Here is a 72,089-nt window from a genome sequence, read left to right as displayed (position 1 = left end):
ATAAACTGGTAATATACCAACAGTGTAAAAATTATCAAAATTTATTACACAGGGAACAAACAAATATTTAAAAACAGTAGAAATATTGGTTTAAACAGACATTACGCAGATATGGATATACATCTAGTGAACAGATGAACAGAGTTCTTTCAGCAATAGTATCTTGACATGTTTCGCCCACTAGGGCTTCCTCAGGGGTGTTTGTTGAGAGACAGAGCTAGATGTATTCCTGCGTAAGTACAAAATACAATTCATTTAAAGACAATATGAACAAATACAGAAAAATGTGCCAATGCCCATCCAAATTTTACCCACCAACCGGTATATTACCTGCACACTGATGTCTGAGCCAATTGAAAAGCGGACACTGAGCTGCACACAAGAACCGGCCAAGGGGAACCCAAGGAAAAGTCTCGGGGTCAATACCTACCCAGGGAAGAAAAGGAGTGAGAAAGGATCAACATCCTTTCTCAATCCTTTCTCACTCCTTTTCTTCCCTGGGTAGATATTGACCCCAAGCCTTTCCCTTGGCTTCCCCTTGGCCGGTTCTTGTGTGCAGCTCAGTGTCCACTTTTCAATTGGCTCAGACATCAGTGTGCAGGTAATATACGGGTCGGTGGGTAACATTTGGATGGGCATTGGCACATTTTCTATATGTTTTCATATTGTCTTTAGCTCTGTCTCTCAACAAACATCCCCTGAGGAAGCCCTAGTGGGCAAAACATGTCGGGATACTATTGCTGAAAGACCTCTGTACATCTGTTCACTAGATGTATATCCATAACTGCATAATGTCTGTTTAAACCAATATTTCTACTGTTTTAAAATATTTGTTTATTCTCTATGTAATTTTGATAATTTTAATACTGTTGGTGTATTACCAGTTTATTCTATATATCAGGCACCCTTAAAGTCCCACCAAATTCTCTTCCTTACATACATATCCAGTATTCAAGGATGTTGGTGCCTTCTCATTGACATTGTCACCTACCCATATTAACTAATATTAATAAATAACAATAATAATAATAAAAACTTGTTATTATTGTTATTATTATTTATTATTCATTTGTTCCGTTCCCTTTGTTTAGATGCGGCATTCGTTATTTCAGATCATTTGTAACTTCGGATAAATTCGTAGTGGATATCTACCAAAATATTGGCCAATTTTCTGAAACAAAAAAAAAATGTAAACATAGCCCCTCCCCCTGGAAACGACCAGTCAAAAAAACACCAAGCTTGCGTCGTAACTATTTATTACATTGATTTGCAATGCAATTTGAGTTTTCCTAATTGGCGGAAATTTCCAGTTTTCCCGTTTCTCTTGCGAATTTGTGTTTAATTTGTCCTCCCATAAAAGCTAGACATGTGCACTGCCGAAAAATGTGTTTGTTTTGTTTTTGTTTTTGTTTTTTGTTTTTTTCGTTTTTCAGGTCATTCGTTATGATCGCAATTCGTAAATTCGTGAATTCGTAAATTCGAAAATTAAAAAATCTGAAAATCCGAAAATAAGAAAGAAAATCCGAAAATTCAAAAAGAATAACTAACTAACTAATAATAAATAACTATTACATTTTAGGTATTGGAATTTCCTTTCAAATTTGGCTGTTAGTGAACATAACTAATACGAATTTATCCGAAATTACGAATTATCTGAAAAAATGAATGCTGTATTTAAACGAATGGTGTATCTAAATGAATGGTATTAATTAATAATAATAAATAACTGTAATAATAATAATAAAAACTTGTTATTATTGTTATTCTTAGTATTATTTATTTTTAATTGGTTCCATTCGTTTAGATGCGGCATTTGTTATTTCGAATAATTCGTAACTTCGGATAAATTCCTATTCGTTACGTTCACTAACAGTCAAATTTGAAAAGAAATTCCAATTTCCAATAAAACAGACTACAAAGTTTAAGAATAGAATGGAATAAAATAGAATAAAACAAAATATAATATAAAATAAAAGAATACTCTGGTATTTTCATTGAACAGTTCGCAGTCACTATTCATAATGTTGGGGGGGATTCTGTTCCCAAAACGTTATCACAACCTGACCGTGACTAATTTATATTTATTGTTTACGTCACAGAACCATCTCCTGGACAGGGAAATGTGAGTAAAGCATTAGAGCTAAATATTGTAATAGAATTTTATATTAAATCTCCCCAATAGTTTTGGTGGTTGTTTGATTCTCCTGAAGACGCTTGTATATATGTGTGAATTTTATTCGTCTTTACAGTTTAGCTGCTTCAAAGACCGGCAAAACTTGAAAACAATCCCATTTTTAGTGGGTCTGCACCTGCCCTGCATGGGATACTTGCTTGTTTAGTCTAGGGGAGAGTAAAAGCACTTTTATTTAGCAGATCATCCAGCAGGTGGCGCTCCTCCATGCTCCAGCATTAGTCTCTAAACTAATGACCTGTAGGGGCTTTTAAAGCGTTGCCTATAGAAAATATGGGGTACAGAAGTTTTTCACCATTTCACCAGTGGCGGCCCATCCACTGTGGGCGCACAGGCGCTGCCCCCCCATCCATGCGCCCGGCCCCTTTCAGGACGCTGGTTGCATGGATTCCTATGGCGGGGGCAGGAGGGGGTGGTACTCTTTGAAGCACCTGATTAGAGCCAGAGGCTCTAATAGGCTTCAAAATAGGGTGGGCTCGGCGAGCAGAGAGTGCGCCCTGATCCCACCCAATTGTGTGACGATAGCGAATTAATTCATTTTCACTATTTTCACACTAACCTTCCTCCCCGCCAATCAGGAGGCAGGGCGTCAGATCTTTTTCCTGATTGGCCAAAGCACCAGGCCACCCTATTGGATGGCTGGTGCTTAGGAGGAGGAGTGGAGGAGACACACGCTGGAGTGAAGGTCGCCGTCGCTCTGGTGCACCGTCTTGGAGAGGAGCTGCTGCCTGGTACAGCGGTAAGTACCGGGGGTCTATCAGAGCCAAGCGTGCACACGGGGGGGGGTTCGCGCTGGATATGCTGGGCACAGTGGTTGCATATGCTGGGCACAGTGGCTGCATTTGATGGGCACAGTGGCTGCATTTGGTGGGCATAGTGGCTGGTCATGATGGGCACAGTGGCTGCTTATGATGGCACAGGGGCTGCATTTGATGGCAAAGTGGATGTATTTGATGGGCACAGAGGCTGCATATGATGGACACAGTGAGGCTGCAATTGATGTTTTTTTTAAAGTATTTTTCAGAATTTTGCACCCCCCAAAAATTTTGAGTACCAGCCGCCACTGCATTTCACTGACGTGCACAATTTTAAGGTTTGACATGTTGGGTATCTATTTACTCAGCACAACCTCATCTTTTGTATTTTACCAAAAATAATTTAAAAAAGTAATGTGTTTGTGTGTTCTAAACTTAACCGCTTGCTGCCCGCCATATAGCAAAATGACGGCGGCCAAGTGGTTTCAATAACCTGACCGGATGTCATATGACGTCTTCAGGATATTGAGCCGCTGCGCGCCCCCAGGGGCGTGCATCGTGGCGATCGTTGTTGCGGGGTGGCAGTTTGCCACCCCGCAACACCGATCTAGGTAATGGACCTCCGTCAGAATCACGGCTGATCACAGCGTAAACTGGAAGAGTCGGTGATCGGCTTCTCCTCATTCGCGTCTGTCAGACGCGAGTAGAGGAGAGCCGACCGGCTGCTCATCAGTGCCATCTCATCAGTGCCACCACATTGGTGCCCATCAGTGCCGCCTTATCAGTGCCCGTCACTGCTGCCCCATCAGTGCCCATCAGTGAAGGAGAAAACATACTTATTTACAAAGTTTTGTAAATGAAACAAAAAAAAACCTTTTTTTTTTCAAAATTTTCAGTCTTTTTTTTATTTGTTTAGCAGAAAATAAAAACCCCAGAGGTGATCAAATACCACCAAAAGAAAGCTCTATTTCTGGGAACAAAATGATAAAAATTTATTTTGGGTACAGTGTAACATGACCGCGCAATTGTCATTCAAATTTCGACTGCGCTGAAAGCTGAAAATTGGTCTGGGCAGGAAGAGGTATAAGTGCCCAGTATTGAAGTGGTTAACTTCAGTGTATTGATCACTGAAATTTTGCGCTTGATAAACTTTCACACTAATGCTATTCTCCAGGCTTTCTGCTTTCAGAAATTATAAAACTTTTGGAAGGTTTTAGGTAATCTTCAGACCTAAAAGTTCTTTTTTTAAACATGTGTTAAAAAAAATAAAATGCAAAAACGGTTCTGGCAGCAAAACCGTTAAATGAAAACCATTTAAAAACCTTCTAATGACATCCTGTTACTTTCATTCTCTCTGATCTTCATAGGAACCTGGCAAACCTGACAAACCAACCGGTAAGGGCTTTTCATTATTGCAAGTAAACAGAGTTTCCAGTTGCATTTAGCAATTCATCGGCTTTTTGCAAATGACTTTGTGCCTTAATACATAGAGAACCTACCCATTACCATCTCTACCATGTGAGATTTGGCTCTATTCGAGTTGATTCACGTAGTGGATATCTACCAAAATATTGGCCAATTTTCTGAAACAAAAAAAAAATTTAAACATAGCCCCCCCCCAGAAACGACCAGTCAAAAAAACAACGAGCTTGCGTCGTAACTATTTATTACATTGATTTGCAAAGCAATTTGAGTTTTCCAAATTGGCGGAAATTTCCAGTTTTCCCGTTTCTCTTGCGACTTTATGTTTAATTTGTCCTCCCATAAAAGCTAGACATGTGTACTGCCGAAAAATGTGTTTGTTTTCGTTTCATTCGTTTTTTGTTTATTTGTTTTTTTCCGTTTTTCAGGTCATTCGTTATGATCGCAATTCGTAAATTCAAAAATTAAAAAAATCTGAAAATCAGAAAATAAGAAAGAAAATCCGAAAATTAAAAAGAATAACTAACTAATAATAAATAACTATTCAGTTTTAGGTATTGGAATCTCCTTTCAAATTTGGCTGTTAGTGAACATAATGTCCACGAATTTAACCCAAGTTACGAATTATCTCAAAAAATGAATGCCAAATCTAAACAAATGGAATGGAATGAAGTAATATTAATAAATATGTATGTAAGGGAGAGAATTTGGTGGGACTTTAAGGGTGCCTAATATATAGAATAAACTGGTAATATACCAACAGTGTAAAAATTATCAAAATTTATTACACAGAGAACAAACAAATATTTAAAAACAGTAGAAATATTGGTTTAAACAGACATTACGCAGATATGGAAATACATCTAGTGAACAGATGAACAGAGTTCTTTCAGCAATAGTATCTTGACATGTTTTGCCCACTAGGGCTTCCTCAAGGGTGTTTGTTGAGAGACAGAGCTAGATGTATTCCCGCGTAAGAACAAAATACAATTCATTTAAAGACAATATGAAAAAATACAGAAAAATGTGCCAATGCCCATCCAAATTTTACCCACCAACCGGTATATTACCTGCACACTGATGTCTGGGCCAATTGAAAAGCGGACACTGAGCTGCACACAAGAACCGGCCAAGGGGAACCCAAGGAAAAGTCTCGGGGTTAATACCTACCCAGGGAAGAAAAGGAGAAGAATGGATCAACATCCTTTCTCAATCCTTTCTCACTCTTTTTCTTCCCTGGGTAGATATTGACCCCAAGCCTTTCCCTTGGCTTCCCCTTGGCTTCCCCTTGGCCGGTTCTTGTGTGCAGCTCAGTGTCCACTTTTCAATTGGCTCAGACATCAGTGTGCAGGTAATATACGGGTCGGTGGGTAAAATTTGGATGGGCATTGGCACATTTTCTATATGTTTTCATATTGTCTTTAGCTCTGTCTCTCAACAAACATCCCCTGAGGAAGCCCTAGTGGGCAAAACATGTCGGGATACTATTGCTGAAAGACCTCTGTACATCTGTTCACTAGATGTATATCCATAACTGCGTAATGTCTGTTTAAACCAATATTTCTACTGTTTTAAAATATTTGTTTATTCTCTATGTAATTTTGATAATTTTAATACTGTTGGTGTATTACCAGTTTATTCTATATATCAGGCACCCTTAAAGTCCCACCAAATTCTCTCCCTTACATACATATCCAGTATTCAAGGATGTTGGTGCCTTCTCATTGACATTGTCACTTTCCCATATTAACTAATATTAATAAATAACAATAATAATAATAAAAACTTGTTATTATCGTTATTATTATTTATTATTCATTTGTTCCGTTCCATTTGTTTAGATGCGGCATTCGTTATTTCAGATCATTTGTAACTTCGGATAAATTCGTAGTGGATATCTACCAAAATATTAGCCAATTTTCTGAAACAAAAAAAAAATGTAAACATAGCCCCTCCCCCTGGAAACGACCAGTCAAAAAAACACCAAGCTTGCGTCGTAACTATTTATTACATTGATTTGCAATGCAATTTGAGTTTTCCTAATTGGCGGAAATTTCCAGTTTTCCCGTTTCTCTTGCGACTTTGTGTTTAATTTGTCCTCCCATAAAAGCTAGACATGTGCACTGCCGAAAAATGTGTTTGTTTTGTTTTTGTTTTTTGTTTTTTTCGTTTTTCAGGTCATTCGTTATGATCGCAATTCGTAAATTCGTGAATTCGTAAATTCGAAAATTAAAAAATCTGAAAATCCGAAAATAAGAAAGAAAATCCGAAAATTCAAAAAGAATAACTAACTAACTAATAATAAATAACTATTACATTTTAGGTATTGGAATTTCCTTTCAAATTTGGCTGTTAGTGAACATAACTAATACGAATTTATCCGAAATTACGAATTATCTGAAAAAATGAATGCTGTATTTAAACGAATGGTGTATCTAAATGAATGGTATTAATTAATAATAATAAATAACTGTAATAATAATAATAAAAACTTGTTATTATTGTTATTCTTAGTATTATTTATTTTTAATTGGTTCCATTCGTTTAGATGCGGCATTTGTTATTTCGAATAATTCGTAACTTCGGATAAATTCCTATTCGTTACGTTCACTAACAGTCAAATTTGAAAAGAAATTCCAATTTCCAATAAAACAGACTACAAAGTTTAAGAATAGAATGGAATAAAATAGAATAAAACAAAATATAATATAAAATAAAAGAATACTCTGGTATTTTCATTGAACAGTTCGCAGTCACTATTCATAATGTTGGGGGGATTCTGTTCACAAAACGTTATCACAACCTGACCGTGACTAATTTATATTTATTGTTTACGTCACAGAACCATCTCCTGGACAGGGAAATGTGAGTAAAGCGTTAGAGCTAAATATTGTAATAGAATTTTATATTAAATCTCCCCAATAGTTTTGGTGGTTGTTTGATTCTCCTGAAGACGCTTGTATATATGTGTGAATTTTATTCGTCTTTACAGTTTAGCTGCTTCAAAGACCGGCAAAACTTGAAAACAATCCCATTTTTAGTGGGTCTGCACCTGCCCTGCATGGGATACTTGCTTGTTTAGTCTAGGGGAGAGTAAAAGCACTTTTATTTACCAGATCATCCAGCGGGTGGCGCTCCTCCATGCTTCAGCATTAGTCTCTAAACTAATGACCTGTAGGGGCTTTTAAAGCGTTGCCTATAGAAAATATGGGGTACAGAAGTTTTTTACCATTTCACCAGTGGCGGCTCATCCACTGTGGGCGCACAGGCGCTGCCCCCCCCATCCATGCGCCCGGCCCCTTTCAGGACGCTGGACGCATGGATTCCTATGGCGGGGGCAGGAGGGGGTGGTACTCTTTGAAGCACCTGATTAGAGCCAGAGGCTCTAATAGGCTTCAAAATAGGGTGGGCTCGGCGAGCAGAGAGTGCGCCCTGATCCCACCCAATTGTGTGACGATAGCGAATTAATTCATTTTCACTATTTTCACACTAACCTTCCTCCCCGCCAATCAGGAGGCAGGGCGTCAGATCTTTTTCCTGATTGGCCAAAGCACCAGGCCACCCTATTGGATGGCTGGTGCTTAGGAGGAGGAGCGGAGGAGACACACGCTGGAGTGAAGGTCGCCGTCGCTCTGGTGCACCGTCTTGGAGAGGAGCTGCTGCCTGCTACAGCGGTAAGTACCGGGGGTCTATCAGAGCCAAGCGTGCACACGGGGGGGGGGGTCGCGCTGGATATGCTGGGCACAGTGGTTGCATATGCTGGGCACAGTGGTTGCATTTGATGGGCACAGTGGCTGCATTTGGTGGGCATAGTGGCTGGTCATGATGGGCACAGTGGCTGCTTATGATGGCACAGGGGCTGCATTTGATGGCAAAGTGGATGTATTTGATGGGCACAGAGGCTGCATATGATGGACACAGTGAGGCTGCAATTGATGTTTTTTTTAAAGTATTTTTCAGAATTTTGCGCCCCCCAAAAATTTTGAGTACCAGCCGCCACTGCATTTCACTGACGTGCACAATTTTAAGGTTTGACATGTTGGGTATCTATTTACTCAGCACAACCTCATCTTTTGTATTTTACCAAAAATAATTAAAAAAAGTAATGTGTTTGTGTGTTCTAAACTTAACTGCTTGCTGCCCGCCATATAGCAAAATGACGGCGGCCAAGTGGTTTCAATAACCTGACCGGATGTCATATGACGTCTTCAGGATATTGAGCCGCTGCGCGCCCCCAGGGGCGTGCATCGTGACGATCGTTGTTGCGGGGTGGCAGTTTGCCACCCTGCAACACCGATCTAGGTAATGGACCTCCGTCAGAATCACGGCTGATCACAGCGTAAACTGGAAGAGCCGGTGATCGGCTTCTCCTCATTCGCGTCTGTCAGACGCGAGTAGAGGAGAGCCGACCAGCTGCTCATCAGTGCCATCTCATCAGTGCCACCACATTGGTGCCCATCAGTGCCGCCTTATCAGTGCCCATCAGTGCTGCCCCATCAGTGCCCATCAGTGAAGGAGAAAACATACTTATTTACAAAGTTTTGTAAATGAAACAAAAAAAACCTTTTTTTTTTCAAAATTTTCAGTCTTTTTTTATTTGTTTAGCAGAAAATAAAAACCCCAGAGGTGATCAAATACCACCAAAAGAAAGCTTTATTTCTGGGAACAAAATGATAAAATTTATTTTGGGTACAGTGTAACATGACCGCGCAATTGTCATTCAAATTGCGACTGCGCTGAAAGCTGAAAATTGGTCTGGGCAGGAAGAGGTATAAGTGCCCAGTATTGAAGTGGTTAACTTCAGTGTATTGATCACTGAAATTTTGCGCTTGATAAACTTTCACACTAATGCTATTCTCCAGGCTTTCTGCTTTCAGAAATTATAAAACTTTTGGAAGGTTTTAGGTAATCTTCAGACCTAAAAGTTCTTTTTTTAAACATGTGTTAAAAAAAAATGCAAAAACGGTTCTGGCATCAAAACCGTTAAATGAAAACCATTTAAAAACCTTCTAATGACATCCTGTTACTTTCATTCTCTCTGTTCTTCATAGGAACCTGACAAACCTGACAAACCAACCGGTAAGGGCTTTTCATTATTGCAAGTAAACAGAGTTTCCAGTTGCATTTAGCAATTCATCGGCTTTTTGCAAATGACTTTGTGCCTTAATACATAGAGAACCTACCCATTACCATCTCTACCATGTGAGATTTGGCTCTATTCGAGTTGATTCACGTAGTGGATATCTACCAAAATATTGGCCAATTTTCTAAAACAAAAAAAAAATTTAAACATAGTCCCCCCCCCCCCCCCGAAACGACCAGTCAAAAAAACAACGAGCTTGCGTCGTAACTATTTATTACATTGATTTGCAATGCAAATTGAGTTCTCCAAATTGGCGGAAATTTCCAGTTTTCCCGTTTCTCTTGCGACTTTGTGTTTAATTTGTCCTCCCATAAAAGCTAGACATGTGTACTGCCGAAAAATGTGTTTGTTTTCGTTTCATTCGTTTTTTGTTTATTTGTTTTGTTCCGTCTTTCAGGTCATTCGTTATGATCGCAATTCGTAAATTCAAAAATTAAAAAAATCCGAAAATCAGAAAATAAGAAAGAAAATCCGAAAATTAAAAAGAATAACCAACTAATAATAAATAACTATTCAATTTTAGGTATTGGAATCTCCTTTCAAATTTGGCTGTTAGTGAACATAATGTCCACAAATTTATCCCAAGTTACGAATTATCTCAAAAAATGAATGCCGAATCTAAACAAATGGAATGGAATGAAGTAATATTAATAAATATGTATGTAAGGGAGAGAATTTGGTGGGACTTTAAGGGTGCCTAATATATAGAATAAACTGGTAATACACCAACAGTATAAAAATTATCAACATTTATTACATAGAGAACAAAGAAATATTTAAAAACAGGAGAAATATTGGTTTAAACAGACATTATACAGATATGGATATACATCTAGTGAACAGATGAACAGAGGTCTTTCAGCAATAGTATCCCGACATGTTTCGCCCACTAGGGCTTCCTCAGGGGTGTTTGTTGAGAGACAGAGCTAGATGTATTACTGCGTAAGAACAAAATACAATTTATTTAAAGACAATATGAAAAAATACAGAAAAATGTGCCAATGCCCATCCAAATTTTACCCACCAACCGGTATATTACCTGCACACTGATGTCTGAGCCAAATGAAAAGCGGACACTGAGCTGCACACAAGAACCGGCCAAGGGGAACCCGAGGGAAAGGCTCGAGGTAAATATCTACCCAGGGAAGAAAAGGAGTGAGAAAGGATCCAAGTCCTTTCTCGATCCTTTCTCACTGCTTTTCTTCCCTGGGTAGATATTGACCCCGAGCCTTTCCCTTGGCCGGTTCTTGTGTGCAGCTCAGTGTCCGCTTTTCAATTGGCTCAGACATCAGTGTGCAGGTAATATACCGGCTGGTGGGTAAAATTTGGATGGGCATTGGCACATTTTTCTGTATTTTTTCATATTGTCTTTAAATGAATTGTATTTTGTTCTTACGTAGTAATACATCTAGCTCTGTCTCTCAACAAACATCCCCTAAGGAAGCCCTAATGGGCGAAACATGTCGGGATACTATTGCTGAAAGACCTCTGTTCATCTGTTCACTAGATGTATATCCATATCTGCGTAATGTCTGTTTAAACCAATATTTCTACTGTTTTAAAATATTTGTTTATTCTCTATGTAATACATTTTGATAATTTTTATACTGTTGGTGTATTACCAGTTTATTCTATATATCAGGCATGCTTAAAGTCCCACCAAATTCTCTCCGTTACATACATATCCCGTATTCAGGGATGTTGGTGCCTTTTCATTGACATTGTCACCTACCCATATTAACTAATATTAATAAATAATAATAATAAAAACTTGTTGTTATTATTATTTTTTATTATTCATTTGTTCCGTTCCATTTGTTTGGATGCGGCATTCGTTATTTCAGATAATTTGTAACTTCGGATAAATTCGTAGTGGATATCTACCAAAATATTGGCCAATTTTCTGAAACAAAAAAAAAAGTGTAAACATAGCCCCTCCCCCTGGAAACGACCAGTCAAAAAAAACACCAAGATTGCGTCGTAACTATTTATTACATGGATTTGCAATGCAATTTGAGTTTTGCTAATTGGCGGAAATTTCCAGTTTTCCCATTTCTCTTGCGACTTTGTGTTTAATTTGTCCTCCCATAAAAGGTAGACATGTGCACTGCCGAAAAATGTGTTTGTTTTCGTTTAATTTGTTTTTGTTTTTTTTTGTTTTTCCGTTTTTCAGGTCATTCATTATGATCTCAATTCGTAAATTTGAAAATTAAAAAAATCTGAAAATCCGAAAAGAAAGAAAATCCAAAAATTCAAAAGAATAACTAACTAACTAACTAATAATAAATAACTATTACATTTTAGGTATTGGTATTTCCTTTCAAATTTGACTATTAGTGAACATAACTAATACGAATTTATCAGAAGTTACGAATTATCTGAAAAAATGAATGCCGTATTTAAACGAATGGCGTATCTAAATAAATGGAATGAATTAATAATAATAAATAAATAACAATAATAATAATAAAAAACTTGTTATTATTGTTATTATTATCATTATTTATTATTAATTTGTTCCTTTCCATTCGTTTAGATGCGGCATTCGTTATTTCGGATAATTCGTAACTTCGGATAAATTCATATTCGTTACGTTCACTAAGAGCCAAATTTGAAAGGAAATTCCAATTTCCAATAAAACAGACTACAAAGTTTAAGAATAGAATGGAATAAAATAGAATAAAACAAAATAGAATATAAAATAATAGAATACTCTGGTATTTTCATTGAACAGTTCGCAGTCACTATTCATAATGTTGGGGGGGATTCTGTTCCCAAAACGTTATCACAACCTGACCGTGACTAATTTATATTTATTGTTTACGTCACAGAACCATCTCCTGGACAGGGAAATGTGAGTAAAGCGTTAGAGCTAAATATTGTGATAGAATTTTATATTACATCCCCCCAATAGTTTTGGTGGTTGTTTGATTCTCCTGAAGACGCTTGTATATATGTGTGAATTTTATTCGTGTTTACAGTTTAGCTGCTTCAAAGACCAGCAAAACTTGAAAACAATCCCATTTTTAGTGGGGCTGCACCTGCCCTGCATGGGATACTTGCTTGTTTAGTCTAGGGGAGAGTAAAAGCACTTTAATTTAGCAGATCATCCAGCAGGTGGCGCTCCTCCATGCTCCAGCGTTAGTCTCTAAACTGATGACCTGTAGGGGCTTTTAAAGCGTTGCCTATAGAAAATTTGGTGTACAGAAGTTTGTCACCATTTCACCAGTGGCGGCCCGTCCACTGTGGGCGCACGGGCACCCCCCCCTATCCATGCGCCCAGCCCCTTTCAGGACGCTAGACGCATGGATTCCTATGGCGGGGGGCAGGAGGGGATGGTACTCTTTGAAGCACCTGATTAGAGCCAGAGGCTCTAATAGGCTTCAAAATAGGGTGGGCTCGGCGAGCAGAGAGTGCGCCCTGATCCCAGCCCAATTGTGTGACGATAGTGAATATTAATTAATTTTCACTATTTTCACACTAACCTTCCTCCCCGCCAATCAGGAGGTAGGGCGTCAGATCTTCTTCTTGATTGGCCAAAGCACCAGGCCACCCTATTGGATGGCTGGCGCTTAGGAGGAGGAGCGGAGGAGACACACGCTGGAGTGAAGGTCGCCACCGCTCTGGTGCACCGTCTTGGAGAGGAGCTGCTGCCTGGTGCAGCGGTAAGTGCCGGGGGTCTATCAGAGCCAAGCGCGCGCACGGGGGGGGGGTCGCGCTGCATATGCTGGGCACAGTGGCTGCATTTGGTGGGCATAATGGCTGCACATGATAGGCACAGTGGCTGCTTATGATGGCACAGGGGCTGCATTTGATGGCAAAGTGGCTGCATTTGGTGGGCACAGAGGCTGCATTTGATGGGCAAGGTGACTGCATATGATGGACACAGTGGCTGCATATGCTGGGCACAGTGGCTGCACATGATGGGCACAGTGGCTGCTTATGATGGCACAGGGTCTGCATTTGATGGCAAAGTGGATGTATTTGATGGGCACAGTGGCTGCATATGATGGACACAGTGAGGCTGCAATTGATGTTTTTTTTAAAAGTATTTTTCAGAATTTTGCACCCCCCAAAAATTTTGAGTACCAGCCGCCACTGCATTTCACTGACGTGCACAATTTTAAGGTTTGACATGTTGGGTATCTATTTACTCAGCACAACCTCATCTTTTGTATTTTACCAAAAAGAATAAAAAAAATAATGTGTTTGTGTGTTCTAAACTTAACCACTTGCTGCCTGCCATATAGCAAAATGACGGCGGCAAAGTGGTTTCAATAACCTGACCGGATGTCATATGACGTCTTCAGGATATTGAGCTGCTGCGCGCCCCCAGGGGTGTGCATCGTGGCAATCGTTGTTACCGATCCAGGTAAAGAACCTCCGTCAGAATCACGGCTGATCACAGCATAAACTGAAAGAGCCGGTGATCAGCTTTTCCTCATTCGCGTCTGTCAGACGCGAGTAGAGGAGAGCCGATCGGCTGCTCATCAGTGCCATCTCATCAGTGCCACCTCATTGGTGCCCATCAGTGCCGCCTTATCAGTGCCCGTCACTGCTGCCCCATCAGTGCCCATCAGTGATGGAGAAAACATACTTATTTACAAAGTTTTGTAAATGAAACAAAAAAAAAACCTTTTTTTTTTCAAAATTTTCAGTCTTTTTTTTATTTGTTTAGCAGAAAATAAAAACCCCAGAGGTGATCAAATACCACCAAAAGAAAGCTCTATTTGTGGGACCAAAATGATAAAAATTTATTTTGGGTACAGTGTAACATGACCGCGCAATTGTCATTCAAATTTCGACTGCGCTGAAAGCTGAAAATTGGTCTGGGCAGGAAGAGGTATAAGTGCCCAGTATTGAAGTGGTTAACTTCAGTGTATTGATCACTGAAATTTTGCGCTTGATAAACTTTCACACTAATGCTATTCTCCAGGCTTTCTGCTTTCAGAAATTATATAACTTTTGGAAGGTTTTAGGTAATCTTTAGACCTAAAAGTTCTTTTTTTAAACATGTGTTAAAAAAAATAAAATGCAAAAACGGTTCTGGCAGCAAAACCGTTAAATGAAAACCATTTAAAAACCTTCTAATGACATCCTGTTACTTTCATTCTCTCTGATCTTCATAGGAACCTGACAAACCTGACAAACCAACCGGTAAGGGCTTTTCATTATTGCAAGTAAACAGAGTTTCCAGTTGCATTTAGCAATTCATCGGCTTTTTGCAAATGACTTTGTGCCTTAATACATAAAGAACCTACCCATTACCATCTCTACCATGTGAGATTTGGCTCTATTCGAGTTGATTCACGTAGTGGATATCTATCAAAATATTGGCCAATTGTCTGAAACAAAAAAAAAATTTAAACATAGCCCCCCCCCCAGAAACAACCAGTCAAAAAAACAACGAGCTTGCGTCGTAACTGTTTATTACATTGATTTGCAAAGCAATTTGAGTTTTCCAAATTGGCGGAAATTTCCAGTTTTCCCGTTTCTCTTGCGACTTTGTGTTTAATTTGTCCTCCCATAAAAGCTAGACATGTGCACTGCCGAAAAATGTGTTTGTTTTCGTTTCATTCGTTTTTTGTTTATTTGTTTTTTTCCGTTTTTCAGGTCATTCGTTATGATCGCAATTCGTAAATTCAAAAATTAAAAAAATCTGAAAATCAGAAAATAAGAAAGAAAATCCAAAAATTAAAAAGAATAACTAACTAATAATAAATAACTATTCAGTTTTAGGTATTGGAATCTCCTTTCAAATTTGGCTGTTAGTGAACATAATGTCCACGAATTTAACCCAAGTTACGAATTATCTCAAAAAATGAATGCCAAATCTAAACAAATGGAATGGAATGAAGTAATATTAATAAATATGTATGTAAGGGAGAGAATTTGGTGGGACTTTAAGGGTGCCAAATATATAGAATAAACTGGTAATATACCAACAGTGTAAAAATTATCAAAATTTATTACACAGGGAACAAACAAATATTTAAAAACAGTAGAAATATTGGTTTAAACAGACATTACACAGATATGGATATACATCTAGTGAACAGATGAACAGAGTTCTTTCAGCAATAGTATCTTGACATGTTTCGCCCACTAGGGCTTCCTCAGGGGTGTTTGTTGAGAGACAGAGCTAGATGTATTCCTGCGTAAGTACAAAATACAATTCATTTAAAGACAATATGAACAAATACAGAAAAATGTGCCAATGCCCATCCAAATTTTACCCACCAACCGGTATATTACCTGCACACTGATGTCTGAGCCAATTGAGAAGCGGACACTGAGCTGCACACAAGAACCGGCCATGGGGAACCCAAGGAAAAGTCTCGGGGTCAATACCTACCCAGGGAAGAAAAGGAGTGAGAAAGGATCAACATCCTTTCTCAATCCTTTCTCACTCCTTTTCTTCCCTGGGTAGATATTGACCCCAAGCCTTTCCCTTGGCTTCCCCTTGGCCGGTTCTTGTGTGCAGCTCAGTGTCCACTTTTCAATTGGCTCAGACATCAGTGTGCAGGTAATATACGGGTCGGTGGGTAAAATTTGGATGGGCATTGGCACATTTTCTATATGTTTTCATATTGTCTTTAGCTCTGTCTCTCAACAAACATCCCCTGAGGAAGCCCTAGTGGGCAAAACATGTCGGGATACTATAGCTGAAAGACCTCTGTACATCTGTTCACTAGATGTATATCCATAACTGCGTAATGTCTGTTTAAACCAATATTTCTACTGTTTTAAAATATTTGTTTATTCTCTATGTAATTTTGATAATTTTAATACTGTTGGTGTATTACCAGTTTATTCTATATATCAGGCACCCTTAAAGTCCCACCAAATTCTCTTCCTTACATACATATCCAGTATTCAAGGATGTTGGTGCCTTCTCATTGACATTGTCACCTACCCATATTAACTAATATTAATAAATAACAATAATAATAATAAAAACTTGTTATTATTGTTATTATTATTTATTATTCATTTGTTCCGTTCCATTTGTTTAGATGCGGCATTTGTTATTTCAGATCATTTGTAACTTCGGATACATTCGTAGTGGATATCTACCAAAATATTGGCCAATTTTCTGAAACAAAAAAAAAGTGTAAACATAGCCCCTCCCCCTGGAAACGACCAGTCAAAAAAAACACCAAGATTGCGTCGTAACTATTTATTACATTGATTTGCAATGCAATTTGAGTTTTCCTAATTGGCGGAAATTTCCAGTTTTCCCGTTTCTCTTGCGACTTTGTGTTTAATTTGTCCTCCCATAAAAGCTAGACATGTGCACTGCCGAAAAATGTGTTTGTTTTTGTTTCATTTGTTTTTGTTTTTTTTTTTGTTTTTCCGTTTTTCAGGTCATTCATTATGATCTCAATTCGTAAATTTGAAAATTAAAAAAATCTGAAAATCCGAAAAGAAATAAAATCCAAAAATTCAAAAGAATAACTAACTAACTAATAATAAATGACTATTACATTTTAGGTATTGGTATTTCCTTTCAAATTTGACTATTAGTGAACATACCGAATAAGAATTTATCAGAAGTTACGAATTATCTGAAAAAATGAATGCCGTATTTAAACGAATGGCGTATCTAAATGATAGTTCGTAACTTTGGATAAATTCGAATTCGTTACGTTCACTAAGAGCCAAATTTGAAAGGAGATTCCAATTTCCAATAAAACAGACTACAAAGTTTAAGAATAGAATGGAATAAAATAGAATAAAACAAAATAGAATATAAAATAATAGAATACTCTGGTATTTTCCTTGAACAGTTCGCAGTCACTATTCATAATGTTGGGGGGGATTCTGTTCCCAAAACGTTATCACAACCTGACCGTGACTAATTTATATTTATTGTTTACGTCACAGAACCATCTCCTGGACAGGGAAATGTGAGTAAAGCGTTAGGACTAAATATTGTGATAGAATTTTATATTAAATCCCCCCAATAGTTTTGGTGGTTGTTTGATTCTCCTGAAGACGCTTGTATATATGTGTGAATTTTATTTGTGTTTACAGTTTAGCTGCTTCAAAGACCGGCAAAACTTGAAAACAATCCCATTTTTAGTGGGGCTGCACCTGCCCTGCATGGGATACTTGCTTGTTTAGTCTAGGGGAGAGTAAAAGCACTTTAAATTACCAGATCTTCCAGCAGGTGGCGCTCCTCCATGCTCCAGCGTTAGTGATCCTGCGTCTTGACAATGTAAGGACCTTAGATGGCTGGAGTGTGGTGCGAGCATATGGGGGGGGCAAATGTTCCAATGTTCTAAATGTTGTGTCAAGGCCCTGGGCCAAATCCAGCCCGCCAGGCCATTTTATGTGGCCCTCGCGACTCTCCCACCACTGCGACAGCCCCCCTTCATCTCTTCTCCCACCTTGTCTCAGCAGTAGACAGCAGAGAGGAGAACAGAACTCCTCCTACAGATTCTGCTCCTCTATGTGCAGTCGCAGAGAGGCTCATCTCTGCCCCCCCGCCTTAGCAGTCAGCAGCAGAGAGGAGGACAGAACGCCTCCTACAGATCTTGCACCTCCCTGTCTAGCAGCACCCCCTTGTCTCCACCTCCCATGGTCTTATCATTCAGCAGATTCTGGCATCTGATTCCTGCCCTCCTCTGGCCCTCCTCCAGACCCTGCACTTTCTGCTTCCCAGCTTTGCCCCCAGCTTCTTTCTGGCAACAGTACAAGGTAAAGGGGGTGCACTGTGATGAAAGGGAGGGTGGGGGGCTCTTGACTTCTGATGTGGGGGGGGTTTGACATCTTGTCTTACAGTTACAACCAGCCCTTTCAGGGCAACCATAATGCCGATGCGGCCTGTGATGAAATTGAGTTTGACACCCCTGGTGTTAGCTGTACATCTGGTAGCCAACAGCCAGCTTGGGGGCCCTGAGCTTACAGTTGGGATGGTGGAGCCTGGGAAATGTGCAGGGGCATGGGTGGGGTGTAAATGAATCGGGGATGTGTGCAAGTGATCAGGCAGCTGTATATCTGACAACCGACAGCCGGATTTAGGTTCCCTGGCCTGCAGGTGCGATAGTGGAGCTTGGGAAATGTAGTGGGGGGTCATGGGGGGGCACACTACCAGGGGTCCGTTTTTCTAAGCCACAAGCTCCAATCTGGGAACCTGGGTGGGTGCCCCTAGATAGAGGGGAGGAAGACCAGTGAACGTCCATTCGCTGATCTCCCCACCTAGTAAGAACCTGGAAGTGACGTGTATTACATAATTTCCAGATTCAGCTGTCATATTCTCCATCTACTGTGGTCAGAGAAGATAGTGGAGCTCACTCTACACTCCAAGGTGAGAAATCAGGGGTCAAAAGGCCTTTTGGTTCCCCTATGTGATAAAACAAATATAAGAAAATAAATAAAGTTATACTCAAACACTCCAAACCCTCTCCAAAAAAATGGCAGGAATAGGTATAAGTGCCCGGTATTGAAGTGGTTAACTTCATTGTATTGATTTCTGAAATTTTGCGCTTGATAAATCTTCACACTAATGCTATTCTCCAGGCTTTCTGCTTTCAGGAAATATATAACTTTTGGTAGGTTTTAGGTAATCTTCAGGTCTAAAAGTTCTTTTTTTTAACATGTGTGCAAAAAAAAAAAAAATGCAAAAACGGTTCTGGCAGCAAAACCGTTAAATGAAAACCATTTAAAAACCTTCTAATGACATCCTGTTACTTTCATTCCCTCTGATCTTCATAGGAACCTGACAAACCTGACAAACCAACCGGTAAGGGCTTTTCATTATTGCAAGTAAACAGAGTTTCCAGTTGCATTTAGCAATTCATCGGCTTTTTGCAAATGACTTTGTGCCTTAATACATAAAGAACCTACCCATTACCATCTCTACCATGTGAGATTTGGCTCTATTCGAGTTGATTCACGTAGTGGATATCTACCAAAATATTGGCCAATTTTCTGAAACAAAAAAAAAATGTAAACATAGCCCCCCCCCCCCCCCCCCTGGAAACGACCAGTCAAAAAAACACCAAGATTGCGTTGTAACTATTTATTACATTGATTTGCAATGCAATTTGAGTTTTCCTAATTGGCGGAAATTTCCAGTTTTCCTATTTCTCTTGCGACTTTGTGTTTAATTTTTCCTACCATAAAAGCTAGACATGTGCACTGCCGAAAAATTTGTTTTCATTTCATTCGTTTTTTTTTTTTTTTGTTTTTTTTTTTTTTGTTTTTCAGGTCATTCGTTATGATCGCAATTAGAAATTTGTGAATTCGAAAGTTCCAAAATGGAAAAAATCTGAAAATCCGAAAAAAAGAAAGAAAATCCGAAAATTCAGAAGAACTTACTAACTAATAATAAATAACTATTCAGTTTTAGGTATTGGAATTTCCTTTCAAATTTGACTGTTAGTGAACGAATACGAATTTTTCGAAGTTGCGAATTATCTGAAAAAATGAATGCCGTATCTAAACAAATGAAATGGAATGAATTAATATTAATAAATAACAATAATAATAATAAAAACTTGTTATTATTGTTATTATTATTATTTATTATTAATTTGTTCCGTTCCATTTGTTTAGATGTGGCATTCGTTATTTCAGATAATTCGTAACTGCGGATAAATTCGTATTCGTTACCTTCACTAACAGCCAAATTTGAAAGGAAATTCCAATACCTATAATTTAATAGTTAGTAAAAGTTAAGTTATTTCATTAGTTAGTTAGTTATTATTTCAGATTTTCAGATTTTCGAGTTTTCAGATTTTGAATTTCCGAAGTTTCGAATTTTAGAATATTCTAATTTATTCTGAAAAATTCGATAAACTGGTTTTCTTTAATTCGGATATTTCCGAATTAACTAATTTGTCGAAATTCGTTAAAAAAATAATTTGGAACAAAACGAATTGCACATGTCTAATAAAAGCACATTTCACCAGCAGAGAAAAAAAGTCTGTCCAAGACTACCGCCCAAGACTACCCTATCCACAGAATGACAACATTGCTGTGCATTTTTTGCTATAGGAGTTGTCACACTGTGATAGGTAGTGGAAAAAATTATGGTAATAAAACATACAGGGATTCATAAAAAAAAAACAAAACATTGCTGCATTAATGCTAGTGACAGACTGCAGGGTCGCAAATCATGCCCGTAATGTTTGTAATATGTGTGAAATGTAATTTTATATTTATGTCTTAGTGGCAGTTATGTGATATTTTCCTGAAAGGCCACAATCAGAAAAATACCACATTATTGTCAGAAACCATGAATCAGACCAAGACAGAAGTACAGTTAATCACACTAGTTTAACCCTTTCATGACTAAGCCTATTTTTGAAATTTGGTGTTTACAAGTTAAAATCCGTATTTTTTGCTAGAAAATTACTTAGAACCCCCAAACATTATATATATTTTTTTAGAAGAGAATCTAGAGAATAAAATGGCGATTGTTGCAATATTTTTTATCACACGGTATTTGTGCAGCGGTGTTTTAAACGCAAATTTTTGGAAAAGTGACACTTTCATGAATTTTAAAAAATCCAAACAGTAAAGTTACCCCAATTTTTTTGTATAATGTGAAAGATGATGTTACGCCGAGTAAATAGATACCAAACATGTCACCCTTTATAATTGCATGCACTCGTGGAATGGCGACGAACTACGGTACCTATGAATTTCCATAGGCGACGCTTTAAAAATTTTTTACGGTTACCAGGTTTGAGCTACAGAGGAGGTCTAGGGCTAAAATTATTGCTCTCACTCTGACGATCGCGGCGATACCTCACATGTGTGGTTTGAACACCCTTTACATATGCGGGCGCGACTTCCATATGCGTTTTCTTCGCTGCGCGAGCTCGCGGGGACAGGGGCACTTTAAAAATTTTTTTTTTTTTTTTATTTATTTTATTTATTTTTGTACTTTATAAATTGTGTTTAAAAATTTTTTTTTTTTTTTTTTAACTTTTATTGCTGTCACAAGCAATGTAAACATCCCTTGTGACAGTAATAGGTGGTGACAGGTACTCTTTATGGAGGGATGGGGGTCTAAAACACCCCCCATCCCTCCTTTACACTTCAAAGTATTCAGATCGCCGAAAACGGTGATTCTGAATACTGTGTACTTTTTTAAATTCGGCGCCATTGTCCCCTCCCGCTCCTCCGGTATAACAGCCGAGCGGCTTTTAGCCGCATCGGTTGTTATACACGGGTAGCCGATCGCCCGCTGTAAACAATGGTACCGGGATGATGCCTGCAGCTGCGGGCATCATCCCGGTATAACCCCGGAAAGCCGAGTACGCATACCTGCGTACGGTCGGCGGGAAGGGGTTTTAATAATAACAAAAAGGTAAATAGAGTAAGGGTAGTCAATACATAGCTAGAATTCAGTAACCAGATCGGGTAGTCAGCCAATGCCAATGTCAGAGAGCCAGAGATCAACGTAGTAGTACAGCAAGCAGGATCAGGGGCCAGAAGGGACGTCAGCCAAGCAAGTCTTCAACAGGAACGCAGGAGAAAGTCTCTGAGATATGACCAAAGGTGAAGGCAGAGATGAAGTGAGCTGGACATCTTTAAGTAGGCAGGACTGACGAGCAGAATCAACAACAGCTGAGTCACTGTGGAGAGAAAGGAGCTGGCAATTAGCCGACAGCTGAGCGGCCAGCTCAGAGAAGGAAGGGCTGAGCCCAGCCCTGACAATTATGCCCACTAGGTGGAGCTGATGGTCAGAGGAAATAAATCGAAAATTAAATTTCACATGTATTACAAACATTAGGGGGATTTATTTCAATGTCTGTGCAAATTCTGAGCGTTTGCACAGCAATTTTTAGAATAGAGTGTAGAGCATGATAGAACGAATAGAATAAAATAGAATAAAACAAAGTAGAATATAAAATAATAGAATACTCTGGTATTTTCATTGAACAGTTCGCAGTCACTATTCATAATGTTGGGGGGGATTCTGTTCCCAAAATGTTATCACAACCTGACCGTGACTAATTTATATCTATTGTTTACGTCACAGAACCATCTCCTGGACAGGGAAATGTGAGTAAAGTGTTAGAGCTAAATATTGTAATAGAATTTCATATTAAATCCCCCCATTAGTTTTGGTGGTTGTTTGATTCTCCTAAAGACGCTTGTATATATGTGTGAATTTTATTCGTGTTTACAATTCAGCTGCTTCAAAGACCGTCAAAACTTGAAAACAATCCCATTTTTAGTGGGGCTGCACCTGCCCTGCATGGGTTACTTGCTTGTTTAGTCTAGGGGAGAGTAAAAGCACTTTAATTTACCAGATCATCCAGCAGGTGGCGCTCCTCCATGCTCCAACGTTAGGGATCCTGCATCAGTCTTGACAATGTAAGGACCTTAGATGGCTGGAGTGTGGGGGATTTTTTTTTTTTTTTTTTCTTGAGGGGGGGGGGGAGTGTAAGTGGCTGGGTGTTTTTTTTTACCAAACCTTAGTTTTTGGGTCTCCTATGTGATAAAATGTTGATGTCACAGGTTCCACTGAAGCTAATGGAGCACAGATCATGTTCCATAAGCTTCTTCCTGGCCACAGTGGCTGAGGGAACTGACATTCAAACCTGGAAGGGATGTAATTTACATTCCTTCCATGTTCATTCTAGATAAGGAAGATCAGCAAAATGGATGTTCATTGGTTTCCATCCCCTCTACCCAGCAGCACTCGCCGTGGCCGTCACAGGTCCACAGATGGGAGCACAGAGCTGGGATCCATGGTGGGAGTGTGTGTGTGGGGGGGGGGGCAAATGTTCCAAACTTCCAAATGTTGTGTCAAACACAAGGCCCTGGGCCAAATCCGGCCCGCCAGGCCATTTCGTGTGGCCCTCGCAACTCTCCTACCACTGCGACAGCCCCCCTTCGTCTCTGCTCCCACCTTGTCTCAGCAGTCAACAGCAGAGAGGAGAACAGAACTCCTCCTACAGATTCTGCTCCTCTATGTGCAGCCGCAGAGAGGCTCATCTCTGCCCCCCCCCCCACCTTAGCAGTCGGCAGCAGAGAGGAGGACAGGACTCCTCCTACAGATCTTGCACCTCCCTATCCAGCAGCACCCCCTTGTCTCTGCCTCCCCTGGTCTTAGCATTCAGCAGGTTCTGGCAGCTGATTCCAGCCCTTCTCTGGTCCTCCAGACCCTGCACTTTCTGCTACAAAGCTCTGCCCCCAGCTTCTTTCTGGCAACAGCATAAAGTAAAGGGGTGTGCACTGTGCTGAAAGGGAGGGTGGGGGACTCTTGACTTCTGATGGGGGGCAGCTTGACATCTTGTCTTACAGATACATCCATCCCTTTCAGGGCAACCATAATGCTGATGCGGCCCGCGATGAAATTGAGTTTGACACCCCTGGTGTTAGCTATACATCTGGTAGCCAACAGCCAGCTTGGGGGCCCTGAGCTTACAGTTGGGATGGAGAGCCTGGGAAATGTGGCAGGGGCATTGGTGGGGGGTAAATGTACCGGGGATGTGTGAAAGTGATCGGGCAGCTGTATATTTGACAGCCGACAGCCGGATTTAGGGTCCCTGGCCTAAAGGTGCGATAGTGGAGCTTGGGAAATATTAGTGGGGGGTCATGGGGGGGCACTACCAGGGGTCCGTGGAAGCATTTGGGAAGCTGTAAAGGTTTATTCAGTGAGACATCGGGGGTCTATTAAAATTGCATTAAAGCTAATGGAGTGCAGATCATGCTCCATGAACTTGTTCCCTGGCCGTATGACAGCCAAACCTGGTAGGGATGTAATGCATGTGGATTCCATGCTCATTCTAAATGGGGGAGATCAGCAAACGGATGTTCAATGGTTTCCCTCCCCTCTGCTTGGCAGCACCCACCATGCTGGTCCCAGGTCCACAGATGGGAGTGCGGAGCCAGGGAAACATGGCAGGGGCATGCGTGGGTGAGCGCATGCACCAGGGTGTGTGTGGAGTTGGCTATATACGGAGCAAATTTCTTTCCAAAGAAATTCACTTGAATTCCCCATCAACATAGACAGTGCTGATGTTGGAATCCCACCTGCCTGGCCATTGTCTTCTCCCGGTGGGTGATGGCGAGGGATGCCATCTCCAATGGGAGAAGACATTGATTATCTCTAGGGGCTGTAGCATCATCTGGCAATCATCGCAAGAGAATCCAGCGGGCTGGTTGTACCCAAGTTGATCGATCAATCAGCTTGGTACATTCAGCCTGCCCATTAATGGTTCAGCAGGAACCGGTCAAGATTCGAACTGTGTATGGCCGGCCTATGTGATTGGGTAGCTGCACATATATGTACAATAGCAGAGAATGGGAAACATGATGGAGGCATGCAAGGGGGGATGGGGGGTAAATTTACTGGAGGTGCATGGAAGCCATTGGACAGCTGTACATCTGACAGCCAACAGCCAGCTTGGGGGTCCCGGGGTCCGCAGGTGGAATGGTGGATTCTTAGAAAACATGGTGGGGCGTATGTAGATGGTGAATGTACAAGAGGAGCATGTAAGTGATCGGGCAGCTAAACATCTGACAGCCAGCAACCGACTTGGGGGTCCCGTGCCTACAGGTGCCATAACCGAGCCTGGCAAACATGGTGGGTCAGTCGGGGGGGGGGATGTACAACCAGAGGTCCATGGCAGCTGTATAGCCATCAGATGATTTTCACCTGACAGCCAACAGTTGGGTTGAAAGTATTAGGACTCTAGAAGTTCCTTTTTGTTCTTGTTGCCTAAAATTGTCCTGTTGGTTCCTGTTCAATGAGAAACTGAACTTTAATGAATTACACCTTAATTATAGGTAAAAGATTAATATTGACACATTTGATTAAAATCTCTCTTACTTCTATATCTCAAGTCAAATCTCATCTAATAGAGATTTTCAATGTTGACCTAAAATACCGTATATACTCGAGTATAAGCCGAGTTTTTCAGCACATTTTTTTGTGTTGAAAATGCCCCCCTCGGCTTATACTGGAGTCAAGCACTTTTCTGCAGCAGAGAATGACATTTTCCAAACTGATTTTGGGGCCCCGTATCTCAGGGCCACTTGGTGCTAGGAACCCTAAATTTGGTGTGCAAACCCAGTGGAAATGGTCATTCTCTGCTGCAGAAAAGTGCTTGACATTTTCTGAACCGACTTTGGGGCCTGGTATCTCGGGGCCACTTGGTGCTAGGAACCCCAGCTGGATATGTTATAGTGCTAGTACGACTGGGTTTGCACACCAAATTTGGGGTTCCTAGCACCAAGTGGCCCCGAGATACGGGGCCGTAAATTTGGTCAACTGTGTCCATCTGCAGCAATGTCATTTCTGGACCCTTTGGGTCCAGAGACCCCAAATTTTGGCTGCAGCTGGGGGGCACCTAGGAACCCCTAACTATTGAGTTTGAAGTTTGGAGGACCTATGGCTGCAAATGGGCACAGTGAGGCTGCACATGGGCATTGCTGACCCTCTTTTCCACTTACAGTAGCTGCGCATTTCTCACCCTAGGCTTATACTCGAGTCAATAAGTTTTCCCTGTTTTTTGTGGTAAAATTACGTGCCTCGGCTTATATTCGGGTTGGCTTATACTCGAGTATATACAGTAATTACGTAATGCGTTAGACAGTGTCTTCTTTACGGCCGCTGGAAACCCTTCCTGAATTCTTTACTCGTTCTAGAGGTTAATAAGCTACTGGACATTACCAGGAAACATAAAAACTTGAGATATACCCCTTGTTCATTATATTAGTTTACCTTATATTTATTCTATAATTTTGTTAGCTGCCATTATTTTACTCTTTCTGAGGCTCTTTTTTTTTCTATAATTTATTACAACTGACACAAGTTTTTATATTCCTATTATATATAGTAAAATATTGTGTCCGTTTCTGATTTATTGTATTCTTCTAATTTTGTTTCTATATTTATTTTTAAAGCCTAATAAAATGTTTTGCAACAAGAAAAGGCATCACTATCGTCACAAATCATGTGACCAGCTGACCAGGAGGTCAGCTGGTCACATGATTGATTCGGTTTGATTGATTCGGTTTGCTCCATGATTGATTCGGTTTGCTCCAGAACTCTCGAACATCGCAAAGGTTTGGACCCAATCCCCCGAACACCATTGAAGTCTATGGGACCCGAACTTGAAAAATCAAAAATCCCCATTTGGAAAGCTTATATGCAAGTTAGTGACCATAAAAAGGATATGGGAGCCCGGGTACTGCCCCGGGGGACATGTACCAATGCAATATTTTTTTTTTTTTTTAAAAAGATCGTTTTTACAGGAGCAGTGATTTTAAAGATGCTTAAAGCGAAACAATAAAAATGAAAAACTCCTTTAAATATAGTGCCTGGGGCCTTCAAAATGAGAACTTCAAGTTCGGGTCCCATAGACTTTAATAGGGTTCTAGGTTCGGGTTCAAATTTTTGCGATGTTCGAGTGTTATGGAGCGAACCGAACCGGGGCTTGTTCGGCAAGACTCTACATAACAGCGGTCTAATGGAAGGTAAATAACATTAAAAAAAATAAGTTAAATGCACATATAATCTTATGGGATGATTTTCATTTAAATGAATGGTCTGGTGACAGGTTCTCTTTAAAGAGCGATGTGCGGTGATCATGTAAATTGGCTTTCAGATTGATTTTATCATAAGGACTGGAAAAATAAATCAAACAGTGCTATAGTAACACTAGTAGTCATAAAACAACACTACTTACGGAGCAGGGTAATTAAATCATGTCATGCATATTTGTGAATTGAGCTGAATAAGGTGTGGTAGCAAAGAAAAAAAAGCCAGAAAAGGAAAAAAGAGGTTTGTGAACTGAACTCAAAGACACTTTGCACTGCAAGTGTGCTTGGAAGTGCAGTCGCTGTAAATCTGAGGGGTAGATCTGAAATGAGGGGAAGCCCTGCTGATTTTATCATCCAATCATGTGCAAGCTAAAATGCTTTTTTTAAATTTTCCTTGCATGTCCCCCTCGGATCTACAGCGACTGCACTTCCAAGTGCACTTGCAGTGCAAAGTGGATTTTCCTTTAGTAAATAACCTCCATAGCATTTTATTCTGGATAATTTTACATTTTCATGATGTCTATAAATTTGCTAGAGGCCATGAAGTGCCTGGATTTTTATATTTATCATGATATATTATTATATTTTTACTATTTCATATTATTATTTTACTATTGTTATTAATATTATTTTATCTTAATTGTATTATTTTATATTGTTATTATCATCATAATCATCATCATTATTTATTATTGTTGTATTATTTTTATATTATTATTTTATTTTATTATTATTATTATTATTATTATTATTAATAATAGTACTACTAGTACTACTACTACTACTAATATTTTTTATATGGTTTTTTTTTCTATGGAGGAAATTTCTCATCACTTACTGTCACAACATAAATGATGAGAAATCATCAAACGGGTACAAGGAATAAAAAGAAAAAAACAAAAAAAAAAAAAAAACAACATTTTTTGTAGAGTGGGGAAGGGTAAGAGAATCTGGCAGTATTTTTATTGCTGTCCTTGTCTTCCTGCCCAAGTGACCCCCCTCCTTTCTAGTCCTGGTGTCACAGGGACAGGTGAATTAAAATCACCGCAATGGGGTCACAGGCAGAAAGTAAGCCTTACAGAAATATTAACTCTTCTCCAAAAAGTGCATTGTTCCAAAGGTTAGTTGTTTTAATGTTCAGTTGTACCTAAAAAAAAATTTTAAGGCATTTTAAATAGAGTATGGAAGGATTAGAGAATTTCTTTTATCCACTGTGTATCCAGAAAGTATTCTTCACTTTTTCCACATTTTGTTATGTTGTTATGTTTTGTTATGTTGCAGCCTTATTTCAAAATGCATTAAATTCATTATTTTCCTCAAAATTCTACAAACAATACTCCATAATAACAAAGTGAGAGAAGTTTGTTTAAAATCTTTTCAAATTTATTTTTTTTTTTTTTTATAAATTTACAAAGATTTCAAACAAACTTCTTTCACGTTGTCATTATGAGGTATTGTTTGTAGAATTTTGAGGAAATTATTGAGGAAAATAATGAATTTAATCCATTTTGGAATAAGGCTGTAACATAATACATCTATCTATCTATTCTTTTGTTTAACCCTGTTTGTTTATTTTTTAGAATGAGAAGCCTGGAAGTAAGAGCAAAGGTAATTACTAACAATATATTTTAATTATTATTATTATAATTATTATTATAATAATATATTATAAGTTTACTCTTAGGTTGGATTCACATCAAGTATAGTGGAACTGCGTTGGGTGGCAGTTCCACCGCAAAACCAGGCAAATGCCTTGTCACCTATGTGCCCGATCCACACCACAGAGTTGAGGGCAATCCACTGCCTCGCACCGCACAGCGGCCAATAGAACTGTGTGATATTAGAATGTGTGACATTTCAATAAAGTTTGTTAAAAAAAAAAAGTGCAATGGACCAGGGTCGGCACATCAGCACTGCAATTGTCCATCTGCATCGCACCCAGTGCCGGATTAAACTCTATGGCGGCCCCCAAGCAGTGGAAACCTTGGGGCCCCCCTCACAGGTTTCTGGAGTTTTCTCGTGTGTGCTCTCTAACTATGTAGCGTGTACGTTGACTGCTAGATTGAGATGACCATCAGTACTGATGACCATCTATATGTAGGTTACATAGGACGTAGGTTGCACCAATTTTTTTTTCCAAACTGACAGCTGAAAGAATATGAGCTTTTAACAGTCAAACTGTAATGTGAACCTGATTTCTATGGTTTATGTACTACTTGCCGACTGCCTAACTGTAAATGTACGTCATTATTTTGACATTAAATACATGGGTTATGGCAGCAGCTAGCTGCCATAACCCCCCGGTATTTTTTTTTTTCCGTAAGGCGGTCGGCTTTAAGATAAAAGTAATCCCAGCAGAGGATTCGCCACGGAATCACTCTTATAGGTAGCGGTAGAGGTGCCTCCCTCCCGTCCCTTCCCAGTGGTTTCCAAGCTTACCGAAGCCGTCAGTAAGCCCGGAACCGATCCAGTGCGGCCAATTGCTGGGCAGGAAGCAAGATAGCAGTGAATGCAAGATAGCCAGTGGATAAGATTTTTTTTTTTTTAAGTCAAAATTAGTTTTTTTTTAAAAATGTTTTTGCTTTTAAAGGTAAATGAGTAGGGATGAGCTTCGAGTTTAAATATAACTCATGTTCGACTCGAACATCGGCTGTTCGCCAGTTCGCCGAACAGAGAACAATTTGGGGTGTTCGCGGCAAATTCGAAAGCCGCGGAACACCCTTTAAAAGTCTATGGGAGAAATCAAAAGTGCCAATTTTAAAGGTTTATTTGCATGGTATTGTAATAAAAAGTGTTTGGGGACCCGGGTCCTGCCCCAGGGGACATGGATCAATGCAAAAAAGTTTTAAAAACGTCCGTTTTTTTGGGAGCAGTGATTTTAATAATGCTTAAAGTGAAACAAAAAAAGTGTAATATTCCTTTAAATTTCGTACCTGGGGGGTGTCTATAGTATGCCTGTAAAGGGGCGCATGTTTCCTGTGTTTAGAACAGTCTGACAGCAAAATGACATTTCAAAGGAAAAAAAGTAATTTAAAACTACTCGCGGGCATTAATGAATTGCCGGTCTGACAATACACATAAATGTTCATTGATAAAAACGACATGGAAATTCCGCACAGGGGAACCCTGAACCAAAATTTAAAAAAAAAATGGCGTGGGGGTCCCCCTAAATTCCATTTCAGGCCCTTCAGGTCTGGTATGGATATTAAGGGGAACCCTGGACAAAATTTTTTTTTTTAAATAGCGTGGGGTCCCCCTCAAAATCTATACCAGACCCTTCAGGTCTGGTATGGATTTTAAGGGGAACCCCACGCCAAAATTTTTTTTTAAAATGGCATGGGGTCCCCCCCAAAATCCATACCAGCCCCCTATCCGAGCACGTAACCTGGCAGGCCGCAGGAAAAGAGGGGGGGACAAGAGAGCAGCCCTCCTCCTGAACCGTACCAGGCCACATGCCCTCAACATTGGGAGGGTGCTTTGGGGTAGCCCCCCAAAGCACCTTGTCCCCATGTTGATGGGGACAAGGGCCTCATCTCCACAACCCTTGCCCAGTGGTTGTGGGGGTCTGCGGGCGGGGGGCTTATCGGAATCTGGAAGCCCCCTTTAACAAGGGGACCCCCAGATCCTGCCCCCCCTGTGTGAAAAGGTAAGGGGGTACTTTACCCCTACCATTTCACAAAAAAAGTGTCAAAAATGTTAAAAATGACAAGAGACAGTTTCTGACAATTCCTTTATTTAAAGTCTTCTTCTTATCCATCTTCTTTCTTCTATCTTCTTTCTTCTATCTTCTTTCGGTTTCTTCCTCCATCTTCTTCTTCCTCCGATTCTCTGCTTCTTGCTCCGGTGTTCTCGTCTGGCATCTTCCTACTCGGCATCTTCTTCCCTTCTTTGTTCTCGGCCGCTCCGCATCCATGATGGGAGGCTCCTGCTGTGTGACGCTTCTCGTTTTCTGACGGTTCTTAAATAACGGAGGGCGGGGCCACCCAGTGACCCCCCTCGACGCGCGGGGACTTGACGGGGAATTCCCTGAGGCTTTCCCCATGATGTCAGAGGGGGCGGGATCACCGGTTATGTAACGGGTGACCCCGCCCCCTCTGATGTTACAGGGAATGCCACAGGGAAGTCCCCGTCAAGTCCCCGTGCGTCAGAGGTGACCCCGCCCTCCGTTATTTAAGTTGTTATTAGGTACATTGCATTAATACAGTATTTTCTCCATAAAGTCTTTAATGAAAAGTTTTCGTTTCTTTGAGTTAATTCATTTTTTCTATCTCTTGTAAACAATTCAAGAAAGCTTTATTGTAATTTTCTTTCAAGGTCAGATCCAATATTATTTTGATCTGTTGTTACGGGGGCCCTTAAATAGCAAGGGGGCCCATAGGCTGGTGCCTACACTGCCTATATGGTAATCCAGCACTGATTGCACCGCACACCAGCCGCTGTGTAGAACATTTAACACCCCAGATATTACTAAATAAATTTATTACTAAATGGAAAACAGAAATCATGTTTTTGTGTATAACTGCACAGGGATTCAAAGCCTAACTCCAGATTTGCTATGACTTTAAAGTGATTCTAAAGCTTCAAAGATTGTTTACCTTAATTCATTCTATGCATTAAAGCAGATCTAGACCCCCCCCCCCCCCATCAAAAAATTAAAGGTTAGCAGCTACAAATACTGTAGCTGCTGACTTTTAATATTAGCACACTTACCTGTCCAAGGATCCCGTGATGTCGGCACCCCAGACGATTTTTCAATCGGCTCTCGGGTGCTGCCGCCGCCATTCCCTGTAAGGGAAACCGGCGGTGAAGCCTTGCAGCTTCACCGCTGGTTCCCTACTGCGCATGCGTGAACTGCGGAGGGGGGGGCGAATTTCCAGGGGACCTCGCTGCGGTGAGGTCTCCCAGAAGTGGGGATGGGCACCTGTCAACTCCCCCCTAACTTACCTAAGCCCCATCACGATCCAGCACTGTGCATGTGGCTCTCCTGGCTTTGTCCCTCTTCCCTGGGCAGATCGATATCAGTGGGAGCCATTGGCTCCAACTCCTGCCAATGAACTCCAGTGACTAGGGAGCGGTGGCGGGGCGAGTCCCGCTGTCTGTGTCAATGGACGCAGCAGTGGGGCTCGAGTATGCATAAGTGCCCCCCATGGGAATCGGCTTCCTATTGGGAGCACCAGTAAGAGAGACAGAGCCAGGAGCACGGGCGGGGGACCCGAGAAGAGCGATTCTATTGCACAGAGGAGGTAAGTATAGACATGTTTGTTATTATTATTATTAATATTATTATTATTAAATTTTCCTTTACAACCACTTTAAATAATTCTCTTCGGCCACGCTGGTCCAAACAATAGGTTTCCTTCACTAACAAATGTGCCAGCTGGGCGCACTGTATAAACTGTACATAGGGTTAGCTACATACAGTATACAACTCTGTGTTCCAGCAGCAGTACAGGGACTTCAGTCATTATACATTGGGCATTTTCTTTGGGCACTTGTTGGTATGTAATCTGCCCTTGTGGAACAGTTTGCAATCACTATTCATAATTGGGGGGAGGTGCCTGTTTCTTTACTGTGTTTGCTGTTATCATAATCTGGATATGACTAATTTATATCTATTGTTTGTGTCACAGAATCATATTATGAACACGGAAATGTGAGTACAGTGTTAGGGCTAAATGTTGTATTTCTCACATCACCTGTTCAATATCTTAAAGCTCAACTCCAGGAAACTTGAAAATTCTCTCTTGCAGTGGGGGCTGCACTTGCATACCTCCCAACTGTCCCTGATTTTGAGGGACTGTCCCTGATTTGGAGCAATGTCCCTCTGTCCCTCATTCCTCCTCATTTGTCCCTAATTTTGGTCTGATCTATATAGATGTATATAAAATGCACTTTTTATCTATCAAAAAGTGTTTCCCAGCGCTAAACCTTTCATCTGATTTCTAAATTGCTGCATTTGTAAATTCCAAAAGCCAATATAAAGGAATAGTAGTGGTAAAAAAAGCACTTGTGGGTTTAACCAATCTTGTTTTTTTGTACAATTCTCCTTTAAGGGGGCATGGCAAGGGGTGTGTCCTATGCCTGCATACTTTTGCTGATAGGTGTCCCTCATTCCCATCTCAAAAAGTTGGGAGGTATGCACTTGCACTGCAAAGGTTAACTGCTTGTTTAGGTTTATGGGACATGGAAAAGTACATTTCCTTACCTGATACTTTGCCCCTCCGTGCTGCTAGACTGATCGTCTTCCCCTTCCTGTTCCATTGGTCCATAGTCATTAAAGCGGTAGTAAACTCTACTACTCTTAATTCTCCTTCAGATGCTTGCATATACACTATATTACCAAAAGTATTGGGACGCCTGCCTTTACACACACATGAACTTTAATGGCATCCCAGTCTTAGTCCGTAGGGTTCAATATTGAGTTGGCCCACCCTTTGCACCTATAACGGTTTCAACTCTTCTGGGAAGGCTGTCCACAAGGTTTAGGAGTGTGTCTATGGTGACCATTCTTCCATAAGAGCATTTGTGAGGCCAGGTTGGTGTTGGATGAGAAGGCCTGGCTCGCAGTCTCCGCTCTAATTCATCCCAAAGGTGTTCTATTGGGTTGAGGTCAGGACTCTACGCAGGACAGTCAAGTTCCTCCACCCCAAACTTGCTCAGCCATGTCTTTATGGACCTTGCTTTGTGCACTGGTCCAAATCATTTGCATAGCTCCCAACTGTCCCTGATTTCGAGGGACTGTCCCTGGTTTGAACCGGGGCTTGTTCGGCACAACTCTACATAACAGCGGTCTAATGGAAGGTAAATAACATTAAAAAAAATAAGTTAAATGCACATATAATCTTATGGGATGATTTTCATTTAAATGAATGGTCTGGTGACAGGTTCTCTTTAAAGAGCGATGTGCGGTGATCATGTAAATTGGCTTTTAGATTGATTTTATCATAAGGACTGGAAAAATAAATCAAACAGTGCTATAGTAACACTAGTAGTCATAAAATAACACTACTTATAGAGCAATTAAAGCATGTGATGCATATTTGTGAATTGAGCTGAATAAGGTGTGGTAGCAAAGAAAAAAAAGCTGGACAAGGAAAAAGAGCTTTGTGAATTGAACTCAAAGGGGGGTTATTTACGAAAGGCAAATCCACTTTGCACTGCAAGTGCACTTGGAAGTGCAGTCGCTGTAAATCTGAGGGGAAGATCTGCAAAGAGTGGAAGCTCTGCTGATTTTATCATCCAATCATGTGCAAGCTAAAATGCTGTTTTTTATTTTCCTTGCATGTCCCCCTCGGATCTACAGCGACTGCACTTCCAAGTGCACTTGCAGTGCAAAGTGGATTTTCCTTTAGTAAATAACCCCCATAGTGTTTTATTCTGGATAATTTTACATTTTCATGATGTCTATAAATTTGCTAGAGGTCATGAAGTGCCTGGATTTTTTATTATTTTATTAATATTATTGTTGTTATTTTTTTTTTTGTTTTTTTTACTGTTTCATATTTTTGCTATTTTATATTGTTGTTATTTTAAACTATTATTATATTTATCATTATATATTATTATATTTTTACTATTTTATATTATTATTTTATTATTGTTATTATTATTTTAACTTAATTGTATTATTTTATATTATTATCATCATCATAATCATCATCATTATTTATTATTGGTGTATTATTTTTATATTATTATTTTATTATTATTATTATTATTATTATTATTATTATTATTATTATTATTATTAATACTAATACTACTAATAATATTTTTTATATTGTTTTTTTTTTCTATGGAGGAAATTTCCCATCACTTACTGTCACAACATAAATGATGAGAAATTTCTCTAGCGGGTACAAGGAATAAAAAGGAAAAAAAAACAAAAAAAACAAACAGAACATTTTTTGTAGAGTGGGGAAGGGTAAGAGAATCTGCCAGTATTTTTATTGCTGTCATTGTCTTCCTGCCCAAGTGACCCCCCTCCTTTCTAGTCCTGGTGTCACGGGGACAGGTGAATTAAAATCGCCTCAATGGGGTCACAGGCAGAAAGTAAGCCTTACAGAAATATTAACTCTTCTCCAAAAAGTGCATTGTTTCAAAGGTTAGTTGTTTTTATGTTCAGTTGTACCTAAAGATTTTTTTTAACGCATTTTAAATAGAGTATGGAAGGATTAGAGAATTTCTTTTATCCACAGTGTATCCAGAAATTCACAGCGCTTCACTTTTTCCACATTTTGTTATGTTACAGCCTTATTTCAAAATGCATTAAATTCATTATTTTCCTCAAAATTCTACAAACAATACTCCATAATACCAACGTGAGAGAAGTTTGTTTAAAATCTTTTCAAATTTATTAAAAATAAAAAATGAAAAAAATCCCATGTACATAAATATTCACAGACTTTGCTCAATACTTTGTTGAAGCTCCTTTGGCACCAATTACAGCCTCAAGTCTTTTTGAGTATGATGCTACAAGGTTGGCACACCTATTTTTGGGCAGTTTTTCACATTCTTCTTAGCAGGACCACTCAAGTTCCATCAGGTTGGATGGGGTGGTGTCGGTGCACAGTCATTTTCGGATCTCTCCAGAGATGTTCAATCGGGTTCAAGTCTGGACTCTGGCTGGGCCACTCACAGACATTCACAGAGTTGTCCCTTAGGCGCTCCATTGTTATCTTGGCTGTGTGCTTAAGGTCATTGTCCTGTTGGAAGAACCTTCGCCCTATTCTGTGGTTCAGAAAACTCTGGAGCAGGTTTTTGTCAAAGATGTCTCTGTACATTGCTGCATTCATATTTTCCTCGATCCTGACTAGTCTTCCAGTTCCTGCTGCTGAAAAACACCCCCACAGCATGATGCTGCCACCACCATTCTTCACTGTAGGGAAGGCATTGACCAGGTGATCAGCAGTGCCTGGTTATCTCCAGACACAACACTTGCCATTCAGGCCAAAGAGTTCAATCTTTGTTTCATCAGACCAGAGAATTTTGTTTCTCATGGTCTGGGAGTCCTTCAGGGGCCTTTTGGCAAACTCCAGGTGGGCTGTCATGTGCCTTTTACTGAGGAGTGGCTTCCGTCTGACCACTCTACCATACAGGCCTAATTGGTGGAGTGCTGCAGAGATGGTTGTTCTTCTGGAAGGTTCTCCTATCTCCACAGAAAAACACTGGAGCTCTGACAGAGTGATCATCGGGTTCTTGGTCACCTCCCTGACTAAGGCCCTTCTCCACTTCTCAGTTTAAACGGGAGACCCGCTCTAGGAAGAGTCCTGGTGGTTCCAAACTTCCTCTATTTATGGATGATGAAGGCCACTGTGCTCATTGGGACCTTCAATCCTGTAGAAATGTTTCTGTACCCTTCCCCAGATCTGTGCCTCCATACAATCCTTTCTCGGAGGTCTACAGATAATTCCTTAGACTTCATGGCCTGGTTTGTGTTCTGACATGCACTGTCAACTGTGGGACCTTCTATAGACAGGTGTGTGCCTTTCCAAATCATGTCCAATCAACTGAATTTACCACAGGTGGACTCCAATCAAGTTGTAGAAACATCTCAAGGACGATCAGTGGAAACAGGATGCACCTGAGCTCAATTTTGAGTGTCATGGCAAAAGCTGATGAACATGGGATTTTTTTTTTATTTTTAATAAATTTACAAAGATTTCAAACAAACTTCTTTCAAGTTGTCATTATGGGGTATTGTTTGTAGAAATTTGAGGAAAATAATGAATTTAATCCATTTTGGAATAAGGCTGTAACATAATACATCTATCTATCTATTGTTTTGTTTAACCCTGTTTGTTTATTTTTTAGAATGAGAAGCCTGGAAGTGAGAGCAAAGGTAATTACTGACAATATATTTTAATTAATATTATTATTATAATTACTATTATATTATAATAATATATTATAAGTTTACTCTTAGGTTGGATTCACATCAAGTATGGAACCAATCCGGTGCGGCCGATTGCTAGGCAGGAAGCCAAGTGAATGCAAGATAGCCGGCAGATAATTTTTTTTTTAAGTCAAAATGAATTTTTTTTTCATTTTTTTTTTTTGCTTTTAAAGGTAAATGAGAGATCTGGGGTCTATTTGGCCCAAGATCTCTCAATAAAGAGGACCTGTCATGCCTTTTTCTATTACAGGGGATGTTTAACTTCCTTGTAATAGGAAAAAAAGTAAAATAAATAAGGAAAAAATTTAAAGCGCCCCATCCCTCTGAGCTTGCGCGCAGAAGCGAACGCATATGTAAGTCATGCCAGCATATGTAAACAAAGTTTAAACCACACATGTGAGGTATCGCCGCGATCGTTGGAGCGAGAGCAATAATTCTATTGCAAGATGCTCTCTGTAACTCTAAACAAGTAACCTGTAAAAAATGTCAAATTGTCGCCTGTGGAGATTTTTAAGTACTGTAGTTTGTCACTATTCCACAAGCGTGCCCATTTATAAAGCAGGACATATTAGGTATCTATTTACTCGGCATAATATCATCTTTCACATTATAGAAAAAAATTGGGCTAACTTTACTGGTTTTTTTTTTCTAAGTGTATTTTTAAGTATATTTTTTTTCTAAAAAATCGTGTTTGAGAGACTGCTGCTCAAATACAGTGTGACATAAAATATTGAAACGACCGTCATTATATTTTCTAGGGCCTCTGCTAAAAAAAAAATACTTAATGTTTGGGGGTTCTAAGTAATTTTCTAGCAAAAAAAATTACAGATTTTTACTTGTAAACAGCAAATGTCAGAAAAAGGCCTTGTCTTAAAGTGGTTAAGTTGTTATTAGGTACATTACATTAATACAGTATTTTCTCCATAAAGTCTTTAATGCAAAGTTTTCATTTCTTTGAGTTAATTTGTTTTTTCTATCTCTTGTAAACAATTTAAGAAAGCTTCATTGTAATTTTCTTTCAAGGTCAAATCCAATATTATTTTGATCTGTTGTCACGGGGGGGGCCCTTAAACAGCAAGGGGGCCCATAGGCTGGTGCCTACACTGCCTATATGGTAATCCAGCATTGATTGCACCGCACACCAGCCACTGTGCAGAACATTTAATGCCCCAGATATTACTAAATAAATTTATTACTAAATGGAAAACAGAAATCATGTTTTTGTGTATAACTGCACAGGGATTCAAAGCCTAACTCCAGATTTGCTATGACTTTAAAGTGATTCTAAAGCTTCAAAGATTGTTTACCTTAATTCATTCTATGCATTAAAGCAGATCTAGACCCCACCCCCATCAAAAAATTAAAGGTTAGCAGCTACAAATACTGTAGCTGCTGACTTTTAATATTAGGACACTTACCTGTCTAGGGATCCCGCAATGTCGGCACCCCAGACGATTGTTTAATCGGCTCTCGGGTGCTGCCGCCGCCATTCTCTGTAAGGGAAACCGGCGGTGAAGCCTTGCAGCTTCACCGCTGGTTCCCTACTGCACATGCGTGAACTGCGGAGGGGGGGCGAATTTCCAGGGGACCTCGCTGCGTGAGGTCTTACAGAAGTGGGGATGGGCACCTGTCAAAATCAGTTACCCGCTCCTCCCTCCCCCCGAAAGGTGCCAAATGTGGCAGTGGAGGAGGGGGGGAGGAAGCAAACAAGCGGAGCTTCCACTTTTGGGTGGAGCTCTGCTTTAAAGGTAAAAACCTTCTGTGTTACAGACTCACCCCCCCTCCCCCTAACTTACCTAAGCCCCATCACAATCCAGCACTGTGCATGTGGCTCTCCTGGCTTTGTCCCTCCTCCCTGGGCAGATCGATATCAGCGGGAGCCATTGGCTCCAACTCCTGCCAATGAACTCCAGTGACTAGGGAGCGGTGGCGGGGGCGAGTCCCGCTGTCTGTGTCAATGGACGCAGCAGCAGGGCTCGAGTACGCATAAGTGCCCCCCATGGGAATCGGCTTCCTATTGGGAGCACCAGCAAGAGAGACGGAGCCAGGAGCACGGGCGGGGGACCCGAGAAGAGCGATTATATTGCACAGAGGAGGTAAGTATAGACATGTTTGTTATTATTATTCTTAAATTTTCTTTTACAACCACTTTCATTGGGCACTTGTTGGTATGTAATCTGCCCTTGTGGAACAGTTTGCACTCACTATCCATAATTGGGGGGAGGTGCCTGTTTCTTTACTGTGTTTACTGTTATCATAATCTGGATATGACTAATTTATATCTATTGTTTGTGTCACAGAATCATATCATGAACACGGAAATGTGAGTACAGTGTTAGGGCTAAATGTTGTATTTCTCATATCACCTGTTCAATATCTTAAAGCTCAACTCCTGGAAACTTGAAAATTCTCTCTTGCAGTGGGGGCTGCACTTCAAGCATACCTCCCAACTGTCCCCGATTTGGAGGGACTGTCCCTGATTTGGAGCAATGTCCCTCTGTCCCTCATTCCTCCTCATTTGTCCCTAATTTTGGTCTGATCTATATAGTTGTATATAAAATGCACTTTTTATCTATCAAAAAGTGTTTACCAGCGCTAAACCTTTCATCTGATTTCTAAATTGCTGCATTTGTAAATTCCAAAAGCCAATATAAAGGAATAGTAGTGGTAAAAAAAGCACTTGTGGGTTTAACCAATCTTGTTTTTTTGTACAATTCTCCTTTAAGGGGGCGTGGCAAGGGGTGTGTCCTATGCCTGCATACTTTTGTTGATAGGTGTCCCTCATTCCCATCTCAAAAAGTTGGGAGGTATGCACTTGCACTGCAAAGGTTAACTGCTCGTTTAGGTTTATGGGACATGGAAAAGTACATTTCCTTACCTGATACTTTGCCCCTCCGTGCTGCTAGACTGATCGTCTTCCCCTTCCTGTTCCATTGGTCCATAGTCCTGACGTCATTAAAGCGGTAGTAAACTCTACTACTCTTGTTTCTCCTGCAGATGCTTGCATATACACTATATTACCAAAAGTATTCGGACGCCTGCCTATACACGCACATGAACTTTAATGACATCCCAGTCTTAGTCCGTAGGGTTCAATATTGAGTTGGCCCACCCTTTGCACCTATAACGGCTTCAACTCTTCTGGGAAGGCTGTCCACAAGGTTTAGGAGTGTGTCTATGGTGACCATTCTTCCAGAAGAGCATTTGTGAGGCCAAGTTGGTGTTGGACGAGAAGGCCTGGCTCGCAGTCTCCGCTCTAATTCATCCCAAAGGTGTTCTATCGGGTTGAGGTCAGGACTCTACGCAGGACAGTCAAGTTCCTGCACCCCAAACTTGTTCAGCCATGTCTTTATGGACATTGCTTTGTGCACTGGTCCAAATCATTTGCATAGCTCCCAACTGTCCCTGATTTCGAGGGACTGTCCCTGGTTTGAACCGGGACTTGTTCGGCACAACTCTACATAACAGCGGTCTAATGGAAGGTAAATAACATTAAAAAAAATAAGTTAAATGCACATATAATCTTATGGGATGATTTTCATTTAAATGAATGGTCTGGTGACAGGTTCTCTTTAAAGAGCGATGTGCGGTGATCATGTAAATTGGCTTTTAGATTGATTTTATCATAAGGACTGGAAAAATAAATCAAACAGTGCTGTAGTAACACTAGTAGTCATAAAATAACACTACTTATAGAGCAATTAAAGCATGTGATGCATATTTGTGAATTGAGCTGAATAAGGTGTGGTAGCAAAGAAAAAAAAAGCTGGACAAGGAAAAGAGCTTTGTGAATGGATCTCAAAGGGGGTTATTTACGAAAGGCAAATCCACTTTGCACTGCAAGTGCACTTGGAAGTGCAGTCGCTGTAGATCTGAGTGGTAGATCTGAAAAGAGTGGAAGCTCTGCTGATTTTATCATCCAATCATGTGCAAGCTAAAATGCTGTTTTTTTATTTTCCCTGCATGTCCCCCTCGAAACTACAGCGACTTTACTTCCAAGTGCACTTGCAGTGCAAAGTGGGTTTTCCTTTAGTAAATAACCCCCATAGTGTTTTATTCTGGATAATGTTACATTTTCATGATGTCTATAAATTTGCTAGAGGCCATTAAGTGCCTGGATTTTTTATTATTTTATTAATATTATTGTTGTTATGTTTTTTTTTTTTTTTTTTTACTGTTTCATATTTTTGCTATTTTATATTGTTGTTATTTTAAACTATTATTATATTTATCATGATATATTATTATATTTTTACTATTTTATATTATTATTTTATTATTGTTATTATTATTATTTTAACTTAATTGTATTATTTTATATTATTATCATCATCATAATCATCAACATTATTTATTATTGTTGTATAATTTTTATATTATTATTTTATTATATTATTATTGTTATAATTATTATTATTATTATTAATATTAGTACTACTAATAACATTTTTTATATTGTTTTTTTTTTTCTATGGAGGAAATTTCCCATCACTTACTGTCACAACATAAATGATGAGAAATTTCTCTAGCGGGTACAAGGAATAAAAAGAAAAAAAAAAAAAAAATAGAACATTTTTTGTAGAGTGGGGAAGGGTAAGAGAATCTGGCAGTATTTTTATTGCTGTCATTGTCTTCCTGCCAAAGTGACTCCCCTCCTTTCTAGTCCTGGTGTCACGGGGACAGGTGAATTAAAATCGCCTCAATGGGGTCACAGGCAGAAAGTAAGCCTTACAGAAATATTAACAACAACATGAGAGAAGTTTGTTTAAAATCTTTTCAAATTTATTAAAAATAAAAAATGAAAAAAATCCCATGTACATAAATATTCACAGATTTTGCTCAATATTTTGTTGAAGCTCCTTTGGCACCAATTACAGCCTCAAGTCTTTTTGAGTATGATGCTACAAGCTTGGCACACCTATTTTTGAGCAGTTTTTCCCATTCTTCTTAGCAGGACCACCCAAGCTCCATCAGGTTGGATGGGGGGGTGTCAGTGCACAGCCATTTTCAGATCTCTCCAGAGATGTTCAATCGGGTTCAAGTCTGGACTCTGGCTGGGCCACTCACGGACATTCACAGAGTTGTCCCATAGGCACTCCATTGTTATCTTGGCTGTGTGCTTAGGGTCATTGTCCTGTTGGAAGAACCTTCGCCCTATTCTGTGGTTCAGAGCACTCTGGAGCAGGTTTTTGTCAAGGATGCCTCTGTACATTGCTGCATTCATCTTTCCCTCGATCCTGACTAGTCTTCCAGTTCCTGCTGCTGAAAAACACCCCCACAGCATGATGCTTCCACCACCATGCTTCACTGTAGGGAAGGCATTGACCAGGTGATCAGCAGTGCCTGGTTTCCTCCAGACACGACACTTGCCATTCAGGCCAAAGAGTTCAATCTTTGTTTCATCAGACCAGAGAATTTTGTTTCTCATGGTCTGGGAGTCCTTCAGGTGCCCTTTGGCAAACTCCAGGCGGGCTGTCATGTGCCTTTTACTGAGGAGTGGCTTCCGTCTGGCCACTCTACCATACAGACCAAATTGGTGGAGTGCTGCAGAGATGGTTGTTCTTCTGGAAGGTTCTCCTCTCTCCACAGAAAAAACGCTGGAGCTCTGTCAGAGTGATCATCGGGTTCTTGGTCACCTCCCTGACTAAGGCCCTTCTCCACTTCTCAGTTTGACCAGGAGGCCCGCTCTAGGAAGAGTCCTGGTGGTTCCAAACTTCCTCCATTTACAGATGATGGAGGCCACTGTGCTCATTGGGACCTTCAATCCTGTAGAAATGTTTCTGTACCCTTCCCCAGATCTGTGCCTCCATACAATCCTTTCTCGGAGGTCTACAGACAATTCCTTGGACTTCATGGCTTGGTTTGTGCTCTGACATGCACTGTCAACTGTGGGACCTTATATAGACAGGTGTGTGCCTTTCCAAATCATGTCCAATCAACTGAATTTACCACAGGTGGACTCCAATCAAGTTGTAAAAAAACATCTCAAGGATGATTAGTGGAAACAGGATGCACCTGAGCTCAATTTTGAGTGTCATGGCAAAGGCTGATGAACATGGGATTTTTTTGTTTTTTATTTTTAATAAATTAAACATTTATAAAAGATTTCAAACAAACTTCTTTCACGTTGTCATTATGGGGTATTGTTTGTAGAATTTTGAGGAAAATAATGTATTTAATCCATTTTGGAATAAAGCTGTAACATAACACATCTATCTATCTATCTATCTATCTATCTATCTATCTATCTATCTATCTATCTATCTATCTATCTATCTATCTATCTATCTATCTGTCTATCTGTCTATCTGTCTATCTGTCTATCTATCTATCTATCTATCTATCTATCTATCTATCTATCTATCTATCTATCTATCTATCTATCTATCTATCTATCTATCTATCTATTCTTTCGTTTAACCCTGTTTGTTTATTTTTTAGAATGAGAAGCCTGGAAGTAAGAGCAAAGGTAATTACTAACAATATATTTTAATTATTATTATTATTATTATTATTATTATAATAATATATTATAAGTTTACTCTTAGGTTGGATTCACATCAAGTATAGTGGAACTGCGTTGGGTGGCATTTCCACCGCAAAACCAGACAAATGCCTTGTCACCTCTGTGTCCGATCCACACCACAGAGTTGTGGGCAATCCACTGCCTCGCACCGCACAGCGGCCAATAGAACTGTGTGACATTAGAATGTGTGACATTTCAATAAAGTTTGTTAAAAAAAAAAAAGAAAGTGCAATGGACCAGGGTCGGCGCATCAGCACTGCAATTGTCCATCTGCATCGCAACCAGTGCCGGATTTAACTCTATGGAGGCCCCTAAGCAGTGGAAACCTTGGGGCCCCCCTCACAGGTTTCTGAAGGTTTCTCGTGTGTGCCCTCTAACTAAGTAGTGTGTACGTTGACCGCTAGATGGACATGATCATCAGTATGTAGGTTACATAGGACGTAGGTTGCACCAAATTTTTTTCCCAAACTGACAGCTGAAAGAATACGAGCTTTTAACAGTCAAACTGTAATGTGAACCTGATTTCTATGGTTTATGTACTACTTGCCGACTGCCTAACTGTAAATGTACGTCATTATTTTGACATTAAATACATGGGTTATGGCAGCAGCTAACTGAAACAGAAATTTTTTTTATCTTTAGGCGGTCAGCTTTAAGATAAAAGCGATCCCAGCAGAGAATTCGCCACGGGATCACTTTTATAGGTAGCGGTAGAGGTGCCCCCCTCCTGCCCCTTCCCGGTGGTTTCCAAGCTTACCGGAGCCGTCGGTAAGCCCGAAACTGATCCGGTGCGGCTGATTGCTAGGCAAGAAGCTGAGTTAATGCAAGATAGCCGGCAGATCATTTTTTATTTTTTTTTTAAAGTCAAAATTGATTTAAAAACATTTTTTTTTTTTTATTTTAAAGGTAAATGAGAGATGTGGGGTCTATTTGGTCCAAGATCTCTCAATAAAGAGGACCTGGCATGTGTTTTTCTATTACAGGGGATGTTTAACTTCCTTGTAATAGGAAAAAAGTGATAAAAAACAAAAAAGCTAATTGAAGGTACAGTGTAAAAAATAAATAAATAAATAAATAAAATAAATAAGGAAAAAATTTAAAGCGCCCCACCCCTCTGAGCTTGCGCGCAGAAGCGAACGCATATGTAAGTCATGCCCACATATGTAAACAAAGTTTAAACCACACATGTGAGGTATCGCCGCGATCGTTGGAGCGAGAGCAATAATTCTATTGCAAGATGTTCTCTGAAACTCTAAACAAGTAACCTGTAAAAAATTTCAATGTGTCGCCTGTGGAGATTTTTAAGTACTGTAGTTTGTCGCCATTCCACAAGCGTGCCCATTTATAATGCAGGACATATTAGGTATCGATTTACTCGGCATAACATCATCTTTCACATTATAGAAAAAAATTGGGCTAACTTTACTGTTTTGGGGTTTTTTTAAGTGTATTTTTAAGTATATTTTTTTCCAAAAAAATCGTGTTTTGGAGACTGCTGCGCAAATACAGTGTGACATAAAATATTGCAACGACCGTCATTATATTTTCTAGGGCCTCTGCTAAAAAAAAAAAATACATAATGTTTGGGGGTTCTAAGTCATTTTCTAGCAAAAAAATTTACAGATTTTTACTTGTAAACAGCAAATGTCAAGGCCTGGTCTTAAAGTGGTTAAGTTGTTATTAGGTACATTACATTAATACAGTATTTTCTCCATAAAGTCTTTAATGCAAAGTTTTCATTTCTTTGAGTTAATTCATTTTTTCTATCTCTTGTAAACAATTCAAGAAAGCTTTATTGTAATTTTCTTTCAAGGTCAGATCCAATATTATTTTGATCTGTTGTCACGGGGGGGGCCCTTAAACAGCAAGGGGGCCCATAGGCTGGTGCCTACACTGCCTATATGGTAATCCAGCACTGATTGCACCGCACACCAGCCACTGTGTAGAACATTTAACGCCCCAGATATTACTACATACATTTATTACTAAATGATTACTAATTCAAAGCCTAACTCCAGATTTCCTATGACTTTAAAGTGCTTCTAAAGCTTCAAAGATTGTTTACCTTAATTAATTCCTTTGCATTAAAGCAGAGCTAGAGCCCCATCCCCCCCCCCCCCCCCCCACACCAAAAAATTAAAATTTAGCAGCTACAAATACTGTAGCTGCTGACTTTTAAAATTAGGACACTTACCTGTCCGGAGATCCCGCGATGTCGGCACCCTAGGCGGTTTTTCAGTCGGCTCTCGGGTGCTGCCGCCGCCATTCCCCATAAGGGAAACCAGCAGTGAAGCCTTGTGGCTTCACAGCCGGTTCCCTACTGTGCATGTGTGAACTGTGGAGGGGCCGAACTTCCAGGGGACCTCGCCGCGGTGAGGTCTCCCAGAAGTGGGGATGGGCACCTGTCAAAATCAGGTACCCCCCCCCCCCGAAAGGTGCCAAACGTGGCAGTGGAGGAGGGGGGAAGCAAACAAGCGGAGCTTCCCCTTTTGGGTGGAGCTCTGCTTTAAAGGTAAAAACCTTCTGTGTTACAGACCCCCCCTCCCCCAACTTACCTAAGCCCCATCACCATCCAGCACTGTGCATGTGTCTCTCCTGGCTTTGTCCCTCTTCCCTGGGCAGATCGATATCAGTGGGAGACATTGGCTCCAACTCCTGCCAATGAACTCCAGTGACTAAGGAGCGGGGGCGAGTCAATGTCTGTGTCAATGGACGCAGCAGCGGGGCTCGAGCACGTATAAGTGCCCCCCATGGGAATCGGCTTCCTATTGGGAGCACCAGCAAGAGAGACGGAGCCAGGAGCACGGGCGGGGGACCCGAGAAGAGCGATTCTATTGCACAAAGCAGGTAAGTATAGACATGTTTGTTATTATTATTATTTTTTTTTTTTTTCTTTACAACCACTTTAAATAATTCTCTTCGGCCACGCTGGTCCAAACAATAGGTTTCCTTCACTAACAAATGTGCCAGCTGGGCGTACTGTATAAACTGTACATAGGGTTAGCTACATACAGTATACAGCTCTGTGTTCCAGCAGCAGTACAGGGACTTCAGTCATTATACATTGGGCATTTTCATTGGGCACTTGTTGGTATGTAATCTGCCCTTGTGGAACAGTTTGAAATCACTATCCATAATTGGGGGAGGTGCCTGTTTCTTTACTGTGTTTACTGTTATCATAACCTGGATATGACTAATTTATATCTATTGTTTGTGTCACAGAATCATATTATGAACACGGAAATGTGAGTACAGTGTTAGGGCTAAATGTTGTATTTCTCACATCACCTGTTCAATATCTTAAAGCTCAACTCCAGGAAACTTGAAAATTCTCTCTTGCAGTGGGGGCTGCACTTACATACCTCCCAACTGTCCCTGATTTGGAGCAATGTCCCTCTGTCCCTCATTCCTCCTCATTTGTCCCTCATTTTGGTCTGATCTATATAGATGTATATAAAATGCACTTTTTATCTATCAAAAAGTGTTTCCCAGCGCTAAACCTTTCATCTGATTTCTAAATTGCTGCATTTGTCAATTCCAAAAGCCAATATAAAGGAATAGTAGTGGTAAAAAGAAGTACTTGTGGGTTTAACCAGTCTTGTTTTTTTTGTACAATTCTCCTTTAAGGGGGCGTGGCAAGGGGGTGTGTCCTATGCCTGCATACTTTTGCTGATAGGTGTCCCTCATTCCCATCTCAAAAAGTTGGGAGGTATGCACTTGCACTGCAAAGGTTAACTGCTTGTTTAGGTTTATGGGACATGGAAAAGTACATTTCCTTACCTGATACTTTGCCCCTCTGTGCTGCTAGACTGATCGTCTTCCCCTTCCTGTTCCATTGGTCCATAGTCCTGACGTCATTAAAGCGGTAGTAAACTCTACTACTCTTGATTCTCCTGCAGATGCTTGCATATACACTATATTACCAAAAGTATTGGGACACCTGCCTATACACGCACATGAACTTTAATGGCATCCCAGTCTTAGTCCGTAGGGTTCAATATTGAGTTGGCCCACCCTTTGCAGCTATAACAGCTTCAACTCTTCTGGGAAGGCTGTCCACAAGGTTTAGGAGTGTGTCTATGGTGACCATTCTTCCATAAGAGCATTTGTGAGGCCAGGTTGGTGTTGGACGAGAAGGCCTGGCTCGCAGTCTCCGCTCTAATTCATCCCAAAGGTGTTCTATTGGGTTGAGGTCAGGACTCTGCGCAGGAAAGTCAAGTTCCTCCACCCTAAACTTGCTCAGCCATGTCTTTATGGACCTTGCTTTGTGCACTGGTCCAAATCATTTGCATAGCTCCCAACTGTCCCTGATTTCGAGGGTCTGTCCCTGGTTTAAACCGGGGCTTGTTCGGCACAACTCTACATAACAGCGGTCTAATGGAAGGTAAATAACATTAAAAAAATAAGTTCAATGCACATATAATCTTATGGGATGATTTTCATTTAAATGAATGGTCTCGTGACAGGTTCTCTTTAAAGAGCGATGTGCGGTGATCATGTAAATTGGCTTTTAGATTTGATTTTATCATAATGACTGGAAAAATAAATCAAACAGTGCTATAGTAACACTAGTAGTCATAAAATAACACTACTTATGGAGCAATTAAAGCATGTGATGCATATTTGTGAATTGAGCTGAATAAGGTGTGGTAGCAAAGAAAAAAAAAAGCCGGACAAGGAAAAGAGCTTTGTGAATGGATCTCAAAGGGGGTTTTTTACGAAAGGCAAATCCACTTTGCACTGCAAGTGCACTTGGAAGTGCAGTCGCTGTAAATCTGAGGGGTAGATCTGAAATGAGTGGAAGCTCTGCTGATTTTATCATCCAATCATGTGCAAGCTAAAATGCTGTTTTTTATTTTCCTTGCATGTCCCCCTCGGATCTATAGCAACTTTACTTCCAAGTGCACTTGCAGTGCAAAGTGGGGTTTCCTTTAGTAAATAACCCCCATAGTGTTTTATTCTGGATAATTTTACATTTTCACGATGTCTATAAATTTGCTAGAGGTGATGAAGTGCCTGGATTTTTTATTATTTTATTAATATTATTGTTGCTATGTTTTTTTTTTTGTTTTTTTTTTTACTGTTTCATATTTTTGCTATTTTATATTGTTATTTTAAACTATTATTATATTTATCATGATATATTATTATATTTTTACTATTTTATATTATTATTTTACTATTGCTATTATTATTAATATATCTTAATTGTATTATTTTATATTATTATCATCATCATCATAATCATCATCATTTTTTATTATTGTTGTATTATTTTTATATTATTATTATTATTAATAATACTAGTACTACTAATAATATTTTTTATATTGTTTTTTTTTTTTTTTTCTATGGAGGAAATTTCCCATCACTTACTGTCACAACATAAATGATGAGAAATTTCTCTAGCGGGTACAGGGAATAAAAAGATAAAAAACAAAACAAAAAACAAACAGAACATTTTTTGTAGAGTGGGGAAGGGTAAGAGAATCTGACAGTATTTTTATTGCTGTCCTTGTCTTCCTGCCCAAGTGACCCCCCTCCTTTCTAGTCCTGGTGTCGCCTCAATGGGGTCACAGGCAGAAAGTAAGCCTTACAGAAATATTAACTCTTCTCCAAAAAATGCATTGTTCCAAAGGTTAGTTGTTTTAATGTTCAGTTGTACATAAAGATTTTTTTAACGCATTTTAAATAGAGTATGGAAGGATTAGAGAATTTCTTTTATCCACAGTGTATCCAGAAATTTACAGCGCTTCACTTTTTCCACATTTTGTTATGTTACAGCCTCATTTCAAAATGCATTAAATTCATTATTTTCCTCAAAATTCTATCAACAATACTCCATAATAACAACGTGAGAGAAGTTTGTTTAAAATCTTTTCAAATGTATTAAAAATAAAAAATGAAAAAAATCCCATGTACATAAATATTTACAGACTTTGCTCAATACTTTGTTGAAGCTCCTTTGGCACCAATTACAGCCTCAAGTCTTTTTGAGTATGATGCTACAAGGTTGGCACACCTATTTTTGGGCAGTTTTTCCCATTCTTCTTAGCAGGACCACTCAAGCTCCATCAGGTTGGATGGGGGGTTGTCGGTACACAGCCATTTTCAGATCTCTCCAGAGATGTTCAATCGGGTTCAAGTCTGGACTCTGGCTGGGCCACTCACGGACATTCACATAGTTGTCCCATAGGCACTCCTTTGTTATCTTGGCCGTGTGCTTAGAGTCATTTTTAGAACTAGATGTGTACCTCAAAATGGGATTTTAAGGGCAATGCAGAAATTGGCAGTGTTGAATTATAGTTAAAAAGAAGTTTATTGATACAAAAACGAATAGGATATACATGAACATACACATTGATCTAGTTAAGAATAATTATAAAAACATCAGATATATGGAAACATATGATGCATCCTACTGCTAGTTACAAGTACCACCCCCGATAGGTGTGATGGCGTCCTGATAGCAGATTTCCAACGCGTTTCAACTTATTGTAGGGATAAAGTCTTCCTCAGGGAGGGACTGCATCACATTCTAAAATTTTAAGTAACAGCATGATTATTGGTATATACTTAAATATTTGTTTGTTACCTATATCTATAGAAATCGCATTACAACAGAAAAGTATTATATGCGACTTACATTTGCGACTACAGAAATCGCATTACAACAGAAAAGTATTATATGCGACTTACATTTGCGACTACAGAAAATCGCATTACAACAGAAAAGTATTATATGCGACTTACATTTGCGACTACAGAAATCGCATTACAACAGAAAAGTATTATATGCGACTTACATTTGCATTTAACTGTGAAAAATCGCTTTCCCAGTGCTGGCAGGGGTCCTAACACGTGATTGTCAATGCTGCTCAAATATCCTCTACGGGATGGCCTGGTATATTGTGAAGAAACCAGTATTTGGCAGTCGTGATAATTAAACAACTGAAAAACATGAAGGTATAAGGGAAATGCTAAGAAATTGAACATCAAAGAGGTCAAAGAATGGAAATAATGGTGATTCGTAGGGGAAATAAGGTTCCCCAGGGCCATCATAGAGTAAAAGAGATCAAATACCTTAAATTGATTGTGTCAGGTGTATTGTTCCAAGTGGCAGGGAGCTCCGGTCCTGGAGTACCTCTCTGTAACAAAGCCAGTTGTGGAATGCTGCCTGTGGCCATCCCTGGCGTCCTAATATATGGGGTGTGGGCGTGGCTAAGTGATGGGCGTAGCCCTATTCTAGGTAGAGTCTCACATTCATTGGTGGTGCAGTGGAGGGGGTGCGACTTCAATTGGCTGCTGTCACTGTTTAGAGGAAGCACCTTTGTACAATGTATTGAGGGGAAGCGTCCACAAGCTTCCCTGTTATCTAGGTAGCAGACGCTTGGACCTCCTCCTTCCTTTTCTCCTCCCCGTGACGTGAAGCCTATTGCTTACACGTAGCCCATGTAATATGGGCACGGGGTGAGGCGGGGAGAGAGGTGCGTCTGGTTGCCGGGGCAATGTGCATATGACGTTGGGGTCACATGGCCCCGACGTCAGTTCCTAAAAGAGGGAGGGGCGCCGTGTGACTCCACAGCGCTATTGAGCAGTCTTATTCATGTTAAACCGGGCATCGGGGCATAGTAGCCCCGCTGTCTGACAAAAAAGTATCAGACTATGCACAGCGGTGTATGGGGTACTGTTCTATGCTGATGTCATAGATGTCACCAAGATATACAGTGACAAGTATGACAAAAAGTAGCAGGTCTATACTCCCTCATTTAGAGATGGAAAAAGGAAGGAAGAAAAATTGTATAAAAGAATTGCAAAGAATTGATTGAAATGGGGATAGTACTGATGAAATATGAAATATATATAATAAGAGAATGTGAAGGGGGATTTTTATTCTTAAATATGCCCAAACCTCTTTATGATGATTGTACTGTCATTGAGCGAATGGCAGAACATCAAAATTAGGGCTTATAACCACCGACACAGTAGGAAATCCCGGGGCATCAAAATAAGATCTGACGCCTTCGGGGTATTCGGGCCATGATGTTGCGTCATGGCCCCCCCCTGTGCCGGGTAGGGATAGTGGGCAGAATGGCAACGGTATCATTGGCCCTTTGTTTCAGCACTGAGAGGCGGATTCATATGGCACAGTCGCATGAAAAATGCATCTGCAGAAATAACAGCAATTAACATAATACTGTATACAAAATAGTTACACAAAAGAGATTACAGTAATTACAATAAATAAGTTTAATTAGAAAAACTCTCCTATATAGTTTCTGACTGGGTAGGGTGTAGAGTCTTAGCAGTTTAAGACATATGATCATCAATGGGGAGATAATGGGCCTATGGTGTTGTGGAGGAAGCCCTCTGTTTCTCCGCAAGGGGTACTGGAATAGAACTCCAGTTCTAGAAAAGCAGAGGTGCAAGGGAACAAAGAAGGTGAGAAAAAAATTATGTTAATCCGTTTTCCCCGAGCTGAAGCCCTCCAAGAAGGGTCTGAAACTTTCGGTTTCATTTAGGCCTGGGGGGGTAGTGGGCCCTAAGGTACCTTATCCAGCGCATTTCACGCTGGAGGAGGACCTTGTTCCAGTCTCCCCCTCTGAGTGGCAAATGAATCCTATCAAGGACTGTGAAGTTCACCGAGGGTAGTCGGTAATTGTGATATCTGGCAACATGCCTTCCCAAAGGCAGATACAAGTTGCCGATTTGCATACTTTGCATATGTTTGTCGACACGTTTTCTAAATTCCTGTCTTGTTTTGCCCACGTAGAAGGCACCACACTGGCACTGCATGAGGTATACCACACCCTGCGTCTTGCAATTGGCAAAATGACGCAGGGAAAAACTTTCCCCATTAGGCAGTGCCAGTGTGGTCCTCCTACCGATGACTGGACATTGGGCACAGGAACCACATGGGTATGTACCCCATGTTTTACAGGGGTCCTTTCTTGCCGTGCCCTTGTATTCACTTTGGATGAGTGCATTTCCTATTGAGCCAGGTTTTCTATAGGTGATTTGGGGTTTAGGACCAATTAGTCCTTTCAGGATTGGATCATCTGTAAGGATGGACCAATATTTTGAGATAATTTTATTGATTTTAAAATGCTCATTAGAAAATCTCACAATAATCCTTGTAGTGTCGTCTTCTTTGGTTGGTTTCTTTGAGAAGATTAAATCCCTTCTATTGGTTTGCTTAACTCGGTTGAACGCTTTTTTTAAAGAGGATTTGGAGTAGCCTCTGTTCATGAGCCTAATGGTAAGTTTGTCCGCTTCGTGTTGAAAGTCTTCGTTGTTACTGCAGTTTCTTTTAAGGCGGAGAAACTGGCTGTAGGGAATGGATCTTTTCAGAGGTTCCGGGTGAAAGCTGTTTGCATGCAACAGGGTGTTGCCAGCAGTCTCCTTTCTGTAAAGTTTACTTGATAGTCCGCCCTCAGAGTTTTTAAAGATGGTAATGTCCAGGAAATTTACTTCATGGGTATCCGAGGTCATAGTGAAAAACAGGTTAAAAGCATTGTTGTTCATCAGCTTTAGACAGTCCCTCAATAATTCAGGGGGCCGTCCCAGATGATGAAGAGATCTCCTTGAACCAAAAATAAATATTTAATCTAATTAATACGAGGCTCCACCCATCCTATTATACAATAAGGGATTTTCCTGTTTTAGGAGTGGAGCAGCCCAACTCAGTCATTGGAGAACCCCCGATGACCATTTATCTTTCTTTTTCTTTTTTCTGCTTTTGGGTTGAGTGTATTTCCACTAGGCAGTAACGACATACAATGGGGGACCTATTGGGGGGAGAATGGGAGGAACTTATGGCTAATATCCAAAAAGACTATCAAGACAAAGAACAGGTCACCTCAGACCTATCTTCACTTTTTTCATGCTTAACCAAAATACTAGAGAAAAAATCTGCCCTACACTGGCATATAGAATCTTTAGGACGCTACATCAGGGAGGGCATAAACCCTATAGGTCTACGAATACAAATATTCCCCACCCTGGATAACATTACCAAAGAACTGAAAACAAATTGGGAAACAAAACTAAATGAATGTTCCAAACACCTCATGCTACTGCTGCAAAACGAATACCAGCAGCAATTGAGAGGTATGGACATGGAAATCCAAACACTTTATACCCGACTTTCCGCCCTCAAAAAACACGAACAATATACAGTATATGAGAAAAAACTGAAGGAACACCTAGAAATCTTCAGCAAAAATATTCTCATAAAAAAGGAGAAAAAATACTGGAGGGATAAAAACGCTTTTGGCGAAGGCAGGGCATATAAGTGGAATACCAATTCACAAATAAGAAAAAGTTCCAGATTTCCCAAACAGAATAATATAAACCAGACCAATGACTATCTTTCGGACACACCTTCCAATAACTCCTCCTCCTCAGCCTCATCCCAGGCGGGCAAATTTCGAGGCAAAAGAAAGGGTCCCTTTCCCAAACAAACAGATATGGAGGGAGAGATTCAACAAACACACAAGAGAAGAACCACAGACGTCCAGTCAAATGAAAGCACACGAGGTGGAAGAGAAGGGGGCATGGGTAGAACTAGGGGGACAATACCGGGCAACCCAAAAGGCTCATCCTCTCAGAATACCGGAAAAAGTTACAAAGAACAGGGTGCGATTCCGAAAACCCAGCAGACCCATATAGACACTTTTTTAGACAAGAGCAACATACAATCCCAACCTCCTCCAACCCCACCACCACAACTTTCAATGATATCCATGACAGCTCCACCGGTGAAGGAAAACTAAATGTCATAAATCTCTCATCTCACAAACTCACAACAATAGAACAGGAAGTTTTGTCTCTAGGTCTCTCCTTTTGTCCGAATCGGAGTTTAGACAGCTTTGAAACCATCAAAGATATAAATCTGTTCGCCAGAAAACTTTTACTCAAAAGCTTATATGCGACTAAAAAAACCACGGCTACACCTGAAGTGGAACCTAATCTCAAAGCAGCAGACTTTAGAGCTCTCAGAGATCTTAATCTATTACTGCAAGAAAGTGGCCCAATAGAGGATTTTTGTGAGAGGGATCTTGACAGTGAAAGCAGTGAAGAAGAATATGAGGAACCCAGCAGAGTCCAAACCACCAAAAAATACAAAAGGAAATCACACAGATTTCCACCACTGAATCAGAATCCAGCCATAGCTCTATTTGTAGGACAGATCACTAAAGAAATCAACAAGATGGAAAAATACAACAAAAAAAGCAACCTAAATCGGGAACAACAAAAGGCATTAAACTCCCTTAAAAACAACACAGAAATTACAATCAAAGCATCGGACAAGGGAGGGAACATCGTCCTTATGGACAATGCCAAATACGAAAAAATGTGCTTTAACATATTGAATGATACCAAATGCTATAAAAAGATTTCTCCCTCCACAGTAGACAAATTCAACCAGGAATTCTTCTCCCTGGTGGATGAATCTGTCAATGAAGGGGTAATAGATAAAGACACGTGGGATTTTATACGCACTAGACATCCACGTCAACCCACCTTTTATGCACTACCCAAAGTGCATAAAAAACTAAATGACCCACCAGGGAGACCTATCATTTCCGGGAATGGTTCCATCACAGAGGGGATCAGCCAAATAATAGATCAATACCTGAGACCCCATGTAATGGAACTTCCATCGTATACAAGGGATACCATACATCTATTGCAAATCCTCGATGGAATATCCATTCCCAGTTCAGCTCTACTTGCTACAGTGGATGTGGAATCGCTGTATAATAGTATCCCACACCACTTAGGCATAGCTGCAATTGAACGTGTCCTACAACAAAGAGCAACAACAGACTGGAAATTCAATGCATTCATTCTAACTATGCTGGACTACATCCTCAGACACAACACCTTCCTTTTCAAGGGCTCCCACTACCTCCAGGTGCAGGGAGTGGCTATGGGGACGTGCTGCGCACCCTCCTATGCCAACCTGTACCTGGGGGAGTGGGAGAGGGAGTTCCTACAGGGGGAGGCAGCGTCTGTGTACACTCGCCACATATGTATGTGGCAGAGGTACATAGACGATCTCTTCATCATCTGGGACGGCCCCCCTGAATTATTGAGGGACTGTCTAAAGCTGATGAACAACAATGCTTTTAACCTGTTTTTCACTATGACCTCGGATACCCATGAAGTAAATTTCCTGGACATTACCATCTTTAAAAACTCTGAGGGCGGACTATCAAGTAAACTTTACAGAAAGGAGACTGCTGGCAACACCCTGTTGCATGCAAACAGCTTTCACCCGGAACCTCTGAAAAGATCCATTCCCTACAGCCAGTTTCTCCGCCTTAAAAGAAACTGCAGTAACAACGAAGACTTTCAACACGAAGCGGACAAACTTACCATTAGGCTCATGAACAGAGGCTACTCCAAATCCTCTTTAAAAAAAGCGTTCAACCGAGTTAAGCAAACCAATAGAAGGGATTTAATCTTCTCAAAGAAACCAACCAAAGAAGACGACACTACAAGGATTATTGTGAGATTTTCTAATGAGCATTTTAAAATCAATAAAATTATCTCAAAATATTGGTCCATCCTTACAGATGATCCAATCCTGAAAGGACTAATTGGTCCTAAACCCCAAATCACCTATAGAAAACCTGGCTCAATAGGAAATGCACTCATCCAAAGTGAATACAAGGGCACGGCAAGAAAGGACCCCTGTAAAACATGGGGTACATACCCATGTGGTTCCTGTGCCCAATGTCCAGTCATCGGTAGGAGGACCACACTGGCACTGCCTAATGGGGAAAGTTTTTCCCTGCGTCATTTTGCCAATTGCAAGACGCAGGGTGTGGTATACCTCATGCAGTGCCAGTGTGGTGCCTTCTACGTGGGCAAAACAAGACAGGAATTTAGAAAACGTGTCGACAAACATATGCAAAGTATGCAAATCGGCAACTTGTATCTGCCTTTGGGAAGGCATGTTGCCAGATATCACAATTACCGACTACCCTCGGTGAACTTCACAGTCCTTGATAGGATTCATTTGCCACTCAGAGGGGGAGACTGGAACAAGGTCCTCCTCCAGCGTGAAATGCGCTGGATAAGGTACCTTAGGGCCACTACCCCCCCAGGCCTAAATGAAACCGAAAGTTTCAGACCCTTCTTGGAGGGCTTCAGCTCGGGGAAAACGGATTAACATAATTTTTTTCTCACCTTCTTTGTTCCCTTGCACCTCTGCTTTTCTAGAACTGGAGTTCTATTCCAGTACCCCTTGCGGAGAAACAGAGGGCTTCCTCCACAACACCATAGGCCCATTATCTCCCCATTGATGATCATATGTCTTAAACTGCTAAGACTCTACACCCTACCCAGTCAGAAACTATATAGGAGAGTTTTTCTAATTAAACTTATTTATTGTAATTACTGTAATCTCTTTTGTGTAACTATTTTGTATACAGTATTATGTTAATTGCTGTTATTTCTGCAGATGCATTTTTCATGCGACTGTGCCATATGAATCCGCCTCTCAGTGCTGAAACAAAGGGCCAATGATACCGTTGCCATTCTGCCCACTATCCCTACCCGGCACAGGGGGGGGCCATGACGCAACATCATGGCCCGAATACCCCGAAGGCGTCAGATCTTATTTTGATGCCCCGGGATTTCCTACTGTGTCGGTGGTTATAAGCCCTAATTTTGATGTTCTGCCATTCGCTCAATGACAGTACAATCATCATAAAGAGGTTTGGGCATATTTAAGAATAAAAATCCCCCTTCACATTCTCTTATTATATATATTTCATATTTCATCAGTACTATCCCCATTTCAATCAATTCTTTGCAATTCTTTTATACAATTTTTCTTCCTTCCTTTTTCCATCTCTAAATGAGGGAGTATAGACCTGCTACTTTTTGTCATACTTGTCACTGTATATCTTGGTGACATCTATGACATCAGCATAGAACAGTACCCCATACACCGCTGTGCATAGTCTGATACTTTTTTGTCAGACAGCGGGGCTACTATGCCCCGATGCCCGGTTTAACATGAATAAGACTGCTCAATAGCGCTGTGGAGTCACACGGCGCCCCTCCCTCTTTTAGGAACTGACGTCGGGGCCATGTGACCCCAACGTCATATGCACATTGCCCCGGCAACCAGACGCACCTCTCTCCCCGCCTCACCCCGTGCCCATATTACATGGGCTACGTGTAAGCAATAGGCTTCACGTCACGGGGAGGAGAAAAGGAAGGAGGAGGTCCAAGCGTCTGCTACCTAGATAACAGGGAAGCTTGTGGACGCTTCCCCTCAATACATTGTACAAAGGTGCTTCCTCTAAACAGTGACAGCAGCCAATTGAAGTCGCACCCCCTCCACTGCACCACCAATGAATGTGAGACTCTACCTAGAATAGGGCTACGCCCATCACTTAGCCACGCCCACACCCCATATATTAGGACGCCAGGGATGGCCACAGGCAGCATTCCACAACTGGCTTTGTTACAGAGAGGTACTCCAGGACCGGAGCTCCCTGCCACTTGGAACAATACACCTGACACAATCAATTTAAGGTATTTGATCTCTTTTACTCTATGATGGCCCTGGGGAACCTTATTTCCCCTACGAATCACCATTATTTCCATTCTTTGACCTCTTTGATGTTCAATTTCTTAGCATTTCCCTTATACCTTCATGTTTTTCAGTTGTTTAATTATCACGACTGCCAAATACTGGTTTCTTCACAATATACCAGGCCATCCCGTAGAGGATATTTGAGCAGCATTGACAATCACGTGTTAGGACCCCTGCCAGCACTGGGAAAGCGATTTTTCACAGTTAAATGCAAATGTAAGTCGCATATAATACTTTTCTGTTGTAATGCGATTTCTGTAGTCGCAAATGTAAGTCGCATATAATACTTTTCTGTTGTAATGCGATTTTCTGTAGTCGCAAATGTAAGTCGCATATAATACTTTTCTGTTGTAATGCGATTTCTGTAGTCGCAAATGTAAGTCGCATATAATACTTTTCTGTTGTAATGCGATTTCTATAGATATAGGTAACAAACAAATATTTAAGTATATACCAATAATCATGCTGTTACTTAAAATTTTAGAATGTGATGCAGTCCCTCCCTGAGGAAGACTTTATCCCTACAATAAGTTGAAACGCGTTGGAAATCTGCTATCAGGACGCCATCACACCTATCGGGGGTGGTACTTGTAACTAGCAGTAGGATGCATCATATGTTTCCATATATCTGATGTTTTTATAATTATTCTTAACTAGATCAATGTGTATGTTCATGTATATCCTATTCGTTTTTGTATCAATAAACTTCTTTTTAACTATAATTCAACACTGCCAATTTCTGCATTGCCCTTAAAATCCCATTTTGAGGTACACATCTAGTTCTAAAAATTACAAGGGATGTTGGCAATGACACGGCCAACCCTCTGAGTCATACATTTATGTGCTTAGAGTCATTGTCCTGTTGGAAGAACTTTCGCCCTATTCTGAGGTTCAGAGAGCTCTGGAACAGGTTTTTGTCAAGGATATCTCTGTACATTGCTGCGTTCATCTTTCCCTCGATCCTGACTAGTCTTCCAGTTCCTGCTGCTGAAAAACACCCCCACAGCATGATGCTGCCACCACCATTCTTCACTGTAGGGAAGGCATTGACCAGGTGATCAGCAGTGCCTGGTTTCCTCCAGACACGACACTTGCCATTCAGGCCAAAGAGTTCAATCTTTGTTTCATCAGACCAGAGAATTGTGTTTCTCATGGTCTGGGAGTCCTTCAGGGGCCTTTTGGCAAACTCCAGGTGGGCTGTCATGTGCCTTTTACTGAGGAGTGGACTCCGTCTGGCCACTCTACCATACAGGCCTAATTGGTGGAGTGCTGCAGAGATGGTTGTTCTTCTGGAAGGTTCTCCTATCTCCACAGAAAAACACTGGAGCTCTGACAGAGTGATCATCGGGTTCTTGGTTACCTCCCTGATCAAGTCCCTTCTCCACTTCTCAGTTTGACCAGGAGGCCCGCTCTAGGAAGAGTCCTGGTGGTTCCAAACTCCCTCCATTTACAGATGATGGAGACCACTGTGCTCATTAGGACCTTCAATCCTGTAGAAATGTTTCTGTGCCCTTCCCCAGATCTGTGCCTCCATACAATCCTTTCTCGGAGGTCTACAGACAATTCCTTGGACTTCATGGCCTGGTTTGTGCTCTGACATGCACTGTCAACTGTGGGACCTTATATAGACAGGTGTGTGCCTTTCCAAATTATGTCCAATCAACTGAATTTACCACAGGTGGACTCCAATCAAGTTGTAGAAACATCTCAAGGATAATCAGTGGAAACAGGATGCACCTGAGCTCAGTTTTGAGTGTCATGGCAAAGGCTGATGAACATGGGATTTTTTTTTTAATTTTTAATAAATTTACAAAGATTTCAAACAAACTTTCACGTTGTCATTATGGGGTACTGTTTGTAGAATTTTGAGGAAAATAATGAATTTAATCCATTTTGGAATAAGGCTGTAATATAACACATCTATCTATCTATTCTTTCGTTTAACCCTGTTTGTTTATTTTTTAGAATAAGAAGCCTGGAAGTAAGAGCAAAGGTAATTACTAACAATATATTTTAATTATTATTATTATAATTATTATTATAATAATACATTATAAGTTTACTCTTAGGTTGGATTTACATCAAGTATGGAACCATTTCGGTGCGGCCAATTGCTAGGCAGGAAGCCAAGTGAATGCAAGATAGCCGGCAGATAATTTTTTTTTTTAAGTCAAAATGAATTTTTAAAATTTTTTTTTCTGCTTTTAAAGGTAAATGAGAGATGTGGGGTCTATTTGGCCCAAGATCTCTCAATAAAGAGGTCCTGTCATGCTTTTTTCTATTACAGGGGATGTTTAACTTCCTTGTAATAGGAATAAAAGTGATAAAAAAACAAAAAAACTAACTGAAGGTACAGTGTAAAAAAAAAAAAAAAAAAAAGTAAAATAAATAAGAAAAAAAAAAAAAAATTTAAAGCGCCCCATCCCTCCGAGCTTGCGCGCAGAAGCGAACGCATACGTAAGTCATGCCCACATATGTAAACAAAGTTTAAACCACACATGTGAGGTATCGCCACAATCGTTAGAGCGAGGGCAATAATTCTATTGCAAGATGTTCTCTGTGACTCTAAACAAGTAACCTGTTAAAAATTTCAAATTGTCGCCTGTGGAGATTTTTAAGTACCGTAGTTTGGTGCCATTCCACAAGTGTGCCCAATTTTAAAGCAGGACATGTTAGGTATCTATCTACTTGGCGTAACATTATCTTTTATACTATAGAAAAAAATTGGGATAACTTTACTGGGTTTTTTTTGTTTTTTTTAAGTGTATTTTTAAGTGTAGTTTTTCCAAATAAATCATGTTTAAAAGACTGCTGAGCAAATACAGTGTGACATAAAATATTGCAACGACCGTCATTTTATTTTCTAGGGCCTCTGCTAAAAAAAAAAAATACATAATATTTGGGGGTTCCAGGTCATTTTCTAGCAAAAAAATACTGATTTTTAAAATGTCAGAAAAAGGCCTTGTCTTAAAGTGGTTAAGTTGTTATTAGGTTCATTGCATTAAAACAGTATTTTCTCCATAAAGTCTTTAATGTAAACTTTTCATTTCTTTGAGTTAATTCGTTTTTTCTATCTCTTGTAAACAATTTAAGAAAGCTTCATTGTAATTTTTTTTCAAGGTCAAATCACATATTATTTTGATCTGTTGACACGGGGTGCCCTTAAACAGCAAGGGGGCCTATAGGCTGGTGCCTACACTGCCTATATGGTAATCCAGCATTGATTGCACCGCACACCAGCCACTGTGTAGAACATTTAACGCCCCAGATATTATTGAATTTTTTTATTTCCTTCACTAACAAATGTGCCAGCTGGGTGCACTGTATAAACTGTGCATAGGGTTAGCTACATACAGTATACAGCTCTGTGTTCCAGCAGCAGTACAGGGACTTCAGTCATTATACATTGGGCATTTTCATTGGGCGCTTGTGGGTATTCAATCTGCCCTTGTGGAACAGTTTGCAATCACTATCCATAATGTGGGGGGGGGGGAGTACCTGTTTCTTTACTGTGCTTACTGTTATCATAATCTGGATATGACTAATTTATATCTATTGTTTGTGTCACAGAATCATATTATGAACACGGAAATGTGAGTACAGTGTTAGGGCTAAATGTTGTATTTCTCACATCACCTGTTCAATATCTTAAAGCTCAACTCCAGGAAACTTGAAAATTATCTCTTGCAGTGGGGGCTCCCAACTGTCCCTGATTTGGAGCAATGTCCCTCTGTCCCTCTTTCCTCCTCATTTGTCCCTCATTTTAATCTGATCTATATAGATGTATATAAAATGCACGTTTTTCCTTTCAAAAAGTGTTTCCCAGTGTTAAACCTTTCATCTAAATTCTAAATTGCTGCATTTGTAAATTTTAAAAGCCAGTATAAAGAAATAGTAGTGGTAAAAAAGCCCTTGTGGATTTAATTAACCTTTTGTTTTTGGTTAATTCTCCTTTAAGGGGGTGTGGCAGGGGGCGTGTCCTATGTCTACATACGTTTGCTAGTAGGTGTCCCTCATGGTGGGGGGGGAGGGGGGATTATAGTGGGAGGTTGTTTTTCAGGAGTTGGGCTTGGCCCCTTAGTTCCAGTGAAGGGAACTCTTAAGGCGTCAGCATACCAAGACATTTTGGACAATTTCATTCTCCCAACTTGGTGGGAACAGTTTGGGGATGGCCCCTTCCTGTTCCAACATGACTGCGCACCAGTGCTGAGTTTCTTTAAAGCCCAATGACAACCAAAATATTTTATTTCTATAATGAATAGTAGGGATGAGCCGAACAACCCCATGCGAACAGGAAAAAAGTTCGCTCGAACACGCGAACACCGTTAAAGTCTATGGGACACGAACATGAATAATCAAAAGTGCTAATTTTAAAGGCTTATATTCAAGTTATTGTCATAAAAAGTGTTTGGGGACCCGGGACCTGCCCCAGGGGACATGGATCAATGCAAAAAAAAGTTTTAAAAACGGCCTTTTTTTCAGGAGCAGTGATTTTATTAATGCTTAAAGTCAAACAATAAAAGTGTAATATTCCTTTAAATTTCATACCTGGGGGGTGTCTATAGTATGCCTGTAAAGGGGCGCATGTTTCCTGTGTTTAGAACAGTCTGACAGCAAAATGACATTTCGAAGGAAAAAATACCCACGGCTATTGCATTGCCGACAATACACATAGAAGTTCATTGATAAAAACGGCATGGGAATTCAACACAGGGAAACCCCGAACCAAAATTAAAAAAAAAAATGACGTGGGAGTCCTCCTAAATTCCATATCAAGCCCTTCAGGTCTGGTATGTATATTAAGGGGAACCCCGGCCAAAATAAAAAAAAAAATGACGTGGGGTTCCCCCTAAATTCCATACCAGACCCTTCAGGTCTGGTATGGATTTTAAGGGGAACCCCGCGCCAAAAAAAAAAAAAAACGGCGTGGGGTCCCCCCAAAAATCCATACCAGACCCTTATCCGAGCACGCAACCTGGCAGGCTGCAGGAAAAGAGGGGGGGACGAGAGTGTGCCCCCCCTCCTGAACCGTACCAGGCCACATGCCCTCAACATTGGGAGGGTGCTTTGGGGTAGCCCCCCAAAACACCTTGTCCCCATGTTGATGAGGACAAGGGCCTCATCCCCACAACCCTGGCCGGTGGTTGTGGGGGTCTGCGGGCGGGGGGCTTATCGGAATCTGGAAGCCTCCTTTAACAAGGGGACCCCCAGATCCCGGCCCCCCCCTGTGTGAAATGGTAAGGGGGTACTTACCCCTACCAATTCACAAAAAAACTGTCAAAAATGTTAAAAATGACAAGAGACAGTTTTTGACAATTCCTTTATTTAAATGCTTCTTCTTTCTTCTATCTTCCTTCATCTTCTTCTTCTTCTGGTTCTTCTGGCTCTTCTGGTTCTTCCTCCGGCATTCTCGTCCAGCATCTCCTCCACAGCGTCTTCTATCTTCTTCTCCTCGGGCCGCTCCGCACCCATGGCATGGGGGGAGGCTCCCGCTCTTCTCTTCATCTTCTTCTTCATCCTCTTCTCTTCTTCCTTCTTCTCTTCTTCATTTTCTTCTCCGGGCCGCTCCGCACCCATGCTGGCATGGAGGGAGGCTCCCGCTGTGTGACGGAGTCTCCTCGTCTGACGGTTCTTAAATAACGGGGGGCAGGGCCACCCGGTGACCCCGCCCCCCTCTGACGCACGGTGACTTGACGGGACTTCCCTGTGATGTCACGGGGAATGCCACAGGGAAGTCCCGTCATGTCCCGTGCTTCAGAGGGGGTTATTTAAGAACCGTCAGACGAGGAGACGCCGTCACACAGTGGGAGCCTCCCTCCATGCCAGCATGGATGCGGAGCGGCCCGGAGAAGAAAATGAAGAAGAGAAGAAGAGAAGAAGGAAGAAGAGAAGAGGATGAAGAAGAAGATGAAGAGAAGAGCTGGAGCCTCCCCCCATGTCATGGGTGCGGAGCGGCCCGAGGAGAAGAAGATAGAAGATGCCGGGGAGGAGATGCTGGATGAGAACGCCGGAGGAAGAACCAGAAGAGCCAGAAGAACCAGAAGAAGAAGAAGATGAAGGAAGATAGAAGAAAGAAGAAGCATTTAAATAAAGGAATTGTCAAAAACTGTCTCTTGTCATTTTTAACATTTTTGACAGTTTTTTAGTGAAATGGTAGGGGTAAGTACCCCCTTACCATTTCACACAGGGGGGGGCGGGATCTGGGGGTTCCCTTGTTAAAGGAGGCTTCCAAATTCCGATAAGCCCCCCGCCCGCAGACCCCCACAACCACCGGCCAGGGTTGTGGGGATGAGGCCCTTGTCCTCATCAACATGGGGACAAGGTGTTTTGGGGGGCTACCCCAAAGCACCCTCCCAATGTTGAGGGCATGTGGCCTGGTACGGTTCAGGAGGGGGGGGCCGCACTCTCGTCCCCTCCTCTTTTCCTGCGGCCTGCCAGGTTGCGTGCTCGGATAAGGGTCTGGTATGGATATTTGGGGGGACCCCACGCCGTTTTTTGTTTTTTTTTGGCGCGGGATTCCCCTTAAAATCCATACCAGACCTGAAGGGCCTGGTATGGAATTTAGGGGGACTCCCACGTCATTTTTTTTTTTCATTTTGGTTCAGGGTTTCCCTGTGTTGAATTCCCATGCCGTTTTTATCAATGAACTTCTATGTGTATTGTCGGCAATGCAATAGCCGCGGGTAGTTTTAAATGGAATTTTTCCTTCGAAATGTCATTTTGCTGTCAGACTGTTCTAAACACAGGAAACATGCGCCCCTTTACAGGCATACTATAGACACCCCCCAGGTACGAAATTTAAAGGGATATTACACTTTTATTGTTTGACTTTAAGCATTATTAAAATCACTGCTCCTGAAAAAACGGCCGTTTTTAAAACTTTTTTTTGCATTGATCCATGTCCCCTGGGGCAGGACCCGGGTCCCCAAACACTTTTTATGACAATAACTTGCATATAAGCCTTTAAAATTAGCACTTTTGATTTCTCCCATAGACTTTTAAAGGGCGTTCTGCGGCATTCGAATTTGCCGCGAACACCCCAAATTGTTCGCTGTTCGGCGAGCTTGCGAACAGGCAATGTTCGAGTCGAACATGAGTTCGACTCGAACTCAAAGCTCATCCCTAATGAATAGAAATGAAATTCTCCATCACTTACCGTCACTTCACTCTTCTCCACATCTATCTAGCTATCTAATTGTTTTCCCTGTTTATTTATTTTTCAGTATGGGAAACCTGGAAGTAAGAGCAAAGGTAATTACTAGCAATTTATTGAGTTTATTTTGAGGGCCAACTCACACCAGGTGGTATCCGCAGGCTGTACTTTTTTCCAAAGCAGCACAGAGCATTGATTATACCTCGCACTGCACAGTGGCCAATAGAACTTGATGAATTGTCTCTGCGTGACATTTTAATAACGTCTGTTTGAAAAAAAAAAAAAAAAGAAATAGTGCGATGCACCAAGATTGGCGCAACAGCACTGCATGCAGTTGTCCGGCCTCATTGCACCGAATGCCAGCCGCTGTGTTATAATGTGGTGGCTGATGTGAATTAACCCTTAGAACATGAAACGTCACAGACATTATTAAAATACACCAGAAATCTTGTTCATACCTTACATGCCTCCAACAGCAGCACATTTTAACCTAACCAATATGTCATTTTTCAAACCACGGCACAGGGATTTAATGCCTAACTCCAGGTTTCCTATGACTTTAAATAGCTAATTTTGGCCAAGCTGGTCCACAAAATCGTATTCCTTCGCCGATGTTACAGTTTGTACAGTGATCCCAGCAGGCACATATATTAGTAAAGGAAATACGTTGTTTAAACCAGCTTAGCCCAAACAAACGATTTAAAGTAATGATAAACCTGCAGTTAGGCTTTAAAGTGGATGCAATAGCGTAACTGTTAATTAATATTTGAAATGCAGTTAGCATAATAACCACAAGATGGCAGTATGTCCAGAATAATGCGCTAGTGTTGAAATAGCAATGGAATTTTGTGGATAAAGTGTTTTGACATTTACTGAATTTTTCAAATGAATGTATTTGTGGGCAGTTTGTTTGTCATTGTTCAGAGCTGAAGGTATTTTTACATTCATTAATAATCAGTGAAATATGAAATATTACATATACAGGTCCATAGCTATACTGAGAGGTTGGTTGTACTAAAACTGGAGAGTGCAAAATCTGGTGCAGCTCTGCATAGAAACCAATCAGCTTCCATTTTTTTTTTTTTGTCAAAGCTTAATTGAACAAGCTGAAGTTAGAAGCTGATTGGCTGCCATGCACAGATGCACCAGAATTTGCACTCTCCAGTTTTAGTAGATCAACACCTGTGGATAGCCTGAAAAGCGCGTGTTCAACCCAAATAGCAGGAGCGATCAGATTAATTCCATTGCTGTGTAATCACATCCCCCCCCCCCCCTTTTTTTTTCCTAGTAGAAATGGGAACATCTGGATTAGTCAGCCATGCGGAGGCTTGCCAAAGGCATATTGCAGGGATATGCAATTAGCGGACCTCCAGCTGTTGCAGAACTACAAGTCCCATGAGGCATAGCAAGACTCTGACAGCCACAAGCATGACACCCAGAGGCAGAGGCATGATGGGACTTGTAGTTTTGCAACAGCTGGAGGTCCGCTAATTGCAGATCCCTGGCATATCGTATAGCCAGAGCTAGGCTTTCTGATTTGGAATGTAAGTGTTCTCTGCAAACTGAGTGCCATGGACGCACTGTGTAGAAAGATAAAGTAAGCATTAACCACTTCAGCTCCAGAAGGTTTTACCCCCTTCCTGACTAGGCCATTTTTTTGCGATACGGCACTGCCGTGCGACGTTGCACCCAAAAAAAATGTATGTCCTTTTTTTTCCCCACAAATAGAGCTTTCTTTTGGTGGTATTTGATCACCTCTGCGGTTTTTATTTTTTTGCGCTATAAATAAAAAAAGAATAAAATAAAAAAAAAATAAAAATAAAAAAAATAAAACATTTTTTACTTTCTGCTATAAAACACATCCAATAAAAAAGAATTTAAAAAATCAAATTTCTTCATCAACTTAGGCCAATATGTATCCTGCTACATGTTTTTGGAAAAAAAAAAATCCCAATAATTATTGGTTTGCCCAAAAGTTATAATAGAGTTTACAAGCTATGGGATAGATTTATGGACCTTTTTTTTTTTTTTTATTGTTTTTACTAGTAAAGGTGGTGATTTTTAGCTGGACTGCGACATTGCGGCGCACAAATCTGACACTAAGTGACACTTTTTGGGGACCAGTGACACCAATGCAGTGATCAGTGATAAAAAAAAAATGCACTGATTACTGTATAAATGACACTGGCAGGGAAGGAGTTAACACCAGGGGTGATAAAAAGGGCAGAGTGTGCTCCTAGGCAGTGACTTCTAACTGTGGGGGAGGGGGGGGGGTTGCTGACACTGGAGGAAAACAGATCCGTGTATCACAAGATCTCAATTTTTCTCTTGGCAGAACGGCGATCTGCCTTGTTTATATAGGCAGACCGCCGTTCTGCCTCTCCTCGGAACAATTGGCGGGTCCTGGCCGATTGGCTCACGCTGTGTCCAATCACAGCGGGAGTGAGGCGAGGGGCTCCGGCGCCCCAGAGCAGGAAGAAACAATGACGTACAGGTACGTGAATATGCCGCAGTACACGTACGTGGGGCGGTCCTTAAGTGGTTAATAAGTCATCGATTACTAATGTAGTAATTAGCTATCAGCTATATAAGGGAAAGGGGGGATAGTGGTGACATCATTGTTCAAATATGGCCAGTGGCCATACTTGGGCAATGGTGTTACCGCTATCCCTGCCCCTTTGCTCATGTGCTGGGAATTCCCGGTGATGTTAGTGGTTCCTAGGGATGTGGCAGGTACAAGCACCCTCAGCTTCTTTAGGTACCAATGACAGCGGGAAGCTGTCATATATAGAAGCGGTAGAAATTCCACCAATATGTCTGATGCCAGATGGGCAAATGTTTTGATGTTCCTTTAAATGCCCAACAGTGGCGGCTGGTACTCAAAAATGTTTTTTTGGTTTTTTTTTGGGGGGGGGGGGGCGCAAAAACATTTTGAATAAAAATCATCAATTGCAGCCACTGTGCCATCAAATGTTGCCACTGTGCCCTCAAATGCTGCCACTGTGCCCATAAAACGCTGCCACTGTGCCCATCAAACGCTGCCACTGTGCCATCAAACGCTGCCACTGGGCCATCAAATGCTGCCACTGTGCCCAAATGCTGCCACTGTGCCCATTAAACACTGCCACTGTGCCCATCAAATGCTGCCACTGTGCCATCAAACGCTGCCACTGTGCCCTCAAATGCTGCCACTGTGCCATCAATTTCAGCCACTGTGCCCATCAAACGCTGCCACTGTGCCATCAAATGCTGCCACTGTGCCCTCAAATGCTGCCACTGTGCCATTAATTTAAGCCACTGTGCCCATCAAACGCTGCCACTGTGCCCATCAATTGCTGCCACTGTGCCATCAAACGCTGCCACTGTGCCATTAAATGCTGCCACTGGGTAATCAAATGCTGGCACTGTGCCCATCAAACGCTGCCACTGTGCCATCAAATGCTGCCAGTGTGCCCATCATATGCTACCAGTGTGCCAATCAAATGCTGCCAGTGTGCCCATCACAGTGTACGCCCCGCTCACACCCCCCCTCCTGCGCGGATGGGTTGCGGGACACCCCGTACAAGAGGACTGGCGCTTACCGGGTGTCATCTTCTCCCGGCGTCTCCTCTCCAGTCAGCTTCCTCCGCTTCCGCCAAAGCACTGAGCATCCAATAGGGACGCCTGGTGCTTTAGCCAATCAGGAAACAGGTCTCACTGACCTGCCTCCAGATTGGCAGGGAGGCAATGCAGTGTGAAAATAGCGGATATTCATTTGCTATGGTCACACAATTGGGTGGGATCAGGGCGCACTCTCTGCACCCCGAGCCCACCCTATTTTGAAGCCTACTAGAGCCTCTGGCTCTGATCAGGTGCTTCAAAAAAATACACCTCTCCTGCCCTCGCCATAGGAGTCCATGCGTCCGGCATCCTGAAAGGGGGCAGGTGCATGGATAGGGAGGCAGCAGCAGGAATGGGGGGGGGGGGGGGGGCGGTGACCGTGTGCCCACAATGCATGGGCCGCCACTGACGCCCAAACAGCCAAAGTACTGTACTGTCCAAACCTAGGTTCAGATTGAACAGTCAACTCATCCAGAATTGTTAACACACCTCTGTGCAGGGATGAATGAACTCCCATGCACAGGACTGCTGATAAAAACCACGGGGCCCCGTACAACCTACCTGACAGGGCCCCCCCCTCCTTTGAAAATGTCAAATTATATTTTTGCTAAAATGCAATGCCCGCAATTCTTCTATGCTTTGCAGCCATGGTAGAAATTTTACCCCCGTCAAACTAGACCCAGTCAAGTGAATAGCGGCGTAGTAGCAATATCTGCACAATCCCCCCTCCCCCCCAACAGTGAGTGATCAGACTCGATCACTCACTGTGTTCATTCAGGTTGGTGTGTTTATTCAGAATGGCGAACGCCCCCCCAACTCACCGCTCTGAAATAACCCCCCTGTGTACCCGCAGCAGCTGCCGGCGGCAGAGGAGAGGAGGGAAAACAGCAGCATAGTGGGGGAAAGGGGTACACAGATACAAGGGGTGCAGATACTAGGACTGATCCCCCCCCCCCCCCCCCGCAGTGCAGCTGGAGGAAGAAAAGAAAAGTAGAAGCCGGCAGCACTTCTCAAGAGCCAAAAGTGTCAGCAATAAGGCAGTACTGCTGGACCTCCTGCTAGGCAGGTGCTCGGGTCCCCCCATTTGAACTGATGAGGCCTGGGCCCAGTACAGGAGGGCGGCTGTACTGCCTTATCAGCGGCCCTGCCCATGCACATGTATGGAGGTTACCTAATGCTGGCCCAGCCAATAAAGATGGCCAAAGCCCTCAAACCCAGAACAAATCGGGGAGAAGATGTTGGCGCCGGTGACAGAGCTTGAGAACATTACATTGCTGGATTGTAAAAGTTTTTTGTTTTGTTTTTTTAATAGGAAAAATGTCATACCTGCCTTCTCTGTACAATGGTTTTATACAGAGTGGTCCTGCACCTCCTCTTCTGTGATCCCCCGCTGGCGCTCTTGTCTCCTCCTCTTCCTATGGGGGCACTTGTGTAGGCTCCATCCTGAGCTGGGCTGTGTGAGTCTATAGACATACATAGCGTGGCTCGGTTCCGCCCCCCTCCCCCACACTCCCTCCTCACTGGATTTGACTGATTGCAGCAAGAGTCAATTGCTCCTGCTGCTCTCCGTCAAGCTTGTGAGAGCATGGAAAGGGGAGAGAAGAACTGAAGCCAGGCACAGCTCTGGATCTATTGGGGCTGGGAGGGCACTGCTATTGTAAGTTTTTTTTACCTTAATGCAGAGAATGCATTAAAGGGGTGCTAAAGCCTAAACATGTTTTACCTTAATGCATTCTTTGCATTAAGGTAAAAAATGTTTAGGCACAGAATTTGCCCCCCCCCCCCCACCCACTCATACTTATGAAGCAGTGCCCCCGTAGAAGCCGCTGAATGTTGTAGTTCACCCGTCACCTTGCCCAGCCCAGCATTCACTTCTCAGTCACTCAGAGACATGGAACAGTCAGAGAACTTTGTTTATTTTTGTTTTATTGAGGGGATTGAACTTGGATGCGGTAAGGGAAATATGGAATGCCCATCAGAATTGGCAGAACTTGCTTGGGACGACTATATACACTCCAGTATATACACTCCGTTTCTCCTCCTGCACATCGCTCCCTCTCTAATCTTCCAGGCACAGCTAGCACAAAGTGGTTAGGCCTGACACTGGCTCAGCCAGGCCTTTATCAATTGCCCTTTGCAGGTAGGGACCGCGGGCCCCTACAGTGTAGCAAAATAGAAGTCTCTGGTGCTAGCTGTCCTACATGCGGCTACTGAGCCCAGTAACCCATCTTCCGGCCCTGCCAGCCCTCATGGCTGCGGCTGCCTCTCTCCACTGCCCCACTTCCCACAGTCTACTCTTCTGAAACTGCACCCATCTCAGACTGCAAGGTCCTAGTCCCTTTGGGCGTCCCTCCCCAGTCCTCCTGACTGTGCCTCACTCACCAGTCCTCTCGGCTGTGACCAGTTGTCCTCCCTGGAGTCTATCAGCAGTGTTCTCTACCTCTGTCCTCTCTTTACTCTCTCATGTGCCTCCGGTCTAGGACCTCTTCATGTGTTCTTGAAGTTGGTCCCAACTGCACCCGAGCCCAGGCCCGAGGTCACCCCCCCCCCCAGACTGGGGAGCTCCCCCAAATTCCCCGACAGCCTACACACTCTCTACTCCAGCTCTTCTGTCCGACAACTCCTCCCCAGCTGGGATGACCCTGAGTATTTAAGGAGGCTTGCCCCCTGCCGGTCCAGGTTGGGGATTGGTCAGGGCTCCTCAGAATACCCCAGGCAGCTCCACCTCTCCCCCTCTTTTTCCAGAATCTTCTGGAAAGAAGAGGGAGGTCTCAGTGAGGCTGCCTGTGAGTCACCAGCTGCTACTCTGAACCACCCCAGCCCAGATCAAATCTAAACAAACAGGCCCGGCGACTAGCCAGGCCTGCCTAAATTGACCTAATCCAAACAAAAAATCCTCACTCTAGCACCTACCTACCTAGAGGGTGCTACACTTATCCGAACCCTCATTCAATCCAGCACTGTGCACGTCTGCAGCTCTTCTCTCCCCTCACTTCGGTGTCTCACAAGCTTTGGTACATTGGGCCCATTGGCTCCCAGTGCTGTCAATCAAAGCCAGTGATGAGGGAGCGGGGGGGTGGGGCCGAGTCCCACTGTCTGTGTCAATGGACGCAGCAGCGGGGGCTCGGGAGCGAGCACGAACGAGTGCCCCCATGGGAAACTGCTTCCCATACGGGCACTGGACAGAGAGAAGGGGCCAGGAGTGCCAGCAAGGGACCCGAGAAGGGAAGGTTCAGGACCGATCTTTGCAATTCCTTTGCACAGAGC

At 41.3% G+C, this 72,089-nt stretch overlaps 1 protein-coding gene and 1 long non-coding RNA gene across 2 annotated transcripts; one reads left to right on the top strand and one right to left on the bottom strand.

Annotated features, from left to right (window-relative positions):
* Positions 1-49,725: 49,725 nt before the first annotated feature.
* Positions 49,726-51,953, bottom strand: LOC141112944 (uncharacterized). The gene is made up of 3 exons (XR_012236665.1): positions 50,533-51,953; positions 50,256-50,400; positions 49,726-49,987 (listed from the first exon to the last, which is right to left on the bottom strand). It is a non-coding gene; the product is annotated as an uncharacterized lncRNA (long non-coding RNA).
* Positions 51,954-54,026: 2,073 nt separating this feature from the next.
* On the top strand, positions 54,027-58,886 carry LOC141111941 (uncharacterized). Its single transcript, XM_073604168.1, has 3 exons — positions 54,027-58,008; positions 58,141-58,285; positions 58,554-58,886. The coding sequence occupies exon 1, from the start codon at positions 54,662-54,664 to the stop codon at positions 56,630-56,632; it is 1,971 nt and encodes a 656-aa protein (XP_073460269.1). The 5' UTR covers positions 54,027-54,661; the 3' UTR covers positions 56,633-58,008; positions 58,141-58,285; positions 58,554-58,886.
* Positions 58,887-72,089: the final 13,203 nt, after the last annotated feature.

Source organism: Aquarana catesbeiana, linkage group LG11, assembly GCF_042186555.1.
Source record: "Aquarana catesbeiana isolate 2022-GZ linkage group LG11, ASM4218655v1, whole genome shotgun sequence".
Classification (NCBI taxonomy): Eukaryota; Metazoa; Chordata; class Amphibia; order Anura; family Ranidae; genus Aquarana; species Aquarana catesbeiana.
The sequence above is the reverse complement of the archived record's forward strand: the minus strand, read 5'-3'. Positions and strand labels throughout refer to the sequence as shown.

What these genes read in the sequence shown, in the direction of transcription:
- LOC141111941 (XM_073604168.1), top strand. Translation starts at nt 54,662, where the DNA reads ATGGAAAAATACAACAAAAAAAGCAACCTAAATCGGGAACAACAAAAG.